The sequence below is a fragment of the Myodes glareolus genome, chromosome 24 (assembly GCF_982192425.1).
Source record: "Myodes glareolus chromosome 24, mMyoGla1.1, whole genome shotgun sequence".
NCBI classification, from domain to species: Eukaryota; Metazoa; Chordata; class Mammalia; order Rodentia; family Cricetidae; genus Myodes; species Myodes glareolus.
The window spans coordinates 50693310-50760598 of NC_142049.1; the positions used below are offsets into that span (position 1 = coordinate 50693310).

The following is a 67289-nucleotide window of genomic DNA, read 5'->3' on the forward strand; positions in this document are numbered from 1 at the left end:
GGAGGTAAAAGAAAAAGAAAAGAGAAAGAAAGTAGGGTCTTGACTGCATTCTCAGATTTGGTAAATTCTATGATAGCTATACCAAGAGGACTTAGAGGGAGTTCCCGGACCACTTTCTGCCCTCAGACTTGTTGCAGTGCACTTTGCTGTGTGGTAAAACAATGTTTGCAACACAGCTGCTATTGCTGTGTGACTTCTGGAACACACAAACACATATAAGCTCATGTATGTAAGTGGCACACAGATACACACACAACTGCAAGCATGTAAGTGGCACAAACAACCACATGCATGTAAGTGGCACACAGACACATGTACAAACATAAAATTTTAAAATAAGGAATCACGCTTTCCTTGAGACAGAGTCTCTCTATGGCCCTGGCTGTCCTGGAACTCAACATGCAGACCAGGCTGTGATATGGGATTCCCTTCTGTATGCTGTGAATACCACTGGTTGATAAAGAAACTGGCTTGGCCTGATAGGGTAGAGTAGGCTAGGTGGGGAAAACTAAACTGAATGCTGGGAGAAGGAAGGTGGAGTCAGAGAGAAGTTATGTTGCCCAGCCGGAGACAGACACCTGAACTTTACCTGGTAAGTCACAGTCTCATGGTGATACACAGATTAATAGAAATGGACTAAATTAAGATGTAAGAATTAGCCAATAAGAAGCTAGAGCTAATGAGCCAAACAGTGATTTAATTAATACAGTTTCTGTGTGATTATTTCAGTTCTGGGCAGCTGGGAACAAACAGGAGGGCCTCCTACAACAAGGCTGGTCTCAAAATCACAAAGATTCATCTGACTCTGCCTCCTGACTGCTGGGTTAAAGGTATGCACTACTATGTCTAGTAATAAATCTGTTTTAGAAGAGCATTTGGCTAAGTTAATGTTGCTCTCACTTGGCCAGTTCACCTTTGTGCGGTGAGCAGCAGCTAAGGTAAGGACTCAGAACTGGCTAAACTGCTTAGATGAAGTGACTTTTTTCTGATGTAATATTTTTATTGATTATTTGGGAATTTCAGACAATACACCCTGATCACACTCGCTTCCCAATCTTCCCAGGTCCACCTCCAACTCGGACTCTCCCTCCAAAAAAGAAGAGAAAGGAAAGAAAACTACACCAAGTCCAATTTATGTTGCCGAATACTCATGGGAGCATGGTCAAACTCCCAGTCACCAGCCCTTGATGACAACGGAGTCCTCCGCACCCCACCAACTGTGGAAAGATATACTCTAGCACCCCTAGCACAATTGGAGGGCTCTCTCCAACGGCTTTCTGTCTAGACTATTTCTTTGGGGATGTCACATAAGCCTTCATTGTCTCTCATCTCAGCTGTGAGTCTGCAGTCATTAATGCCACTGCAGAAGAAGTGTTTGCCCTTTGCAGTTAGTTGTAGTTATTTCCACGTGGTTTCTGGCAACAGCGTGGACCACAGACATCAACATGACTCTTGGCAAGAGCACAGACCTATTGTGGAACATTACTTTAACTGGGGAAATGTGTGTTACATTTGTTTATGTTTCATTTTTAATTATATGTGTTGCTGTTTCACGTTGCCTGCCTAAGGCACATGATTGCTCTAATAAAAGCTGAATATCCAATAGCGAGGCAGGAGAGGGCAGGCAGGGCTGGTGGGCAGAGAGAATAAGTAGGAGGAGAAATCTAAGGCTCAAGAGAGAAGAAAGAAGAGAAGAGGGACATACCCAGGGCCAGAAGTCAGGCAGCCGCCAGCCAGCCAGACACACAGGCAGCAGGAAAGTAAAATAAACAAAAAGAAAGACGGTTCAATAAAAATAAAAAAGCTCAAGGCAAAATATAGATGAAGACAAACAGGTTAATTTACGTTAAGAAAAAAAAAAGAGCTAGCCAGAAATGAGCATAAACGAAGGCCGAGCAGTTATAACTATTCATAAGTTTCCAAGTCATGATTTGGGAGCTTGAGAGCTGGTTGGTGGCCCAAAAGAAAGCATGGCACACAGGCCTCATACATCAGCATGGCCTTTGGACATCAACATGGTCCAGCACGAGCACAGAACATGGTCATCCATAGGGCCTTCATCAGCATCAGGAAACACACACCTCAACATGGTCCCCAGTGGCAGACTGACCAGATTTCAAAACAGCCAACATGGCCCTTGGCAGCAGCATGGGCCACGGACATCAACATGGTTTCAGGCAGCAGCACAGGCCACGACAACATGGCATCCAGTGGTAACATGAATCACGAACATCAACATGGCCTCCAGCGACACACAGACCATGAGGGTCTTTCAAGAAGGTCCAACCCAGAAAATGACCTGCTCTCCACCTCTGACATCCTGTCCGTGCTCGGAGTCAGTGTGCAGCAGAGCCTGTTGCATACCATCCTGCAGGTCCTATTTGGCAATGACACGCTTCCTGACCAGCAGCACGCTCCCACACCTGTCTCCACCTCTTTTCTGCACACATGCCTATTCATTCAGCCATGTGTCCCACCTCTCTATCACACATTTGTTCACCGACATTGCCCAAACAGCTTTACATGCAAATACTTAGTGCAACAAGTCATTGGTTTGGTTCAAGGTTTCTAGTTAATTATCATTGAGAATCACCTCAGATAACCTGTTGTTGCCCAAAGTCAGGGTGATCTTGGGGGTCTGCAGGGCATCTTAAGGACAGGATCCTTAAGAGCTTCAGGCTACCGCAGACCTCCCTGCCCTTGGTGCCAGCTGCCCTGTGGCTCACTGGTATGACCTTCTGTACTTGTAACCTGTGGGTGATGCCGCAGCCCCGCCATCTCCTCTCCCCAGCAGCGTGAGCAGCATTGTCTCCATGCTGTGGACCAGCCCACGGGCCTGTGAGCAGCCATATTCAGTAAGGACATGCTTCTCTACCAGTTCCAGACTGCTGCACACAGTGGCTCCATGGTGGCGGTCAGCCTGCTGGCCAAGGACTGGCCCTGTTCAGTAACCATGCAGCCATGCGCCCATACCATTCCTACACCCTTCACAGCCGTGTCCACCGCATGCACAGCTCTGCTCCTCCATCTTCCCTTCCACTCTGTGAGAGCACTTTTTAAAAGCGTCTCCCCATAAGGCCTGCCTGTTTTCAGTTGTCTCAGAGTGGCTGTGGGCTCAGCAGACGACTCCTCTCCCCTCAGAGCCTCCGTGGGTCTCTCAGAGACTGCCACCATCTTAATGAAATTGACTTTTGAGTGCTCAGCCCTAAATGGGACATCGGTACCATTCCCTCTGCCACCCGAATACCACAGAAGAGGCAGAAAGAATGTAACAGCTGGAGGGGGCGACAGTGCGGTAACACTGGTAACTGTGATTATCTGCACAAGAATTGGCCAACAAGATCCATCCACATTACAGCAGGACTGATTGGCATTAGAGGGTTACAAAAACTATCTAAAAATAAGACGATGTGAAGACAGGATGGGGACACAATGGAAGAGACAGGGTCTCTCTGTGTAGTTCTGGCTGTTCTGGAACTTGGTATATAGATCAAGATGGCCTTAAACTCACAGAGACCTGCCTGCTTCTGCCTCTGCCTCCCCAGGGCTGTAATTAAATGTCTGCATCATCATGCCTGGCAAGATATATTGCATATATCTATGAAACCTTCAAAAATAAACCAAAAATATTCTAGGGCTGGAGGGAAGGCTAAGGTTCTTCCTGCTCTTGCTAGCACCCGTCGGTGGTTCACAGCCACCTGTGAGTCTAACTCCAGCAGAGCCCCTGCCTCTGGCTTCCAGAGGTGCCTTTAACCATGCACACATACCCTCCTGACACACACACACACTCATACATATACACATAAATAAAATAAATCTCCTCTTTAAACAAAAAGCTTCGGGGAGGGCTCAAGCAGCTGGATTACAGTGCAGAGTACTACAGCACATGTCCAGACTAGAGACTCGTGAGCAATCTAAGCCTAACGCTGTTTGAAGCAGTGAAGTCATACCACAAAAAGCCACCTGAATTCACAGCTATTATTATTCTAATCCCACCTGATGAGCTGCAGCCTTGACTCAAAGATCACCTGCCTCAGGATCCCAGAGCTAGAACCAGCCAGAGGTGGGGTCTGAACTCTAAGGCCGTGCCATGTGCTCTGGTCTGCCAGGGACAGTTTGGCGAGGACGAGTCTGAGGATCAAGAGTCTCTACACCTGAGAATTTGTCTGTTGTTTGCACTGTGAGGTCCACACTGGCCTCAGACTCACAGCACTCCTCCTGCCTCAGCCTGGCGCTGGGATTCTAGTCAACAGGCACCATCTTTGACTGGAGTCTTCTGTTGCTGGAGTGGAAGGCAGGTGTCCTGATGCTAGGCAAGTGCTCTGCACGGAACCACAGACCCAGGCCACAGCTTTCAGTGTCTTGCTGGCCTATGTGTCCCTCAGCAGAGGAATTCTAGCCTCATTCCTTTTTGGGTGCCAAGTCTCAGTAGGGAGCTGTCTAGCCAGATGTCGGACTACCCAAACCCTCTGCAGCTATGACCCTTGTCTCCCCGATATTCCTCCAGCATTCGTCTGAACACCATCTTCAGGAAGGTTCTCTGGGCCCACCTGTCAGGCTAGGTATCCCAGGGAAGACCCCAAAGGTCAGTGTGCATCTCTGCCCAGCCCTCATCAGCCGGTACCGGCCTCCATTCCGCCACAGTGAAGTCAATGGCAGGCTGTGACTCAAAGGCTCGCTCCTCAGCCTCACCCTGCACAGGGCCTGCCACGTTGTTGGATGACTGAATCAAGGAATGGACATCCACAGAATGAGGAAACAGAGGCAGCGTCTTGGAAAGGCACGGTTTTATTGCAGAGTACCAGGTAGGGTCTCAGATCCGCCCCACTTCCTTCAACTTGGCTACCAGGTCCTCTGTGGTCTCCACCTTGACTCCTGCCAGGCGTTGAGGGGGCTCCTCCACACTGATCACAGAGACCTTGGAGGTCAGGTCCACACCCAGGTCTCCAGGCTTGATCACTTCAATCTTCTTCTTCTTGGCTTTCTGCACACAGGAATTGGTGGCTCACAGGGCTACCAAGCCCGTCCTGACCCTACTTCCTCTCGGTGAGTGGTGTACACACAGAGGACCTCCCTGCTGGCCAGGGCTAGACTTTCTCACAGTTACACTGGAAGTAGTCTATTCCTACAGGCTGAGACGCCATTACAGCAGAAGCTCCCCCTTAGTGACCCATCCGAAGCTTCTCACGGAGCACAGGGAGAACAGACTGCTGCGAAGCTGACCCACTGAATCCCCCTAATAGGCAAGGTGACACACTCAACCTTCCATATTGGCCAAGGTGACTCACCAAACACCATTCTGGCCAAGCAGACCAAAAGAACTTATCCTGCTTGCTGTGAGGATTTGGGATCAATTTCCTTTTGACCAAGAGACCTTAGCTCCCACCAAGATACCCTAAAAATGACTGCCAACCGGCAAAGATAGCCATGAGCCTCCCTCATGAGCTAAGGTGACTGGATGAAGCCTTGTAATTTGCCCAGGGTTGTCCAGTGAACTCCCACTGGCTAGGATGACAGGAAGAAACCCCTCTGGGGACTGCAGAGACTTTCTACCAGCTGTGACCCTGACAGGTTTCCTGTCGCTACACTAGCCCGGTAACATTACCACCGGCAGAAGAGAGCCTGGGAACTGTTAGCCGGGATGGCCAGGTGACCCTCTCCTTCGGGTGTTATATCCCTTGTGCCATCCAATCACCGAGGAGGCACCAGTCCTTCCCATAAGAGGCCCCCATGGCTTGCCCCAACCACTCACCATGATGTTGGGCAGGGTGGCATAGCGAGGCTCATTGAGCCTCAGGTCGGCAGTCACCACAGACGGCAGCTTCAGGCGTAGGGTCTCCAGACCCCCATCGATTTCCCGCTCCACTTTTATCTTGTCTCCCTCCAGTGTCACCTGAGAGGCGAATGTGCCCTGGAGGGGAAGCGGCAGAGAAAAGTAAATTCAAAACAGGCGCTGAGCAGGCCTTAGACTCTGCTGCTGGGCAGAAGCAAAGAGGGGTGGAATGAGCAGGTGGGCACGGAAGACAAGAGCGCTTGTGACACGTAAAGTCATGGTGACAGACACAAGCAAACGCTGGTGCGGGCTCATCTTCACGTTTTCATTCAAATGTGGCAATGGGGCGGAGAGGTGACTCGGTGGTTAAAAGCACTTGCTGCTCTTGCAGAGTTGCTGAGTCTGCTTCCCAGCAGCCATGTGGGTGGCTTACAACTGCCTGTAACTACAGCGCCAGGGATCTGATGCCCTCTTCTGGCCTCTGTAGGCACCTGCACACATGGAACCCCCACACACACAACAAAATTAACAATAAAATAAATTAGGAGCTAGAGAGAAGACTACTTTAAGAACACTTAGTGCCCTTCCAGAGGATCCAAGTTCAAGTGGTTCACATCCATCTGTAACTCCAGCTGTAGGGGATCCAGTGCCACCTCTGGTCTCTGAGGGCACCCACACACATTCACACAGATATACACATATATGTAAATAAAAATAATAAAAAGTCTTTAAGAGATAGACGGAGAAAGGGTAGAACACACTAGACACGTCACTTCCTTGACTCTGCTTTGTTGACACTGTCTCGGCTATGGCTGTTGGATCCCCTGCCACTGGAGTCACAGGCAGTGCGCGTCCTGACATGGGTACTGGGGACCATGCTATAACTTTCGAGCCATCGCTCCTGTCCTCGATACCAGCTAAGATTTCAACTCTCCCATAGAATCAGGAACTTGGAGGTGGGGGATGTAACTCAGTGGGTACAATGCTTGTCTGCTATGCACAAGGCCTTGCGCTGCATCCCCAGCACCACGTAAACTGGGGCAGGCCCATCATCACCGTGCTCAAGGGTGGAGAACAGAAAATGAGCAGCTCCTTCTCAGGGATGGAAGTCGGGTGGTCAGACTTGGCACCAAGAGCCTTTACCTGCTGAGTCCTCTTGCCATGTCCTCACTGGCTTAAATTTAAAACCTGATATTCGAGGTGCATTATGACTCTGGCAATGACTTTCAAACTGTGCCAGGTGGCGACCTTCGTGTGGTTTTGCGGCTGTGTGGCTGTGCAGGTGCGTGTGGAGCCCAGGGGGCAGCAGTTGGCGCCTTCCTCAGCCATGCTCCAGCTTATTATTCTTACAGTTTACATCTAGCTATTTAAATTTATATATGTAAAACACACACATATATATAAAAGCTGTGGAGTTGGTTTTTTTCCTACCGTGGGTCCAGGGGATCAGACTCAGGCCAGCAGGCTCGGGGGTAAGCACCTCTATCCAGCCCTCCACTTTATTTTTTGAGACAAGGTCTCTCACCGTAAATCATACGCTCTAGGTGCACAGCTTACTGTAGGTCCCTGATTTCTCAGTAAAGTTGTTAAAAAAATCCTGATAGTCTAGTAATTGGTAAACTTGTCTCTTCAGAACATTGCTTCATCCACTGAGGGCAAGAAAGATCCTCTGAGCAGAGATTTGAAGCAGAACATTGCGAGAACCAGAAAGCCAGTGGAGGAGAACAGCACAGCAGGAGACGAAGACAGAAGGTGCAACAGTCCCAGGGAGTGGTTGGGTGCTCCTTACCCCAGCCTCACCTGCGGCCAGTCCAGAAGTCCAGCTGTCATCTGACCTGTCTGGTTACAGTCATCATCAATGGCCTGGCAGACAGAGAGAGGGAGGACTTCATGATGGTGCCCGGGCTTGTTCCAGCTGTTTAGACTTCTTATCAGTAAGAGTGCTCAGCAGGCAGGGCGGGAAATACTTAGGCTTTGCAAGCTGTGCAAGCAGATCACATAGCACCCTGGCTGTACCAATAAAACTTTATTGGCAAAGCAGATGTTTCCTGGAGCCATAGTGGTTGATTCCTATTCTAGAATGACTTCTTCCCTGGGACAAAGGGAATAAGCAGTCACTTGTGCAGGGATATGGAGCCACTGGGCATCCCTTTTGACCTCTGTGTGGTCATTCATTCACCTAACCTCTACAAGGCAGCCAGGATCTGTGCCTGCCAGAGCAGAAACCGGAAGGAACAAGAGCAAAGGCAGTAGAAATATTCTATCCACCCTCCCCTTCATACTCCACTGATTTGTTCGGGGTGGGGGACACAGGACTCAAGATGGATCATGAAACCCTGATGTTCCTGGAGCTGCTAAATGCCAGCTGCCAACACCTAGTTCCAGGGATCCCTGGACCCCAACCCCACCAGGCCCCGTCTTTTTGGTTTGTTTCCTGATTTAGCACTTGGTCTCAGTTTATGGATTCTGCTGTGATTCCCCAGCTTTTGGTAATGTCTTCCATTATCTGACTTTCCCCATGCCGGCAGGATTCCCATGACCTGCACTTATACCCTTTTCCCAAGGCTAGCCCTGGAGCCCCTCTCCCATCCCTAGGACCCCAGCTGCCTCTTTGGCTTCCTGTATCCTCTGCCTCTATGCCTCATTGATCTCCCACCTTCTCAGCACCCATTCATAATCCCGTCATCCCCCTCCTCCCCTCTGCCTGTGGCTGTTCCCACATCCCCCTTCTGCCCTCCTCTTGTGACACCATGAAGTGTATCCTTTTTAAAAAAGATTTATTTATTTTATGAATGAGTGCTCTATCTTATGTATGACTTTACACCGTAAGAGGGCATCAGATCCCACTATAGATGGTTGTGAGCCACCATGTAGTTGCTGAGAACTGAACTCAGTGGCAGGGTGGCGGGGCAGCTCCCACAGGAAGGGCAGTGCCCCTGAGTCTCCAGAGGGGACAGGTGAAACAGGGGCAGTGCAGCCTTGGGCCACCTTCTCCAAACTCCAGGCCATTCACCCGGGCCCCAGAAGAGATCCTGCCTCTCCTGCTCACAGACGGCGTGGCTCCCTCGTGCTCTAACAAACACACTCAAGTCTGTTTCAAGGCCAGGCCAGTCTCCTGAATTCCTGCCCACATCCCCCGATGTCTTAGCCTTCACACACCCAAGGGTCTGACTCTCCACTCAGCACGTTGTTCTTCGGTTGTTCACACTCCTGTCCCAAACAGACACAGCTATCAAGGCAGACTCAGCATGTTCTTAAGCTATTACTGTTCCTACACTGCCCCTGACACAGCCAGGCCTCTGTCTCACCCAAGTGAGCCCAAAACACAGCTTGCTGAACTCCGAACTTGACCAAAAGCATCTTTCTGACACTCACAGTGGCCCGTGCTGCTTGACCTAGGGTGTGTCAGCTGCCAGACTGAGCCTGCTGCAGTGGTCTCACACCTACCCCAAGCAGTGCGAGGAGGGGTGGGCAATTGAAGAACTGGCACACCAACCTGCTTGCCCAGGAACAAAAGGTCCACCTTCTCCTTCTCAGCCAGCTTGGCGAGGACCCGGGCCACCTGTAAGGGGCCTAAGCTTTCTGCCTGTGCCGCTGGCACCTCCACATGGATGCCTCTGTCTGCACCCATGGCCAGAGCAGTGCGGATGGTCTCCTGAAGTGGGCAGAGCAGTTAACTAGACATCGTTCATCATGCTCGTGACCAAGAGTCCCCAGACCCAGTCTCCTCTCAGACCTAGGGTCTAGGCCCAACCTTCCTCCCTCAGACCCAGGATCCAGTCCCCAGCCTCCTCCCTCAGACCTAGAGTTTAGGCCCTAACCCTCCTCCTTCAGATCCAGGGTTCAGGCCCCAGCTCTGTTCCCTCAGACAGGAACTGAGGTCCCGGCCTCCTCGCTCCCACTCAGGGTCCCGGGGTACCTGGCATTGGGCAGGGCCGCAGCTGACAGCAATGACCTCCTTTACCAGCTTCTTCTCTTTGAGCCGCACAGCCTCCTCCACTGCAATCTCACAGAAAGGGTTCATGGAATGCTTCACACCGTCGGTGACCACGCCTGACTTGTCAGGCTTTACCCGGATCTGTGTGGCAGACAAGGAAGGCACAGTGTCAGAGGGGGGCTTAAGGCCAGGGCCTAGTGCTGACCCTTGCACAGCTAAATGGAGACCGCAGAGGTCCACAAAGGGCCACGACCTTGTCTAGGGCATTGGTTCCGGACCCTGTAGAACTCACAGGTGATGCCAGGCCACCCTCTCACCTCTCACTCAGATTTTACTAAGCAGAGAGTCATTTGACATGGTTGTCTGGACTGTCTCTACCCTTGGCATATGCACATGCGTGTTTGTGTGTGTGCACACACACACGTGTATATTTATGGGAGAAAGTTTTATATGCTTTAGTCCCAGTGAACAACACCTACCAGGAAATCCAAACACAAGGGTGGCGAGGCAAGAGGTTCAGGAGGAGCTTGAGGGCGGGCTGTGCAGTGAGACCAGCTCAAAACAAACAGCCAAATTCAGTTCCATAGGCCCGAACTCAGGATGTGGCCCAGCGGAGAACTGGTTTATTAACGTCTGTATATTTTTTAAAGATTTGCTGCTCTTCCAGAGGACTGGAGCACCACATCTGCCCATAGCCCCAGCTCTAGCGGGTCTGACGCCCTCTTCTGGCCTCTTTATGTACTGTATTCACTTGTGCACATACAAACACACACATATATAATTAAAAATAAAATTTTAAATGCTACTGTTGTGTATTTGTATGTGCCTTCATGTGTGTTCTGGGTTGCATGCAGAGATCAAAGGACAACTTCACTTCCTTCAGCTCTAGTGCCAGGCTTACAGACGTGTGTCATAGCTGTACCCAACACTGCTACCCACCACAAAAGAAAAGTCCCTGGCTCTGAGCCACTGTACTTCTCCTCAGAGACCAGCTCTCATCATGCCCATGCACAGAGGAGGAGCGGGCTTTGAGCTGCGATCGTTAGTTGAAGGTGTCACAGTCTGGCAGCCCCTGAGGTACCACCTGAGGACTTCCAGGGCTTTCTGAAGCTGTTGAGGGATGACAGCAGGGGCCTGAGGAAGCTGTTAGGCAAGAGCTCCACGGGATGGTGGCCCTCAGGCTAAGATCTGAAAGAGGACCGAGGTCGACCCAGTGAAGAGTGAGGAACAGTACCCCAGGGAAGGCTGCAGCAGGTGCTAAGGCCCTGATGCAGAAAGGAGTTGGAGAAGCAGAGAGAGTTAAGGGAAGCCAGTGCAGCCAGTGCAGTTTCATGGTAGAGAGGCCAGCAGCACTGACTTTTGTGATAGACACCAATGGCCTTCCAAAGGCATGCAAGGCAGAGGCTCTACCTCTGAGCTACACTGGAGGGAGGTTTTAATGGGGATTCGACCACTGAGGCATGTCCCTAGTTTCTCACTGGAGGATTCTAGCAGAAGTTTTGTCTCTGAGGCAGGACCCCAGCTCCTCATTGGTAGATTTTAGGCAGGCATTCCACCAGTTAGCTCTTTTTATGTTGACACAGGGTCTTACAAATTTACCCATACTGGCCTTAAACTTGCTTTGTGGCCCAGGCTAGCCCTAGAGTTGTGATCCTCATAAATTCTGGGTTAACAGCCCTAGTTTTGAGCTGTCCTATACATCACTACCTGTTGTAGGAGGCTGCTTGTTCATCCCAGCCACCCAGAACCGAAATAACCACACAGAAACTGTACTAATTAAATCACTGCTTGGCCCATTAGCTCTAGCTTCTTATTGGCTAACTCTTATATCTTAATTTATCCCATTTCTAGTAATCTGTGTACTGCCGTGTGGCTGTGGCTTACCAGGTAAAGTTCCAGTGTCTGTCTCTGGCGGGACTACATGGCCTCTCTCTGACTTCACCTTCTTTCTCCCAGCATTCAGTTTAGTTTTTCCCACCTAGCTCTACTCTACCCTATCAGGACAAGCCAGTTTCTTTATCAACCAATGGTATTCACAGCATACACAGGGGAATCCCACATCAACTACCTGTGAAGCAAATCCTGGCCAACAAACTGGTGATAACTGCCTGCCTTACAAGGTCACAACTAAGGTCCCAAATCACCTCCCTATGCACTTAAGACATGCCAGCAAGTAAAATAAAAACAAAAACCTTTGCCTTAAAAAACAAAATTCAAGATAGGGCTGGGGATGTAGCCTAGTTTGCAGAGTGCTTGCCTGGCATGCAAGCAGCCTTGGGCTCCACCCACAGGACCAGATAAATCAAGTATGGTGATATGGGCCTGTAACTCCAGAATTTCGGACAGAAGAAATGGAAGAATCTGAAGTGCAAGCTTATCTTTGGCTACAAAAGTTTGAGACCAGCTTGGGTTACTTGAGACCCTATCTTCAAAAAAAAAAAAATGTAATATATGAGTCTCCTCTTTTAAGATAGGGAGGAAACCCCCTCGGCAGGAAAAGTTTGTGCTGGTTAAGTTGGGGAAGGCCCAGGAATGATCTCACTGTGGACTCCTTGGATACAAAAAGGGGTCAAGGAAATCTGCCAGCTCGCCTGCCCAGAGAGCCCCCTTTAGAGGTACCCGACATGTTTCCAGCTACTGGGAGGGACTGAGCCAGCAAAGGATGGCTGACTTGACACATCTACAGAACTGAGGTTCAGCCTAGCACGCCAGCAGCACCCCGCCACTGAGTGGGATCTCCAGCCCTCTCTTGCTGGTCCTTCAGACATGAATTCAGATGACTCAGCAGTCTAAGCTTTGGCCCATGCAGCCAGCCCTGCTCCAAGGGTCTAATTCACGTTAGCAGTCTGAATTCTTGAAGCTTGTCCTAACTGTCAGGGAACTTGGTCACTGTCATTGCCACATTGGAGTAATTGAGGCACAAGAAACCAAGTGCTGATCCAAGATCACCCAGGGAGGAAGTGGGAGCAGAGGGAGGGGGTCTAACAAGACTGTCTTAGCAGGAGGCTCTATGGAGTTAGCAGTTGTGTCTACTACATCCAGGAAAAAAAAGAAAGAAAGAAAGAAAGAAAGAAAGAAAGAAAGAAAGAAAGAAAGAAAGAAAGAAAGAAAGAAAGCTCCTGAAAAGAAGCTGTGTCTGCAGATTTCAACTGATGAGAATATCAGGACCGCGGAAAGATTGGAATGCTGAAGGTCCAGAGGCTAATTACCTTATCTTGGGCTAGTTCTAGCTTAGCCTTGGCCCTCCTGTGCATCTGAACTAACATCTTGGGACTAATAGATAAAAACCTTTAGAATCTATTAACTTAGCAGACCACTGGCTTCCACCAATCCAAAGGCGAAGGATGCCATTATGTAGCATTTTAGGCCTATAGAAAAGCCTCTCGGCTCAGACACCAGTGTATTTTAAACTTGCCTTGATCTTCTTGATGACTTCCTTTGCTCTGAAAAACTATGAAAACTTCATGAAACTGCTTCCACATTGGAAGATGTAATTTGGTAACCTTAATCTGTGTTGCTGGGCCATGGTCACTCAAAATAGCTCTAAAATAAACTATTTCTTATTCCCTTTTAGAGAGACAACCCCGAGATTGCCTTGTTTTGGTTAAACACTGGACACTGAACTACATCATCAGCAATGTCTCCCCCCTTTAATTTCGAGATGGCGTATTATTACATTGCTCAGAAAGCCTTGGATTCACTGTAGCTTGGGCTGGCCTTGAACTTTTAGTGTTCAAGAGGAAGCTTCCAGGGTAGATAAGAATACAAGGAAAGGGGCTTCTGTGAGCAGAGTAAGGGTGCACACCTATAATTCCAGTACTTGGGAGGCAGAAGCAGGAGAATTAGAACTTCAAGGCCAGGTTAGGAGGCGTGAAAACAAAAACAAATGGAGACAAAGGAAACAGAGGTCCAGTGAGCAGACTCAGTGTGTACAGGTGCCAAGCCTGACAACCTGACTCTGATTCCCAGGCGCCACATGGAGAGAACCTCTGACCTAGGCCCATGGCACATACATGTAAGCCTGCTTGTGCATGCATACACACATGCACACACACTTTTTTAAAGAGGGAGTTTTAAAATGCAGCTTCTGGCCGCCTTTCTGGGGGGGGGGGGCGTTGACACAGTGCACAGGCTTCCGCTTGGGTCTGTGCCACACTTTTCCAAATGGAAAGGGCACTGGTGGGCACAGCACAAGCAGAGCAGCACAGCCCCATGGGAGGTCACACGGGTGGCACCAAATGTCTCCTGGAGGTTACAGCCGGGCCTGAGGCTGGGAGGTGAAAGTGTGTAGGTAGTAAAGGGAAGGGGTGGGGCGGCCACTCTAATTATCCTCCCTCTCCTGTGTAACTCAAAGAGAGTTAACCCTTATGGAAAATGTGCCCCTGACCATAACCAAACATCACAGAGTTGCCAAATACCCATTAATATCACCTTTTCCATCTCTGCAGGCACTGGCTGTATTTTAAGAAGGTTGCTAAAGAGGCTCCCATCATTCTCAGTTCAAACAGTTGGCAGCACTCACTGCAGAAGGCACCGTTTTTAAGGACTATTTTCCCAACTCAGCAATCCACGGTGGTGGTCCTTCCAGCAGGATACGTACGAGGAGGATGTTTCAGATTAGCCTGGGCTACCTTTTGGGGCCACTGAGACGGTTCAGTAGATAAGGGTACTGCCAAGCCTGACAACCTGAATTTGATCTCGGAAACCCACACAGTCGAGTGGAGAACCCACGCCCTCAAGCTGGCTTCTGGCCTCCACAGTAGGACCATGACATGTGCACAACCCACCCCCACACAAATAAACAAATGCAATAAAAAGTAATTGAGCCCCATAAAGTAGGTAGTGCTGTAAGAGCCACTGCCAAGAGGAGGAGAACAGGACTCGGCGTGGCTCGTTAACTCTCTCAAAGCCACAGAGACAACAGTGGCCCAGACAGGTGGCTCTGGAGTGCAGGCCATTCTCTCCGGATCTGGAGAGAGGACTCAGTGGTGAAGAACACGATTGGGAATCAGTTCCCAGCACTCACATGGTGGCTCACAACCCTCTGTAAATTCAGTTCTAGAGGATCGGATGCCTTCTCCCGGTCACTAAGAGCAGTGTATGCAAATACTGCACACAACAAATTTACAGGCAAACCTTATTACACATAAAACAAAAATAATTTTAAAGACCATTTTATCAGTAGGATGAACCTTTCTGATAGCATGCCTGCAGCCTGAGCCTGCTCCTACTGTGAACATACCAGACACTCTTTCCCCAGCAGATCTCAAATTCCAGAATGGCAATAAGAGGTGATGCTGCTTACACAGTGGAGTCTGGAGTGGCAGGGCCCCTGAGCACTGCAATCTCCGCCAAGGGATCACAGCAGGCCTCAGCAAAGGTGATCTTTGTGTAAACACTACGAGGGACTGGGTGACGGTGGAAACAGAGGTGAGACAGACTTGGTAGCTGCCAATCTGGAAATGGGGGTGCAGGTGGCACAGTGGGGGAAACAGAGGACCACCATATGCTATGAAAAGGGATTACAGAACAGGACCAGGGTTCTGTGGAGAAAGGAGGTTGGGTCAAAGTTGACACAATCAACTTGTCACAATTGTCAAGACGGGAAGAAGACACTGGAAAGTAGAGCAGGAAGGACAGAGGCTAAGGAATCGGTTTACATGGGCACAGGCTGGAGGCATGTAAGCAGAAATGGCAAGTGAGGGCCCTAGGAGGGACACAGATGGCGGCACCAAATAACGAAGGGTCCCCAAAGCCAGTCCAAGGAACTGGGACTTTGTATGGAAAGTGCTGGGGCCACAGAACCCTAAGAAGGACAAGATAGGGCCGGTCCTGTGTGTAAGAACCCCCAAGGCTATGAGAAAGGACTGAAGGGGAGAGGCCAGGATCCAGGGGGCAGGCTGGAGCTAGGGTTCAGGTGAAACAGGGGCTAATGGGCTCAGACTTGGAGCCTGGGGCCTGGGGCTGGAAAGGAAACAGTGGTATATTAGGAGTGGGGTTGGGAACTGACAGTCCAAAGGAGGTTGGAGGTTAGGAGAAAGAATGGTGCCTAAGTCTGGCCCAAGTGATTAGGAAGCAAGCAAGGTCTGACTCCCTGACTGCCTTTAAGGGAGTGAGCCAGCAGATGTTGGATATGAAGTAGGAAGCCCAGCATAGTGTGGGAGGGAAGTGTCACTGACCTGGAGGAGAGGAGTGTGGTAGACACCATGCTGGGTTCACTTTTAGCTCGCAGCTCTCACTGGACATACCATAAATGACCATGACCCATGTTCTGCCCTAGCAGGTGCTGGGATTAGAGCTGATTCAAGAAGGTGAGGTGCTGCAGCTGCGAGGCTGGGGATGGGGTGACTAAGGCCAGCCTGGGCTATTAATAAAACACAGAGACCCACGCATGGTAGTACACACCTGTAATTCCAGCGCTCAGGATGTGGAGGCAGGAGGATCAGGGGTTCAAGGTCCTCCTCATCATCATTGTGAGTTCCAGGCTAGCCTAGACTAAATAAGACTATCTCTAGGGTCTGGGAAGATAGCTCAGCAGTTAAGAACACTGGGTGTGTTTCTAAAGGACCCAGGTTTAGTTCCCAACACCCCATCAGGCAGCTCACAATCACCTGTAACTCTGGCTTCAGGAGCTCTGATGCCCTATTCTGGCTTTCAAGGGCCCCTATACTTATGTGTGCATATCCACACACATAGACATAATTCAAAAAGAAACTTAGGGACTGGAGAGATGGCTCGGTGGTTAAGAGCACTGGCTGCTCTTCCAGAGGACCCGGGCTATCCACATGGTATCTCACAACTGTCTGCAAACCCCAGACCCAGGGTATTCAACATCCTCACACATGCATGCATGCAGGCAAAACACCAATGCACATAAAATAAAGAAATAATTTTTAAAAATTAAATAAAAAGGCCCTGTTAATAAAATAATAACTATTATTTTAAAAATAAAACAGATAAAAGATTGGAGGTATAGATCAATGGTACAGCACTTGCCTGGCCTAGCATTTGGAAGGTTTTGATTTGATTCCCCACCAACACGCACACAGACAAAACAAACAAATAATAAATGGTGGTTGAGTCGGGTCCCAGGAACCCATGCGTGTATCATTAAGTCTGGAAGTAGCATCTCTGTCATGGGCTGCTAGATCCCTAAGCCAACCCGTTTTCTCTATAGCAAACAGGCCAAGAGCCCCGGACTTGCCTGGACTTCTGACTCTGGCTGCTTCCCCAACTGGGGGACCCCACAGGCCTCAGCTTCCTCATCCACTCTATGGGATTAAGAGGACGGAAGATGTACAAATGGATTAGACTCTGTGCAGGACCTGTGTCTGCTGGTGGTCTGTGCCCACTTCAGTGTCTGCTGTTAGAGTCATGGCCATTTCAAGCCTGAGTCTGTCTTCTGTATTCTCTATCACTCCTCAGTGGGGGTGTGGGGACAGTGGTATTAATGTCACAGTTGTAGCCAGTTTTCACCTGTCTTGGAGGTCTCTTGGGCACACAGTCCTATGCTAGGGAAGCTAGGAAACGTGAAGGACACAGAAGGGAACTCCCAGGATGATGGGGATAGACACACAGGAACTGTCACCATCTTTTCCCGTTCAGGATAGGCCAAGCATTGAGAGAGACTGGCCTGGGAACCCAGTCTGATTCAATGCTGCCTATGCCAGCTTCTTTTTGGGGAGAAGCCAGGACTTCAGGGGTCCAGCCCTCAAACCGCTTCTCAAGCAAACACAAGTCTCCTTCCCTTTCTAGCAAAAGAGTTTCCTCGAGCAACCTGTGGATTTGTGGATGAGGCAGTTTCTGAGTCCTAAGGAACCAGAAGGCTCCCCATGTGCGGTACTTGCAGAGCAGGTAATGCAGTCAGAAAGAGACTGAATCGCAGGCCCCCCACACAAGTGTCTATTCTGTTTCTCCCTTGCTAAGTGACTTTGAGCTTCAGTTTCCCCGTGTGTTAAACAGAAACTATGACTCCTCCAGCCCACAGTTATCAAGGGACTGAGAAAGAGGGAAGCAGGGTCGTGACCCCAGAGGGTTCTGATTGTCAGAAACTCAGAGCCCTTGATCTTTGCTCCAGGTATGACTGGTCAAAGGGCAATAGAAATTGAGGAGGATCTCCCATGCGGGGTACGCTCCTGATCCTGGAAGCTCACAGCTGCGGTCTCAAGGTGCTGGGGCAGAGTCGGGGTGGGGAAAGTCACCTTCACAGCGAAGTCGATGACCCTCTTGACAGCCACGAGCGCGCGCAGCTCCGCCATCTTCCCGCAGCAGTCACTGGCCGGGTCAGGTTGCTGCTTATGCGGACCGTCGGTCAATCCGCCCCCGTGTCTGTCTCTGCGCCTGCGCACCGCGCCACCAACCAATCAATCGCTGCACAGCCCAAGGGAAGCCAATGGAAAGCGGAATACGGAGAGAGGCGGAGTCCAGGGCGGGCCGATTGGGAGAGGGGGCGTGGCGCCGAAGTAGGGGAAAGGGCACGCCTGGGAGTGAAATTGGCTGGGAGCTAGTTCGTCCTCCCCCCTCCTTCCCGTACTTCTGTAGTCCCCAGCTCTGCAGTTCACAGCCCTCTTTTTTCACCGTTTCAGGTCGCCGTGTCTGTGTTCCCACGCGCGCCCTGTGCCTTTCCCCCCTCGTTTGCTTGCCTCCGCGTTCTCCCTGTATATTTCCTCCTTATCTATGCGTATACACTTTCCTTCCCTGTGACTCCCCCGTGTCCTCTCGTCTCCTGTCCCCACGTCCCCTACGACTCCCCCGTGTCGGCTAATCCCCATACGCTCTTCCTGCGTCCACATCTCCTGTGACCCCACCCCCTCACCCCGAGTCCACTCCATGTTCCAGTGTCCATGTCTCCGCTTCCACCGGTCCACATTCCCCCTGACCTCCTTTACTCTCTACAAGCCCCCGTAATCGTTTTCCCGCAGTCTTCAAGCCTAACTAGTTCCGCAGAAAAGCACGTAGGACCGGCGCTAAAAGCCATTCCTTTATTCTGCCCCAGTCAGGCCACATTCACAGGCACACTGGGAACCCGCTGATTGCTTCGGTGCTCTGCATGATCATGTCCGCCAGCAGAAAGCAGAAGCCTGGCAAGGAGGGAGTGCAGAGCGGGGAAGAAAGGTGGGCCCTGGGGCGGATGACCTGGCCTGCCTGGGGACTAGGGATGGGGGCTCCAAGCGCGTCTCCATCGGGTGTGCTGGAGTCTGAAGTGCAGGTGTTGGGGAGTCCCTGGAAGTCACTGTGGGCTTTCCTGGGAGAACAGGAGACTGGGAAGTTTCTGGGGCGGGGAATCCTCTAGAGGGGGTAGTCCCCACCCTTTCCCCCTTGTGCTGGTTACCCGCAAGAAACGAGAAGGGTAAAGCCAGCCATCCGAAAAAGTAGGACCAGGAGAAGAAGACTTCTGGCTTCCAGGCATTCTTTGCAGTATATCCAGTCAATGCAATCAGCAGCAGCAGCCCTGGGCCACACCCACCCATCAGGTGAGCGGGACCAGGTGGTGGCAGTACCCAAGCCTGCCTCTATTGCCTAGGCCACGCCCTTCAGAACAGCCTCTGGCTACCCTTTGGCCTTTGTGGATTTCCCTCCTCCCCTCCCCTCCCTTCCCCTCCTTCTCTTTCCCTTTCCTTTCCATTACTATTTTTACTTTTTATTAAAAATAGATTCTCCCCTTAAGCAATACACCTGACCAGTTTTCTCTCTCCAGGCCTCCCAGCTTCTCTATTATCTCCTCCCTCCCCCAGATCCACTTCTTATTCCCTTCTGTTTCCTTTTCAGAAAAGAACTGACCTCCAAGAAACCACAGCCAAACAGGACAAAACAAGATACCAAAGGACAAGACAAAAGCCTTCTTATCGGCTGGAACAGGCAACCCAGTGGGAAGAAAAGAGTCCCAAGAGCAGGCAAAAGAATCAGAGCTACACCTGCTTCTACTCTTATGAGGCTGTCTCTCGTGTGCTGGACTCCACCACTTCTTCCTCCAGCCACGCCCCTCCACTTCTAGCCCTATCAGTCAACACCTCTTGACCCAGTTCTTTCAGGATTACCATCACCACCACCCACTCTCCACAGGAGTGTGGCTGCCATCTCACCGCTGAGAAAAAGTAAGACAATGGCATTCTGGCTACGCAGTGACTCTCCCTCTTGACACCGAATCCTCATCCCCATCCCCAAAGATATGACACTGAAGGTCGCTGCCAACACCATGCATGCTGCAGTCACCGCCAGGGTGTCTAGAGAGACAGGGGAGCATCAGTGGGGCACCCTGTCGCCATCAAAGAGCAACCTTGAGCTCTCCTATTCACCCTGACCCCACCATACACACACCATGTGTGTCTAGAGCTCAGCCGTCTCCTGGTGTTTCTATGAGGACCAAGAGGGTAGCAAGACAGGTCTGGGGAGGAAAAGCCTTGGTGGTAGAGGACAGCTGGACCTGAGCCTGGGGTGGGAGGGATGCGCTTTGGAATGTGGTCTGACGTAGGGGCAGGTCTCACTCTGGCAGGGGATGTTGGAGCAAGTGCCATGGGTACATTCCTGCCACAGACCACTGTGGCCCCCCTGCTGCCGTGTCCAGTAGTTGGTAGCAGTGGACAGTACTGTGAGGAGGCTGGTCAAGAGATTCAGCAGATTGCCTCCAGTCTGAAGGCTCCTCTTCACCCCCATGCCAAGGGGGCAGCTGCCAAGGACATCAAGGTAGGACTGGCTCACACCCTTGGTTTGGGGGAGGCTCCTCCACTTCAGAAGGCCTCCCTCTCCAAGCACCCCTGCCTGGTGACCTCAAGATCCCCAACACTAGTCGTATGGTGATTTAAACCTGTAATCCTAGTATCAAGGAGGCCGAGGCAAGAGATTGAAAGTTCAAGGCTGACCTGGGCCATAAGGAGTTCTGGGCCAGCTGGACTCCAGTGTGAGACCCTATCTCAATTCAAACAAAGAAACAGAACAAAACAGGAGCTAAAATGTAGCTCAGCGGTCGAGTGCTTGCCCGGCATGCACACGGTCCTAGGTTCCATCCTCTAGTAGAGTATAAACCAAGCGTAGTGGGGCACACCTGCCATCCCAGCACTTGGGGGGTAGCGGCGGGAGGACCAGAAGTTCAAGGTCATTTTCACTACATAGTGAACTTAAAACCAGCCTGGGCTACATGGGACTATCTCAGACAAAGCAAAAGATTCCCAATCTCCTATCACCCCATGCTCCTATCCCCTTCCCAAACACCTTCCCTAAGAACTTATTCCTCTAAGAACCTTAGTTCTCTACCACCTAGCAGACTTTAAGACATCCTCACTGGAAGCCACCCCCTTCCCCACCCCACCTGCATCTTCACTTCAGGCCGCACAGCTCAGAGACTGTCTTCCAGGGACTTCCTACCTCAGTTGAACGCCTCTGTATAGGCCTCTATTGGCCCAGTGTCCTCTCCACCCTTACCCTTATACATATACACCCCAGAAAATGACTCACTGCCTGGTCCCCTGGGACAGACAGCCCACAGGGTGGGGGGATGGGTCTCTATGAGGCAGCAGAGATTCCAGAACCCTCTTCCAGTAACTGTTTAAAGGGATACCCTCTCCTGGAGCTTATTCATTTTCTGGTCTCTGTTCTGGAAGATTTTGGTTTTGTTTGTTTGTTTGATTCTGGGACAGGTTCTTACCCTGTAGCCCTGGCTATCCTGAAACTCACTCTGTAGATCACTCTCACCTCATACTCAAAGAGATCTGCCTGCCTCTGCCTCCTAAGTGCTGGGATCAAAGGCAGGTACCACTATACCCAGCAGGATTGTGGTTTTGAGGCAGAGTCTCATTGTGTAGTTCTCAACTGTCCTAGAACTTACCATGTTGGCCAGGCCAACCTCGAACTTGCAGCAGTCCTCCAGCCTCAGGCTCCCAAGGCAGGGAGTCACCACCAAGCCCAACTTCCAGCAGCTTTCTCTTTTTAAAAAAAGATTGTTTTTTAGTTTTAAAAGTGAATTGTTTTAAATTATGTGTATGCATGTGTGTGTGTGTGTGTGTATGTATGTGTGTGTGTGTGTGTGTGTGGTACTGTGTACGCATGCGTCTGTGGTTTCTGTGTACGCATGTGTCTGTGTGTGGTTCTGTGTACGCATGTGTCTGTGTGTGGTTCTGTGTACGCATGTGTCTGTGTGGTTCTGTGTACGCATGTGTCTGTATGTGGTTCTGTGTACGCATGTGTCTGTGTGATTCTGTGTATGCATGTGTCTGTGTGTGGTTCTGTGAATGCATGTGTCTGTGTGTGGTTCTGTGTACGCATGTGTCTGTGTGTGGTTCTGTGTAGGCATGTGTCTGTGTGTGGTTCTGTGTACGCATGTGTCTGTGTGTGGTTCTGTGCGTGTGAGTGCAGGTGCCCAGTGGAGGCAAAGGCACTGGATCCCTTGGAACTGAAGTTCCTTGGCTTTGAGCCACCATGCTGTGGGTGTTGGGAACTGAACTCAACTTCTGAGCCTGGTTTCCGAGGCTCTATTAACAGACAGCTCAGAAAGCAGGCCTGGGAACCAGGCTTGGTTGCTCCTGCCTGTAATCCTAGAAGGAAGCTGGAGGATTACCTTCAGTTTTGAGGCTACCTTGATCCACATATGAGTTCAGATCAGCTAAGCTCCTGTCTCAAAAAGAAAAGGAAGAGGCGAGGCGTAGAAGAAGAACAGATGAGAGTCAGGAAGAAAGGAAAGAGGAAGAAAGGAAGAATAAAAAGAAGGAAGGAGCTCCAAAGCTACAATTGCTTGGCTGATCAAGTTGGTATAAAGCTGCTCTTCCTTCATGATACCTCATAAGCTCTCCTGGCCCCCAGTTCTCGGACTGTGCCCTCTCTGGCTCTCTTCTCTTCTCCTCTGGTAAATGCTGATCTCCTCTGGGTGCCTCTCTCTAGGAGAACCCTCCTTTCCTTAAGGACAGTGACCCTGAAGTTCTGAGAGAGCAGCCCAAATGTCACCGCTAGCCCCGGGTTCCTCCTCTGATCCCCAGACAGCTTCCCCTGTTCCCGGCTTTCCTCTGTGGCCAGGAAGATCACTGGCAGGGACTCGAACTTGTTACAGCTCTGCTGCCTTTCTCACTTCGCAGACCAGCTCCCCTTGCATCCATTATGGCTTTGGCCCCAAGCTCTGCCCCTTCCTACCTGCTTTCCAACCCTCCAGTCTCACTCCCCGGTCACTGGAGGGAGACCTGTCTCTCTCACACACTTGGGTCAGCTTCTCCTCTGATCACAGTTATTGCCCAATTTGCCACCATTCTCAGGAGAAAACCAGCTGTGGCAAAGAGGCCCTGGCTCCCATCTGCCTCTCTGTCATAATTTCCCACTGCCACCACGCTCTACACTCTAGACACGAACCACCCCCTCAATATCCTTCCCATCTCTCCGTCTTTGGGCACCTCTGCCTGGATCACATAATTTCTGTGCTCATGAATATTTGTAATCCTAATTCTTCAGAGGCTGTAGCAGAATTGCTGTGAATTCAAGGACTGCCTGGGCAGTTAGTGAGACATTGTCTCCAAAGGTACAAGGGAGTTGGGCATGTAGCGTGGTGGTCAAAGGCTTGCCTTCGCTTGAAGGAGGCCCTGTGGTCCATCTTCTATGTTAAACCTAAAGAGTTGTTGCTAAATATCATCTCTGCTTTAAAAAAAAAATAAAAGATATGCCTGGGTTCAGTTTTCTTCCCACATCCTCAGGCTGTGGCTGCTGTCTGGTCATGTCAAATGCTAGTGGTTACGGCTTTTTGTGATGCAGATCAGTGGTCCCAGAGTGGCCTCACAGAGAGAAAAGGAAATACCTAGTAAAAATGGGGGCCACTTGGGGAAGAAAAGAGAAAGATAGAAATTGGGCGAAAGAAAAGCAATTGAAGATGGGAGAGAAACACAGGGAATTTATGTCCACACAGGGCAGAATCCACTTCTGGTGTGCAGGTCTGATGCGCTCCCTCTCCCTGAGGGCTCTTCTCTTACCCACCCTAAGGCTCCAGTGTGATCGACTTAGGTGCCAGGGAGAGAACTTGGGCCTCATTCATGCTCAGCAAATCTCTAGACTGAGCCACAATGCCTGCCCATGTTGTAGTTTTTGCCTTGAGGCAGGATCTCAGAAAGTCACCCAGGCCAGCCTTGAACTCACTGTGTAGCCCAAACAGGCTTTGAAGTTGTGACACTCCTTGCTCCAGCCTCCTGAGTAACTCGGATGATAGGCCTGGCTTGGCTTATTTCGCGACTGAATTGATCTTAGAACAATTAGATCTGCGTATGTTTTTATTGAATGTGAGAAGAAACCAATGAAGAGTAAGGCAAGGTGGGAGGGACAGAGCCAGAATCCTGCATTTTCTCTGTAGCTCCAAGCGTCCTGCTGACCCTGCTGCTGTCTTGCCTTCTGTTCATAAGGTTTCATACCCAGCCCGGTGGGTTTTGCAGTGAGCACCCAGGCTCAGGCAGCCTGGCGTGGAGACAGAGGTGGGAGGAGAGATTAAGGACTTGAGTGCCCTGCACGGCCCCTCCCCACACCCCAGCAGGGTCCTCCCTGGGGAGGTGGGCTGAGTAGTCACCTGCACAGAGGAACAGGATAGAGGAGACCCAGCCCAGGTAAAAGGACCATGAGAAGAATGTCTGGACCTGTGGAAATGGAGTCTGGCTCCATCTATTACTGGTGTACACTGCCATGGCCACTATTATGGAGAGAGCTGAAGACAAGAAGAAGAGAGAGCTGCCTTGGCCACTGCAGGACTCACCAGCTCTGGCGTCCCAGTGCAGCCCAGATTCCATTCATACCTGCAGCAAAAGCCATGACAGTTGACACCAGAGGGCCACGGCCCGGGAGGGATAGGGCTGGACTGTAAGACAAAATCAGGAAGCCCACGGACACCAGGCTCCCCAGGGCAGCCAGGATACAGAAGCTCTGGGTCACATGGATATAACCTAATGCAGGACGAGACTTGTGGGTGTCTGTTCCCCCTGGCCATTCCCACTACCAGGGAGCCCACTGCACTTTACCTGCTACCTGGATCTCATGTCTGTTCCCCTCGGCCATTCCCACCACCAGGGAGCCCACTGCACTTTACCTGCTACCTGGATCTCATGTGTTCTTGGCCAGAGACCACTGTGGGAAGAGGATGTGGGGCCTATGGCCACTATCCAGAAGTCAGTGCTCAGAGCAATCAGAGAAGAAGTCAGGCCCAGGAAGCCAGCAAGCAGAGCCAGGGACCGGCAGGGCTCCATGGACACAGCTCTGGGTTTCTACTTCTTATGGGGTAAAGACACAGATAACCCAGCCTATTGGGTCTTAGAGAAAGGAGAAGGGCATACACCCGGACTCCCAGACTCCCAGGTCCTCTGAGCTGAAGAAGCAGCCAGCAAGCAGTCAGTCACTCTGGCTGTAGCTTCAGGCCTGGCATCTGACTCTTCTCACACCCTCCCTTCCTGCGCGGTTTCCCCTCCCCTCTTCTCTTGCCTGGTGAGGGTGGGCCTGCTGATGTCTTCACTCACTGGCTGCTCTGGGGGTGTCCACCTTCCGTGGTCTAGGCAGTGGTTTAGACTGTTGTCACGGGTTCTGTGCCCCCACAGTTGGAGACAACAGAGAGGGTTTCCTGGAAGAACTTAGGGCGGGCTTTGGGGGCCTAGAGGTGGGAAGTAGACCAGTCATACCAGGGTGTGAATTAACTCAAAGGGGAGATGTGGCTGAGGGGGCAGTTATTTCACATTTTCCTGTGGTTTTTATACTTTGCTCCTAGACTCTAGCACTAGAGTTTCCAATAGTAGAAGAGTAGTGGGGTCAAAATACCAGTTCCAAGGGAGGAAGGACTTGGTGGGAAGAGAGATTCCATGTTCCTAGTTAAAGCCTCTGTCCAGGACAGACAGAATTCTATAAAACTTAAGGGCAGGAAGTCCTTCCCACATCCTCATCTCACACTATAGTGAGAATTCACCCCACCTGGGTGGGCCTTCCAGCATGGGTGTCTTAACACCAAGATGAGGCTGTCTGGAGAGTAGCAATTCAGGGTCTTCTGCCTCTGTCTCCCAGTAGTCAACACCTTCTCTCCAGGGAAACACAGAATGTGTCTGTCATCCCTTACTGTGGTGACGTAGGACGGTCTTCCCAGCACTCAAGAGATCTGAGGCAGGAGGACCACAAGTTTAAGACCAGCTTTGGCTACCTGAGACTCTGTCCTTCTAAAAACATAAACCAAAATAGAGAGGGAGACAGATCCTCCCCTTCCTTCCCTGGATGGTCCTAGCTGAGAGGGCATCCAGGGAAGGAAGCAGGGGTACGGCGCTGCCCGGAGCGGGCGGGGAGCAGGGAAGCTCTATTTTCTGAGATCAGTTTGTTCATCCTATTATCCCAGACACTCATTTCTAGGCATTAAATCATGGCCGTCTCCAAAGTAGGGACCCATTTATCTTGTTCCCATCCCTGTAGAACTAAGGAAGAGAGGACACCATGTCAGAATACCCCTGTCCCCCAACCACCACTCCAAACCAGCACTGTGAGGACTCACACTTTGATAGTTTCACATCAGTTTTATTAGATCACAAAATGCCTCTCTAAAAGAGTTTCCATTTTTCTACCACCCTTTGGGCCAGGTAGGGGTTCATGTCTTCTCAACTCCTTCCCACCTGACCCACACAGGACAGAGGGATCGGGGACTCCCCTATCTAGAATCCAGGACTGAGCCCCCTCATTCCCTCAGGAGCCAAGACTTCCTCCAGTTGCTAGGTCCTCCCCTTCCTCTTCAGTGCCTTCATTGTAACTTCCATCTGTAAGGTTTACCCCGGGTCTCAGCGTGGGGTGGACAGACGCCGGCACTCATGCATCCGGTAGGCACACATGTAGAAAATTCCTGTGTGGACAGAATTCGTTGATACCCAACCCCCTTGGGTCTCCCCTTCTGTTTCAGAGACTCTGCATTTCCTCCCTCCCTTGGACCTAGAGTCTGCCATCAAGTGTGTGTAGGGTGTCTCGTCACCTCACCCTCTGAGGTTGCTTGCCTTGGACCTAGAGTCTGCCATCAGATCTGTGTAGGGTGTCTCGTCACCTCACCCTCTGAGGTTGCTTGCCTTGCCTCAGACTTCTACCTTCCCGTCACTCTGCCTCAGTACCTGCAAAGAAGGTCATGAGCAGGGCCACCCAGCCCAGGATGTAAGACCATGAAAAGCGCCAGTCCCCAAAGCGGCGGCCGAGGAAGCTGACAGTGACTCCAGTGTAAATGGCCAAGGCCAACAGGACGAAAAGAGCTGTGGAGAGAGCATGGGGTGGCATGAGGTTGGATAAGAGAATAGGAGATTAGGAAGAGGGGAGGTTGATGAGGGTGGCAACAGTGGAAGGTGATATGGGATATGGGGGATGGGATTGGGGGAGGACAGGGCAGGGAAGCACAATAAAGCATCGGACAGTTCCTTGTATCTGTGTTCTGGGAGGGGAAACAAACCTTTGCAGTGTCCTGAGTTACAGACCCTGAGTTACAGAGTGTCTTCATTACTCTAAAGACCTCGTTGGATCGCACTAGAGTTTGTGTGAACTAACAGGTGGCTCGGGGTGCTTATCACAGATACCACCAGGGATTGGAGGCTGTGGTGGTTGAGTAAGAATGGCTCCCATAGTCTCATATTTTTAAATGTTTAGTCACCATGAAGTGGCACTAGAAGGATTGGAAGGTATGGCCTTGTTGGAGGAAATGTATCACTGGGGGTGGCCTTTGAGGTTTCAGAAGTCCACACCGAGCCCAGACTAGCTCTCTCTCTTGACCAGTGGATCAGTTTGTAGCTCTCAGATTCTCTCCAGCACTGTGAGTTCCCCTTCTACGAAGATAAACTAAATCTCTGGAGCGGTAAGCAAGCCCCAAGTAAATGTTTCCATTTGTAATAGCTGCTGTGGTATTAGAGTCAGTTCACAGCCATGACTAAGACGGGAGGGTGTGAGGATCCTGAGCCTGAGAGCACGGCCTCTGGGCCAGCGGAAACTGGAGGCTAACCGACGTCCATTTGCGCTGGCTGGATCTAGGACCCCCTAGGACACACACACACCCGCACACACGTGCATTGTGTGAGTGTGTGTGTGTTTCCCGAGAAGAAGCTATTTACTTATTACTTGATTTATGTGTGTGTGCTATGGAGGTTGAGAGAAGGTCCGAGGACACTCTGTAGGAGCCTGTTCTCTCTTTCCAGTGTGTAGGTTCTGGGGACATAAATACCAGGCTTGAAAGCAAGTTTCTTTAGCATGAGTTGCCTCACCAGCCACTCCAAAGCATTTTAATTAAGGTAGAATATGCACCCTGAATGTGGACAACAGTATCTCATGGATCAGGGTCCTAGACAGAATAAAAAATAAGCCTAGCACTGGCTGTTACCTCTGTTTCCTGATTGTGGGTGCAATATGACCAGCTGCCCCATGCTTCTCCCATCGTGACTTCTCTGCCATGATGGTCTGTGCTCTCCAGCTGTGAGCTAAATTTACCTTCCTACCTTTCTGAAGTTGTTTCTTGTTAAATATTTGGTCATAGCAATGAGAAATGCCACCAATGCACCTGTGTGACAACATTCTGGCAGGATTCACTGTATATGCCTCTTCATCAGCTGGTCCTGAGCTGAATGTGTATCAAGACGGTCACTGTAAGTGTGAATATTTTTTAAGTTCTATGGGGTGGTTAGTATTAGAATCCCTGCTTAGAATCCCCTAGTGAAGGGCTAAGTCTTGATTTAGTGGTAGAGTTGCCATGTGTATCATGCCCCAGTAGGGGGCTGGGTATGGCTCAGTGGTGGAACCACTGCCTAGAATTCTCCAGTGAGAGGCTAAGAGTCTTTCTAGTGCATGTAAGTTCCAGAGATTTTATTCTCATTACTAGGACAAAAGGAAGAAAGGAAAGAAGGGAGGGGAGGAGGTGATTTCCTCTAATTACAAAGTGGAGTTAAAAGCAAAGGAGAAAGGAAAGTCAGTGGAGTTGAGTCTAGGAGTGAGAGAGGGAATGGAGTGGGGGTGATGAGAAGTGGGTGTTGGGTGGGGTTGAGGAGCTGGGAAATTTGGGTGGGGAAGGAAGGATAGGCTCACTCACTGGAGGCAAAAAACATGATGCCGGCGGAGAAGGGCCTGGAGAGGCGGGTGAAGGCAGACTGCTGTGCAAAGGCTAGGACGCCCATGATGATGCCTGAGGTGGCACACAGGGCAGACAGGATCATGAACGCCCGGGTGGCATTCCAATATGCTGTGGAGACACATCAGTTACTCCGGGCCACTGTTTCCTTTCATGTATCTGACTTGGCTCTTCCCTCCTTTGACCTAACAGACCCATCCTCCAAAGCCCCTGCTCTTGCGACCTCTCCTGGGAACTGATCACGGCCACCACCCTCTCTCTCTGCTTTTCATTCTGTCTCTCCTATTTCACCCCCTCCAGCTCGACTTCCCCCTGAAGACAGGGACTGGCTTGGTTCTTGATGTGAGCATCCCAGCATGGGTGTGGCTTACACGTACGCCTTGTGAAGTGTTTATTTCCCCATATGCTCTTGACAATAATCTCTGTCTCACTGATCCTCTCCTTTTCATCCATTAGACTTTGCTGCACCTGAAAAGTCCTGTTCTTTTAGCTATATCTGTAGCGTCTGAAAAGACCAGGGCTGGCTCCTTCTCTCTCGGTTGCATACCCAGCCCCCGACACGTGTCTGGCACATGACAGATGTAACAAGTTTTGAGACAGGGTCTCTATAGCCCAGTCTTCTTGTCCTTGAAGTTAATGTAGCTAGGGTTGACCTTGAATTCCTGACTCTGCTGTCTCTACATTCCAAGTGTTGGAATTACACTTGAGATACCACGCTTTCCTCTGTCCTGATGTGACTCTGCCTGGGTCTCCTGAGTTCTAGAACTGCAGGTGTGCACCACCATCTCTGCCTCCATCTGATCCTTACAGATAACTGAACAACCCCACAGCATTCCTGGGGGATGGAAGGAGGCTGACCTATGAAAAGGGCTTGGGCTAGTTTTAACTTATTTTTGTTGTTTTCAGGATAACACTCAACAATTATCAATTAAAATACTATAGCAAATCTTGTGGAGTATAGTATGATGTATTAGCTTATCATATACTGTATTGTATGATACATTCAACAAAACATTAAATATTACTAATTTCCCATGCTACATAGATTATATTATGTAGACTACAGCATATTATTCATTAGTATTATATATTCATACCTAATATATACTATGTAATATATTTCTCCATGTCACGCTTCTTCCATCTAGTGTGTGTGTGTGTTGAGTACATGCCTGGCTGTGTATGTGGAAACATGTATGTATGTGCATATTGAGACCCAAGGTCGACCTTGGGTGCTGTTCCTCAGGAGCTGTCCACCTTGTCTTTTGAAATAAGGTCTCTCCCTGGCTTGGAGTTCACCAAGTAGCTAAGCTGGCTGGCCAGGGAACCTCAGGGATCTACATCTCTCTCTGGTGTTTCAGGGTTAGAACTGATGTTCCTTTATTTATTTGTTTGTTTGGGTGACAGGCAATCCTCTTGCCTCAGCCTCCTGGTTCCAAAATTATAGATGTAAGCCACCATGTCTGGCCAGCTGGCCAGTTGGCCTGCTTGCTTGTCTGTTTGCCTGTCTGCTTACATACCTCTAGTTATTTGAATGAGAATAGATCCCATAGACTCATGTATTTGAATGTTTGGTCCCCAGTTGGTGGAATTGTTTGGAAGGATTAGGAGGTGAGGCCTTGTTGGGAGGAGGTATGTCATTGGGGGTGGACTTTGAGGTTTCTAAAGTCCATGCCAGGCCTAGTCTGTCTGTCTGTCTGTCTGTCTCTCTCTCTCTCCCCCTTCCTCCCTCCCTCTCTCCCCCTCTCTTTGCCTCCTGTTTGTGGATTAAGAGGTATCACTCAGCTACTGCTGCAGCACCACACCTGCCTGCCTACCACCATGCTCCCCATCACGATGGTCACGGACTCTAACACACCGAAACTGTAAGCCCCAGTAAACTCTTTCTTCTATAAGTTTCCTTGGTCATGGTGTTTTGTCATGGCAATAGAAGAGTAACTAAGAGACTTCCTACTTATCCATCCATCCATCCATCCATCCATCCATCCAATCTATCATCTAGCTTGTCCTATCCTTCCTATCAGTCTATCCATCTATCTGTTCTATCCATGATCTCTACATTATTTATACACTTATCCATCCTGCCCATCCTATTTCTACCTTATCTATCCATACATCCATTCTATCATCCTTCCTTCTTATCTATCTATCTATCTATCTATCTATCATCTATTATCTATCTATATCTATCTATCTATCCATCCATCCATCCATCTATCTATCACCTATCTATCTATCTATCTATCTATCTATCTATCTATCTATCTATCATCTATCTATCCATCATCTATCTAGCTATTATCTATCTATCTACCTGTCTATCTATCTTATCTATCTATCTATCTATCTATCTATCTATCTATCTATCTATCTATCTATCTATCTATTCTTCACTCACCCACTTAACCATCATCTTTCTATCATATATATATGATATATCACCTATTATCAGACAATCACCTATTCATCTATTCATGTATCCATCCATCTATAAGTACATGACCTGGTACACAGTAGAGAGATAGCAAAAAGTCTTTCACCTGGCATGCAGCCCATCAACAGTCTCTGTGGTCCCTGTTCCTGTTTATTGGCTCATAGCACTTGTTTGTTTGTTGTATTTTGAGACAGGGTCAAACTATATAGCCTAAAACTCACAATCCTCCTGTTGCCACATCCCAAATGCTGAGATTACAGGCAAATACTACCACACCCAGCTCATCACAGATATTTATAAAACATTGTTCTGGCAATCCCAGCCTCTTTGCTGCATCTGACACCGTTTTGTGTGAGAAAATGCAACCCCGTTAACCTAACTGCAAAACCTTACACCCTGTCCCTGCAACTAGAAAACAATCCATAGATCCCAAGTCCGTTCCACCCCCTGCTGAGCATCCTAGTCCAGTGCCTCTGCCTCTCTGAGCCACCATGCTTTCCCTTAGAATGCCGGGGTGATGGCCATAGGGCTGTGCTCTGGGCAAGGGCCTCAAGGCTCACCAATGCTCTCCGTCTGTAGGAAGCACTTGCTGCCCAGGCAGTAACGCCACAGGCCCTGGTGTGCGAAGGACCCCGACAGCCGGTACTGCATCCAGTGGTCCGTTGCTGTGGCTACCACCAACAGGATGGTCCCCACCCAGGCACAGAAGAGGCCGCCACCCATGAAGCTGTACATGGCGATCTGTGGAGAAGGGAGAGCTGGTTTGTGAGTGGGTATCCTGGACCTGAGAGAGGAGGGTTGGGGTCTGGCCCCCTGGGTTTGAGAAAAAGGCTGGAGAATGGACATAAGGACCTAAAGGAGAAGAGGGGGAGTGGACACTCCTGGATCTGAGGGAAGAGGGTTGAGAATCTGGTTCTTCATTCCTGACAGGAAGATGTCTAAGAGCCTCAATTCAAAGCTTTGGAGAGAAGGACCTGGGAGCCTAGACTTCTCAGGTAGGGGACTGCAGGTCTCACGCTGGTGCCTACCTGAGTGGCGGAGTCTGTTCTGAGCCCTCCTTCTGCTGAAGCCCCTCTGTGGAGACTGAGCTGAGCCAGGTTGCTGGCATCTCTGCCTCATGGTTCCCCCAAATCCCTTAAGCCTCCCCACACAATGGCTGCAAGGCCCAGCAGCTTCCAGCAGGCAGAAACACAGTGGCAGCAGAGACCTCAATGGAATTTGCTGAAACAGGGGACAAGGGGGCCCCATCAGCTTGTCTGTGATCCTACCCATCTCCCAGGCTTTACTCCTCGTCCCCACTACGGGTAGCCTGAGCTTTGCAGGAAGCATAGCCCACACAAAAGAGACAGAGCAGCCATCCTTTTATTGTTCAACCTGGGCTTCCCAGCCCGGGGGACAGGGAACAGCAATGACGGGGTGGATACAGGTGTCTGGACATGTCAAGCCAAGGCGTTCTTTGTGGGGTAGGATCAGGGGCTTGTCAGAGCTTGAATCTGGCAGATGTTGGGGCTGGGGCTGGCGCTTGGTGTGACATGAAGGTGAGTGTGAGGTATGAGATGAGGGAAATGAAATGAGGACCAGGAAGAGGAGAATGAGGCCAGTCTTGTGGTCCACAGCAATCTTAGCACTCAGCCGACTGAGAGAGGAGAATCCGTGAGACAGGTTTTAAGACAAAGCAAAATGTGTTGGGAATGAATGTTCTTATGGCCGAGAACTTTCATCCCAGATACTTGGAAGCCTGAGACAGAAGGGTCGCAAGTTCAAGGCCAGCTTGGACACTTGGCGAGATTCTATCTCAAGATAATAATAAAAGAGGGTTGCAGTTTAGTTCGGTGTTTGGCTGGCATTCAGGAGACCAGTACTGAAAAAAAACCAGCAAATAAACAAATTAGGAATGAACATGGGTTAGGACTGAAGGCCAGGAGAAGAGAGTGGTGAGATGGGTTGACCTTGGAATGGAGAGAGGAAGGGCTTTGGGGCGATGAGTTGGTCTGGAAGTGGGGTTGGAGCAGCCTTGGGGGCATTGAGAACAAGCTGGGATAGTAGCTGGGCTTGGGATACTGTGAGTCTGGGCAGGGGGGTTTTCTTAATTGGAATGTAAGTCAGGTTTAGGCTTTACAAGGTGATCTGTAGGAGACCTTCAGGGGCTGTGGTTTGGGGGCTGGGAAGGCTGTAGAGATGACATTTCTTAGGAGTACCTCTGAAGGATTAAGACTCTGTGAGCTCTTGGAAGGAACCCTTGGGTGGCCAAGTACCAGATGCTCTTTGGGGTCCTAGTAGTCTGTCTCCCAGTCTTCAGACAAAGGTGCTGGAGGTGGGGATGGTTCCAGGGCTCCAGCTTCCTTCTTCCCATCCTGGGATAGTGGTGTTACTGGTTGGGTCTTGGGGCCAGCCCCAGGGCCTCCTGCCATGCTCCTCTCCAACTCTTTGGCTCTCCCAGGACACCATCGGGACTGGCCCCGGCCCTGGCCCCTGCCCCTGCCCCTGGAAGGCCTGCGCTGAACCTCCCAGCCCCCAGAGGCCTGGTCCCATTTCCTGGGAGGCCTCCTGGCTGTGTCTGGTGAGATGTGGTATGGCTGGGCAGAACAGGAGCAAGGGGGTAAGGACTGTTGGAACTTGTAGGTCCCCAGCAGGGCAGTGTGTAGGAGGTAAGACAGAGTGTCCAGGCGGATGGGGACAGTCACAGAGGCCAGTTGCTCAGGGAGTCCCAGGTGGGCTGGGTCTAGGGTGCTCAGAAGCGAGGGTGGTAGGGCTGGGGTAGCTGACGCAGGCTGTGCCTCAGTTCCCGCTAACGGCAGAGAAAGGTTGTCCCTAGGAAGATAACGAGGCCGGTCAGTACATCATCTGCTGTGTGGTACTGCTGTATCGCCGCCGGGGACACAGCTCCTCTGAGTTCCTCCACCCGCTGTTCCCTTTTCAATTCCAGCACCCAGCATCCCAGTTCCAATTCCCAGCTGCTAAGTGTCTAAGGCTTAACTTTGTAGTTAATTATTTTACTTATTTATTTTGAGACAAGGTCTCGTGTGGCCAGGTTAGTCTCATACTCTGCTCTGTAGCCGAACTTCTGTTCCTTTCCCCTCCATATTGAAAGTATCTTGCTCAGCAGTCAATCACCAAAGTCCTCCAGAGAGTTCCTAGGTCACGATCCCCGAGTCTGTCTATTTGGTTTTTAGATGGTATTTTCGGTTCAAGGCGCTCCTGGCTCTAATATACTCTGCTCCCCCTTCTTCCTGACGCTCTTCCCCGAAAGGGTTTTATCTCACTCACCCGCTGCACGAAGCCTCATCTTTTAGCTCTTCCATCTTTTCAGTCGCGTCTGAAGTCTTTTCTAGATCTTTCGGGGGTTTAACAGGAAAGGGAGGAGCAAAAGAAGAAGCCAGTCAAGGCCTATAAAAGTGTGGCGCTCTGGGGCGGGGCTAGCAGGATGCAAGGAGCTGCCATTGGACAGCCCAGATATCCTCCCACCTAGACAGAAGCCAGCTCTAACTCATTTAGATCCAGGGGACCAGGCCGGTACCCAGCTCTCCAACCCCAGCTCTCGTTGCTTGAACATAGCTATGGTTCTAGACCACGGACGTCCTCCCTCAGACTCAGCGTCCTCCCTCAGACTCAGTGGTCCAGGCTCCAGCCCTCTTCCCTCGGATCTTCTGCATCCTCACTTAGAATCAGGGGTTGAGACCCCGTCTCCTCCCACACAGCCGGGGATCTAGGCCTAGATGCATGCGTCTCCTCTATATTTCTGCAGTTGCCTTAGGTTGTTCTTTGTTGTGACTTTTAGATTGAGGACTCTGGGCGATGGTAAATTTAGGCACCCTGTGCTCACCTTCCTAGACCTGGATGGAGCGGGGAGGACCTTGGACTTCCCACAGGGCAGGGAACCCTGACTGCTTGTAGGACTGGAGAGGGAGGAGGAGAGGAAGTGGGGAGAGTGGGAGGGAAATGGAGGAAGTGGAAATTTTTAATAAATAAATTTAAAAAAATTTAGGCATCCTGGGGGCGGGGTGGCAGATTCTACTACATGTTAACTGTAACTTGCTCTGTGACCTTTAGTTTCCTAGTCTCTTTGCTTCAGTTCCACATTTTAAAATGAAGCTAATATCATTGATTCTGGCTCTTGTGACAGCTCTAGATGGTGCATGTGCAGAGCTGTAAACACCGTCCTAGCTGCTATGTGGGTCAAAGGGTCGTTCAGAGATTCACCAGTCTGAACATTAGTACATTTTAAACAAAGAGGCTAGATAGAGGCTTTTATTCAGATATTGGTGCCGTGGATTCAGTCCAGCCATGTCAGTCAGGGATTTATAAAGTCAAGGAACACATAGTTACATTCTGTTTACAGGTAAGCGGAAGGTTATCTGGAGCAAAGCAAGCTTTTGTCTACTGAAGCAGAAGCAGCAGTTAACCTTGTGACTAGTTTCATGCATTAACAATTGTTTTGTTAAAATTGTACAAGACTAGGCGATTTTAAAGCAATCCTTAACGGCCCTTGATGTTTGGAATTCAGTTGCGCTTTACAGTCCTCTTGAGCATGGAGGTTTAAACTTTTTTTTTTTTTTTTTTTTTTGGTTTTTCGAGACAGGGTTTCTCTGTAGTTTTGGAGCCTGTCCTGGAACTAGCTCTTGTAGAGCAGGCTGGCCTCCAACTCACAGAGATCCTCCTGCCTCTGCCTCCCAAGTGCTGGGATTAAAGGCGTGCGCCACCACTGCCCGGCTTGAGGTTTCTAAACTTTAAATATAAAAACAAGCCATCAAGATAACGCCAGCCTTCACACTGCCATTAGAGATTTCTTCTTACTTTTAACCATGTGTGCGCGTGTTGTCGGCTGGGAAGACTGAACTCAGGCCCGCGGTAAGGCAGCAAGCGTTTCTAACCTATTGAGTCGTCTCTCGGTCACTCAGCTGAGACGCTGATTACCTACTCACCGCCGCTGCGGTTTGTTAAGAAGCCATCGCCCTTCTGGTCATTGATTTCAGGAGTATTTGTTGGAAGTTGGCGATGGTGGTGGAGGCAGGAGGTGCGGGAGCTCCGGATCATCCTCGGGTACACAGGGGATTCCACGACAACTCGCAGAGTCTCTGCAGACAGTAAATCAGGGCACCGAGGGTGTTTGGAATAGTTGCTTAGGGAAGGGTGTCAGAGGAATGTTCCAGAAGACCTGGAGGTTTCTGCTCTGGTAGACAAAACAGAGTAGGACTCTGGTCACAGCAAGAACAGGAATGATGAAGAAAAAGGCTGGATTTTTTTTTTTGGATTTAATTAAATCATTTAATTTTTTTGCAAGGCTTCATGTAGCGAACAGTGGTCCCACACTCACTATGTAGCGGAAGATGATGTTGGATTTCTGGTCCTCCTGCCTCCACCTCCCAAGTGATGGAATTACAGACTCATGCCCCCACATCTCTTTTATGTATTGCTGAGGCTGAACCCACAGTTTTGGGCGCTCAGTGGTGGACCGACTAGCTACATCTCCAGTCTAAGATTTTTGAACCTTTGATTTCCCTTTTTTTTTCCAGATTATTTTTTGTAATGCTAGAAACAAAACCTAAGACATCTTTTTTTTTTAAAAAAATTATTTATGAGCATGAGTGTTCTGCCTATATATACGTCTGCATCACATGCATGCAGTCCTCAGCTGAGACAGTCAGAAGATGGCGTCAGATCCCTCTGGAACTGGAGCTACAGGCGGTTATGGGACACCATGTGAGTGCGGGGACTTGAACCCTGGTCCTCTGCAAGAACACCAAGTGCTCTAAACTGTGGAGTCATTTCTCTGGTTCCAGACAAACCTCACATGCTTCTGCTGTCACCCCAAGGCCTCTCCTTCCCTCTCCCCTCCCTCACCTGTCTCTTTTCAGAGTCTCCCATAGCTTCCTCTGTCCTCAGAAAGACCTTGAATGCTGGATCCTCTGCCTCTTGCTTCCCAGCGCAGACATCACAGAAAATCGTTCTTTCTCTTTTCCTTCCCTCCTTCTCTCCTCCACTCCTCCCTTCTCTCCTCCACTCCCTCCTCCTCTCCTCCACTCCCTCCTCCTCTCCTCCACTCCCTCCTCCTCTCCTCCACTCCCCCCTTCTCTCCTCCACTCCCTCCTCCTCTCCTCCACTCCCTCCTCCTCTCCTCCACTCCCCCCTTCTCTCCTCCACTCCCTCCTCCTCTCCTCCACTCCCCCCTTCTCTCCTCCACTCCCCCCTTCTCTCTTCCACTCCCTCCTCCTCTCCTCCACTCCCTCCTCCTCTCCACCACTCCCCCTTCTCTCTTCCACTCCCTCCTCCTCTCCTCCACTCCCCCCTTCTCTCTTCCACTCCCTCCTCCTCTCCTCCACTCCCACCTTCTCTCCTCCATTCCCTCCTTCCTTCTTCCCTCCTTTCTTCCCTGTATTTTTAAAGCACTGTGGGATGAGACCCAGGGCCTCTGGCATGCCAAGGCAGGCCCTCTACACAGAGCTGTATCCCTCAGCCTTGCTTCCTTGTAAGAATGGGAGGGCTTGGGTTTATACGTGTAATCCTAGCCCTGGTGAGGCAGGCAGAGACAGGAGTGCTGGCATAAACCCAGCAAAGTTCCAAATCTGCATGGGCTTCTGAGGTCATAATTATCCTAATTATATCCTAATAATAAATAAACACTTTGCATGATTTTAAGCTCATGTGTGACATGATTTGACTTATACTTTGAGAAGAGAACTTGTCTGTGGTTGGAGAGTGGGTTTTGTTGTATAGCGAATTCAGAAGCTGAAGGCCAAGTTGAGGGGTGTTGGAGAAGCAGGGCAGCCTGTTGGACTGCTGAAGTAGGTACCCCCCAAATCAAAGATGACGCAAGCTTTTTGTTTGTTTGTTTGTCTTCCCAGTGTTAGGGGCTGAATACAGGACCTGACCAAGTTAGACAGTCCCTCTCCCAGAGAGCAAATCTCCAGCCCCTCTTCTGTTCCTTGTTCCGCTCCTTAACTAGTGTATGACCTTGAGCAAGCTGCAGAGGCTCTCTGAGCCCTTTCATCTGCCCATTTCCAGAGTGATGGGATTTCTCTTACCTTATTCTTTTATAGGCACCCTTCAGGCTTAGCTCTACTTGGTGGCTGTATACCTGCCCTTTTAAGGACAGCTTCCTTCCCTCGGCTTTGGCTCTGGGTAAATAGTACCTCCTTGCACCCAGGAAGTGTGTTGCACCCAGTTCCTAGTCTGGGTGAGTAAGCTCTGGGGTTTGCTGCAAACTCCAGGGACTTCCTGGTCTGTCCCTGCAAGAAGAGACAATACAATTGCTCAGAAGACAGGTTGAGAAAATTCATCTAAAAGTCACTGTGAGGGTCACAGTGGTTTAGAAATCAGCAGAGAAGGAAGCCTGGGGGCTTGTTGGTCATGGGTGTGACCTCCAGCCTGCAAGCCGAAGTGAAGCCTCACCTCTCAGTGCTCTGCAGAGCTGTGGCCCCTCGACCAAGTTACATCTCTTCCTGCTTTTATGTTCTTACCTTGTTAGGAAGCAGCAGTGTAGGGAGGCCTCAGCATGTTGCTTGCTGCTTGTTCTGGACATGGCTGCCTACATTTCTTATCTTTGTGCTTGGATGTCATGCTCTTATGTGTGTGGGTAAAAGAACGGCCTTGGGTGCCGTTCTTCAAGCACCATACACTTTTTTTGAGACAGGTTTTTCACTGACCAAGTGGGCATGCTGCCATCAGCCCCCTAGGGATCCACGCGTGCCAGTCTCCCCGGCACTGTGATTGCATCATGCCTGGCTTGAAAACTCTTCTAAATGTCATTTATTTATTTGTTCATATATGTATGGGTTTGTGCGTGTGTGTGTGTGTGTGTGTGTGTGAGAGAGAGAGAGAGAGAGAGAGAGAGAGAGAGAGAGAGAGAGAGAATGAGAATGTGCATTTGTAATAGAGAGTGAACATCAGAGGCCAGCTTGTGGGACTTGTTTCTCCGTCCACCGTGTGGGTCCTGGGGATTGAACTCAGGTCACCGGGTTTGGCAGGATGCATCTTTACCCACTAACCATCTTGAAGGACTTTTATTTGTTTGTCTCTTAACCTGAGTTCTGGAGATCAAACTCAGGATACCAACAGAGCTATCTCTCCAGTGTGGTATCTGTGTTTTGAAGCATACACACACACACACACACACACACACACACACACACACACACACTTTTGAGCAACTCAGATGACAGAATGATCAGCAGTAGCTGGGATGGTAAAGGAAGCAGCTATCTCCCTCTGGCATTCAGGATGGAGAATGTTCCAGAACACTTGATATAGGAAATGATAAAGATAAGTCGAAGTTGCCACTAAGATTTTGTGTCAGGGCATGTTGGGGGAGTGGGATGGTAAGCTAGGTTCTGGGGAGTGATGGCAGGGGTGTGGAAGAATGCTGCTTACTGGCTGTTGAGGCACAGCCACATACGCTGTGCTTCCCTCTAGAGGCGGAGGCCGTCGCTGCAGTGTGGGAGCCCTCACTGGAGCCATTTCAACACTGTTCTCCAAGAACTCATTTTTCTCTTCCACCCTCTTCTGAGTGGGACAGAAATGGGACCACCACCGTCACCTTCTCCTGCTTCAGAAATTGATTTTGCAGCCATAAGAGAGTGTCACAAGCTGTGCAACTTATAAATGAGAAAAAGTTATTTCTCATTGTTCTGCAAAGTGCATGAAGGTTCAACACCTGGCAAGGTACCAGGGTGAACCTGCGTTCGGTGGGAAGAAAGGCAATGGGGTTTGGACTGAATCTGAAGTCAGGATGTAAGACTAGGCTGTGCTGTATGTATTCATTCATTTATTTTGTGGATTGAAAATTTTTGTTTTGTCTTGAGACAGGTTCTCACTCTGGTGATCCTGATGGGCCTGGAACTCGCAATGTAAAACGGTCTGGGCTCAAACTCACAGAGATAGCCTCCCAAGTGCTTGGATTAAAGGCATAAGTCACTGTGCCCTGTGCTCCATGTAACAGAGTCTCGGGTAGCCTAGGCTGGCCTCAAGCTTGCTGTGTAACAGAAGATGACCTTAAACTCCCGGTCCTCCTTACAAGAGTGTACCATCATGCCCAGTTTGTGTGATGCTAGTGATTGGACCAAGGGCTTCATGCTTGCCTAGCAAGCACTCCCCAACTAAGCTCTGTCCTCCCACACACTAAGAAGCGATGTGTCAGCCTACAGTTGTAGGACCGGACAAATGCGGAGTTCTAGTCTTTTGTTGTTGTTGTTTTGAGGCAGGGACCCTGACCCTGGAACTCACTAGGTATTCCAGACTGGTTTCAAACTCACAGAGATCCGCCAGCCTCTGCCTCCCAAGTGCTGGATTAAAGATGTGCGCCACCATGCCTAGTGAAAGGACCTTATTCTCTTGTCAAGAGACAAAAGAATTGACAACTCCCTCTTAGTGAACCCCACACCCATACTCTTAAGTATTTTATCTTTCCTTCCGGGACTCTTAACCCTAGTGCTTAAGCCTAAATATCCCTAGTAAGGGGCCGGAGAGACGGCACAGTGGCTGAGAGCACGGGCCGCACATGCAGAGGGCAGCAGGTTTAGTTTCCAGCACCCACGTGGCAGGGATCCAGTGTTCTCGTCTGATTACCCCAGCACCAGGCATGCACAAAGCACACTTAGGATATGCAGACAAAATACTGATATCCATAAAATAAGTGAATAAAGTTTTATTTATGCCCCCCAAGACAGAAAACTCAAAAAAATTTCCCTGTGGTCAACCATGTCCTCCTATTTTTGCTTCAAGGAGAGCCCAGTTTTGGATACTCATCCTGTAGAGAGCCAAAAAAGCAACTTCAACCAAGAAAGGCCACAGTTGTGGCTGTTTAGGTCAAGAATCACTGGTCCCATTAGCAGTCATGTGGCCCTAAGACTTTGTAGAACACGGCTAATGAGGATGGAGTAACTATTTACTTGCTATCAAGCACTTTCAGAGTCAACTGCTCTAGCGCTGGGAGCCCTGCCACTCCTGTCCCACAGGTCTCCAGACGCAGTAGAACGTGGCTGGCACCACACCACCTGCACGCCCTCCTCTCTCGTAATATTGATGTTGTCTTGGTGACTTTACTGTCATTTTGTCAGTCATACATGGGACAGATGGGATCATTTCTGGAAATCCCATTTTTTTTTCTCAAATATTTTTCTCTAAAATTCTTTGGTTGTTGATACTTCTCAGGTTTCTTGTCTGGGGATGCTAGCTGTTCTGACTGAGTGCTGACAGGTCACCCCTATTTCTGTAAATGTGCTTTGTATGGGGTTGTTAGACCACACTGCCTAATGCTTCCCAAGACGTTTCACCAACTTGGAACCAAGCATTCAAACATAGGAACCAACGGAAAACATTCTCATCGCAACCACTCCATCTGACCTGTTGCATAAGGGAAAAGAGTGATGGATATTATCCCTGACATCACATTCCGTGTGAACACACACATATACAAATGTATTCACACACATGCACCCACACGCATACAAACATTCAGATAAAATGGGAGTGGAGGGGGACCCAGATAGAGCCTGGAGTGGGTGAGTGTGGCAGGTTGGGGGGTGGACACCAGGGAAAGCAGGGTGAGTGTCCACAGACAGCATAAAGGATGAGCGATCCTATTACAGTCAGTTCCACTCTGAAGCCACCCTTGAATGCTCCTTTGGCCTTGGATCATATAGGCCCCTTGTTGCTAAGGCAACAACTTGGGTAGAGGTCAGTTATTTCAAAATACCTGTGTCAAGGTCATGGCTTCCGCAACAATGACTTAGGACTTGAGGGAGAGGCAGTGTTACCCAGAACTCTCAGGGACCAGCAGTGCTGTGTTAATGGGTGTAAGTGGGGACGAATACCACAATGGGAGTCAGGAGACCTAGCTTGAATCTGAAGGATGGCCAGAGTCCCTCTCCAACCAGCCCATTAGCGCCCACTACCTTCAAGATGTGCAAACACAAGAAAGCTTTATTTTGCTAATGACTGATCTAGGCCTCTTCTATTAAATCTCTTTTCTGGGTCTTTTAGATGGCTTAGCAGGTTAGGATACCTGCTACCAGGCCCAGAAGCCTAGGTTTAATCCTCAGGATTCACCAGAGCTGACTCCTCCAAGCTGTCCTCTGACCTTCAGACTCACTGGCAGGCACACGGGCCGTCAGAGGACAGCTTGTGGAAGGTTCCTTCCACCATGTGGATCCAGGCTTGCTGGCAAGCACATGTACCTCCTGAGGATTGTTTTAAGAAGAGAAACTGCATTCCTTTGGGGGTAGGAGATCTCAGTTCTCAAGTCCAGAACAATCTCAGTGGAACCTGACTTCGGCATAATCGGTGTCTTGGGGATTCTGGGTCTCCCACAGTCTCATGCGGGAGAAGTTGAGAGCAGCATAATGGAGTTCTTCTGGGTTATTCTCAGACACTGGGGCCTCAGAGGATGGCTTGGGGTCCGGGCAGGCAGGAGAAGTGAACGGTGGCTGCTTCTGTCTCTTCTTTGACTCAGGGGAGTGAGCGTCCAAGGGCGGGATCCTTGGAGGGGTCTCGGGTTTGGCCTTCCAATGCTGAGCCTGAGGGGACAGCAAACACCTTTCACTCACCACTCAGGTCGCAGTGTGAACCTAGCATGCGCCAGGCACTGTGCACCTAGCATGCGCCAGGCATTGTGCACCTAGCATGCGCCAGGCATGTGCACCTAGCATGCCCCAGGCACTGACTTGAGAACTGGGGCTCTAGCAAGGAGCAAGCAGCACACAAACGCTGAGCGCTCTGAAGAAGAGAGAGCCCGAGGTGGGGCTGGAGAGACAGGTCAGCAGTTCAGAGCCCCTGCTGGACTTCCAGAAGACCCAAGTCTGCTCATCAGCACCTTCTCCTGGCAGATCCTAGTCACCTGTAACTTCAGGAACTCTGAGCCCTCTTCTAGCCCCTACAAGAACTTCCCACGCATATGTGTGTGTGCACATGCGCGCACAAACACATGCATGCACACATACATCCACATACCACACCACAGACACACCACATACACACCACACACACACCACATACATACCACAACACTACACACACACCACACACTCTACACACACATTACACACCATAACACACACACACCACACACACCACACACACTACACACCATAACACACACACCACACACACACCATAACACACACCACACACGTACTACACACGCACCGCACACACCCCACATACACACACAGCACACATCACAGGCACACATACACACCACATACCACACACACACCACACCACACCACACCACACACACACCACACACATACTGCACACACACCACACCACTCAGACACACAGACACACACACCACAATTAGGAGTAAAAATAAAGCATAAAGTTGAGTGTGGTAGCACACGCCTTTAATCCCAGCACTTAGGTGACCCAGGCATTCGGATCTCTAAGAGCTTGAGGCCAGTCAGAACTACACAGGGAGACCCTGTCTCAAAAAAAAAAAAATCTTAAACAAACTAATTAAAGAAAGAGTCATTGCTATAGATGAAATAATCCTGGGGTAGAGAGCATATGCTAATTGCCCCAATTTGATCACCTCACTGTCTGAGTACTGTGGCACATTGTACCTATAAATAGACACGTCTGATAGATACAAATGCCAATAATAAGTGACATCTTTGATAGGGTGATTATCAAGCAAAGAGTATTAAATGAAGCCAGGAACCGTGCGGTTTCTGTGATAAACTCTCTGAAGGAAGGCAACAAAGTCAAGTATTTGAACAGGGTCTGGGGTCTCCGCTTAAGGAAGAACAAGGTGGGAGATGAAAGGATGCCGTGGTGAGGAACGTGCTTGGGGTGCAAGCTGGAAGACTAGAGTTCCATCTCTGGAACCTGAAATTAAAGACAGAGCTGACTCCTGAAAGTCAGCCTCTGACCTACACATGTGCATCGCAGCGTGCATGCACATTCCCCGATAATAATGCTGATAAAGAATACCAAATAAATATTAAAATTTGAAAAATTAAAAAAGCAATATGGCCTCTGTGGGTAAGACAAGGCAAAGCACTCTACCTCAAAGTCCCTGGCGATGACTTTGGAAATCCAAAGACGTGATCGATGGTGGGTTTAATAGGAATTGAGGTGTTTTGATTTGTGATTTTTTTTTCAACTTTCCATTTTGGAATGATCAAAGAGTTGCAAAAGTGTCAACAGTGGAGCCAATGATGTAGCTCAGGGTGGACTGTTTGCCTAGTATGCACAGAGCCCTGGAGTCCACCCTGACACCACCTAAATCAAGCACGGTAGCACATGCTTGCTCTGACCGCACTCTGAGAGTGGAGGCAGGAGGATCAGAAGTTTGAAGTTGTCCTTGGCTATTCAGGAAAATCCCTGACTACGGAGGAAATTTGAGGCCAGCGTGGGCTACATGAGAGCCTTCCTGAAAAGTACACAGTCACAGAAGTACCACAGAGAACCCTGTGCCCTTACCCCAGTTTTCCAGGGATGCAGTATTCACAGAAGGACGCCGATTTCTACACAGTGTGCGTCGTTACCTGCCTTCTAGGGGAGAATCCTATACTAGCCCCCCTTCAAAGTGCTCCTGTCAGCTTTTATAGGCAAGTCTGAGCGTGCCCAGAGGCATTTCTGCCAGGTTTTCTTCCTGAATTATGACCTTAAACTGAGCAGGGGTGTGCTTCTTAATGTTCAGGACTGTAGCCTTAGCTGGGCATGCCCAGGGTTGTGCTCCTGAACTGGGCGTTCATTCTCAGAGGTTTTTTCCTGAACTGAACTTACTCAGGAGTATGTTCTTTATCTGAGTATGCTCAGGGGTGCAGGAATCTGCCTGGCCTCAAGGCTGCTCCCTGTGTGAATAAGTCCAGGTCCAGACTGCTCCTCCTGCTAGTGCAGGTAGACACACGTGACCACCACAGCCAAGATCCAGGACCCTGTCCTGCACTCAGGGAATGCTTTCCCCCTAACCACAAGCATTTGTTCACCCATGATCTGTGTCGTGTAGTTCAGGTCAACTCTGAATTTTATATACAGCCAAGATGACTTTGCACTTTCGACCCTCCTGTCTCCACTAGTGTTTGCCAGGCACCACTGTGCGCACTTTCATGCTGGGCTGGGGATGTGTGCATGCTAGGAAAGCACTCTGCCAGCCGAGCTATGTTTCCAGCCTTTTATCTCTGTAATTTTGTAGCTTTGCCAATGAGAGATAAATGGAATCATGTGGTATGTAACATTCAGAGACTTTTCATTTGTGTGATGTGTCTTGTGCATCAAGAGTTTGTTCCTTTTTCTGTCTGCGTAGCATTCCAGAGGAAAGGTATGCCGGTGTGGTTTCTACAGGATGCCAGGTGCAGGAAGGACAAGAACAGAATCAGAGGAGGTCGTGAAGAAAGCTATGGTGTGCAGCTGGAGTTGAGCGAAGACTAGGATCCGTTCTGGGGAACAGGAGTGAAAGATTATGCAAAGGCTTTAGCTTGCTGGAGAAAAGCTGCTAATACCTGCTGAGAGAGAGAAGCAAAAGGAGAGCATGAAGCGCAAAATAGTCAGGAGTTGATTTTGCACGGGCTCAGGTAAGACATTCCCACTGATGTCTGAGTGTAGATGCTGTCCGGCAGGTTGGGTAAGGGTCTGGAATGCAGGGAAGAAGCTGGAGACATGGATGTTCATTTAAGCATCACCAGGTAGCTGTGACCTCATAGTGGTACCTAGTGTTTACTAAAAACCCAATAAGGGTCACAAACTCCTCTGAATATTTTACAGATGCAATATATATACGTACATGTGTATACAGACGGGTGTACACGCACACACACACACACACACACACACACACACACACACACACACACACACATTCATTCATTCCCAGGAGATAGGCACCACTACCACTATTATCCCAATATTACAGTTGAGGCACAGAGAAATACAGTGACTGCCTAAGATGATGGTTAAAAAAATTGAGGGCACAGGGGGAATGGGAGCCTAGGCAGCCTACTTTGAGTTCTGTATTTAATCAGTAGGATGTACCAAATCACAAGGACATTAATAATTGTTGGGTAGGGCTGAGGATGTCATTCAGTGGTACAGCACTCATCTGGCATCCACCAAAGAGGTGCTGGAAATGTTGCTCAGCGGTAGAGTACCTGCCTAGAATCCCCTAGTGAAAGGTGAGAGCGCCAGGCATGCACATGTCTCTGTGTTCTATCCCCAGCACAGTAGCTACACATTAGTGGTTAAACATAGCTAGTTAGCCCTTGGTGGCGACAATAATGGAGGAAATGTAAGCCATCTATGGAGAGAGTCCACGTTCTGTTCCTCAGACTTGGAAGCAGAGGAAGATGTGAAAGCTCAGAGGAAACCAGGGTTTGGCTCTAATCTTGGATGCTTCATGTCTCTAAGGCAAAGGTGTAGGAAGGGAAGGGAAGGGATGTGTGCAGAAGTAGCAGAGAATGTTGACGTAGAAAGCACAACTGGCAACTCACCAGGGGCCTGGTCTTGGGGACCACATTGATGTAATCCAGGATTGTGCTGCCCCGTGAGATCTTGGGTCTGGAGGCTTCCTCTTGCGTTCCTTTCTTCTGTAGGGTCTTCACGCTGAGGAAATGACCTCTACATCCACTGTTCCATCTGCCCTCTCTCAGAAAGCCCAGATCCCAGTCCCCACCCCCAACAGCTCCTTCCAACTCACATGATCATAATGAGGCAGAGGGCAATGAGAGCTGTAATGCCAAAGCCCAAGAGTGCTCCCTTGGAGAAGGCTGTGGAACTCTCCTTACCTACAGAAGAATGAGCACACACCATGTATGTGATCTTACACACAAGGGTGGGCGTTTTGAACTCCAGTTCCTGCTGCACACCATGGCCAAGATTCTTTCCTATTTCCTTCTAAAAAACATGACTGCATCCTGGGCTGGGTGTCATGCCTTAACTTCCGTTCCTCTCCACCCACACTTAGCTCATGGGTCGATACCCTCTTAGACTTCGCTCCAACCACAGAGCCCACTCGGGCCCTCCTTAGATAAGCTTAGTCCCAAAGGGTCCTTACCAGGCAGGAGCAGAACAGAGGCACTCTGAGCCCCATGGATGTTCCAGGCCTCACAGCTGAGCCAGAGGCTGGGCCAGAGCATCCCATGGAGGCTCAGGGAGCTGTTGGCCCATGGTCCTGTGGAGCTGGAGGTGACCTGGAAGGAGGCATTGCTGCTGTTCCCCTCCAGCAGCCCCTCCCCCAGTCGCCAGCGCAGGGAGGGGGTGGGCCAGGCTCTGGAGGAGCAGCTGCAGTGGAGACCCTCAGCTTCCCAGGAGCAGGATGATCTGGGCATCTGTGGGGGGGCTGTGGAGAAGGAAGAGAAGGGTCAGCAGGGGCCCCCATCACAGGTCCCAGGTGTCCCTTTCCCCACTCACAGTGCACAGAGAGGCTCAGAGAGATGCGCTGAGCACCCAGTGGGTTCTGTGCAGCACAGGTGAATTCTCCTTCATGTTCCTTCTGGACCAGAGGCAGCTCCAGCATCCCGGGCTCTGAAGACTGGGCCGGGATCAGAGTCTGTGCCACCCCGGTCCAGCTCAGACTGGCTGGGGGGTTGCTATGGGTGACACAGACTAGACAGAGACTTTGGCCCTCCAGGACAGGGAGGGAGGTGCCGTTCCTGAGGATTTCCAATACTGGGGAGGACAGGAGGCAGAGTCACCATGAGGCCCATCAACTGGGACGCCTCCCATCCCCACCCAGATGTCCAGCTTCCTCTGCCCGTCCTTTCTACCTGTCCTGTTTGCTTGGGAAGCAGTCACTCTCAGGTCCTCTGGGGGATCTGCAATGAAGACAGGGAACTGGCTCCAGGCAGGCCAGGGCCTTCTCTCTGGGTATAGCATCCCTCCCAGAAGTGGAAGCTGAGGGTGGGTGAGTCACTCACTGGGTCCCCAACCTAAGCTGCCTGGTGGTCTGACTGCTGTAAGCCTCCTGCTCCCCAACCCTCTTCCCCTTCCTTTCCCTCCTCAGAGCTGGGCGCCTGTGGTGGATCACACTCACACAGCACAGAGATCTCCAGGGTGTGTTGCTGGGAACCCTGCCTGTTCTCTGCTTGGCAGGTGTAGTGTCCAGAGTCCCCAACTTTCACCCGGGGAAGCTCCAAGCCCAGGGTTCTGGAGCCCACAGGGCTGGACCGAGAGAGGATTCGGTCCTCCAGGCTCCAGCTCAGTGTGGCAGGAGGATGGCTGTCGGCAGCACAGAGGAGGCGCAGGGACTGGCCTTGCTGGGCTTCCAGGTGCGAGGTATTTCCATGCAATTCTGAGGCCAAAGAGACACACAGAGAGAGGAGGAAATAGAGACAGTGAAAGAGATAAAGAAGGATGAAGACAGAAACAAACAGAAATAGAGAGACACAGAAATATAGAGACAGAGGAAGGATGGACACAGAGATGGATACAGACATAGAAAGAAAGACACAAAGACAGAGATGGACAGAGATAGACACAGAGACAGAGATAAAGAGGTACAGAAAGGTAAAGATAAGGGAAGGGTAAGGGAGTAGGACATGGGGGGGCAGCAGGAAGAGTTTGGCCTGTCCCCGCTCTCCTCCCCCCACTCCAGACTTTTCATTTCCGAAAGAGGATTGGACCGACCTTACACCACCCCAGGAGACCCTCGTACCTGACACATTGTCACGGAAAATGCTGATAGCAAGATCTCTGGGGGCATCTGGGAGAACATTATGAGTCTTCTTCAGAGGGGGAATGTTTTATTCCTCATGAGAAGTCCCCCAAGGAAAGAAAACGCCACCACCCCAGGGAAGGCAAGTGACCAACCAGAAATGGAGAAAAGCAACCAACCAGGATGGGGTGCCTTCCTCTACTTCTTTTGAATGTATGTATATGTGCTGAACATGCATGTGTATATAGGTGCACATGTGTGCACATACATGTAAGAGGAAGCCAGGTGTTGATGTAAGGCACCTTTCTGAACCATCAGTATTCACATTGTTTACTGAGGCAATGTCTTTCATTGAACTCAGGTTGCCAGTTGGGTAGCCAATTTAGTTACTCAACTTGCCTTGGAGCTCACTTGTCTCTCTGACTCAAAGCAATGAGGTTACCAGTGGGCTACCATGCCTGACCAGTTTTTATGCAGGTTCTGAGAGCCCAAAATTCATCCCACACACTTGTGTGTCAAACCACTTGTCAGCTGAGCCATTTCCCAGAAGCCCTCTCCCTCCTTTGAGACAAGATCTTGTATTTTCTAGTATGTGTATGTGCTATGTAGCGGAGGATGACGACCTGAAACTCCTGGCCCTCTAGTGCTGGAGTACAGATGTGTTCCATCACCTCTCATTTATGTGGTGCTGGGGATGGGACACGGGACCCTGTGCACGCTTGTGCATGCTAGGCAAGCACTGTACCAACCGAGTCACATCCCCAGTTCCTCCATGATCTCTCCCGAGCATGGAGTTGGGGGATCCTCTACCTCCCACCACCAGGGCTGCGAACGGCCCAAAGCACCACATACTCACAGGCCATGCTTAGTCGGACGGTCCTCTGCAGGTTCTTTCTGGGCAAGTGCACTTGACATGTGAGCTCGGTATCCTGGTGCTGAAGTCCTGGAGTAAAGCTGAGCACCGAGTAAGGGGAGGTGTGTGGTCTGGTTTCTTGGGAGGGGATGGCAGCCCCCATCCAGGAGAAAGAAGGAACTGGGCATTGCTCGAAGGCCCAGTGAAACAAGCAGACAGCTGTGACTGGCTGCCCAGGCTCCAGGATCTCAGGAATGAAGACATCTGGCTTGTGAGTCAGGACTAAGGGAGAAGGTGCCAATCCTGTGGCTTCAGCTGCCCCTCCCTAGAAGTGGCTTTCTTTGCACCATGGTTTATCTCCCACTGTTCCTCCCCCAGTGAGAGACAAGGGGCCCCTGCTAGGCCCACAACTCTTACCTTCCACTTGCAGAAAGAACCCATTCTGAAAACTGAATTTCTCCACTCCGCGCTCCACCCGGAAGGAGTAGCCTGCGGAGTCCCCCCACCGCACGTCTTGGATCATCAAGGAGCAGTTCTTTTTCCGGACGTCCCCCACGAGCTGGAATCTCCCCTGGGTTTCTGGTTCTATCATTTTGTCTTTGTCATTTGTGGCCACTACAAACTTCGGTGGTGATATTCTGATGCCTTTGAACCAGTAGCCATACGCTGGGGTGGGGTCACGCCAGCGGTTCTCAGGAGAGAGGAAAGAGCAGGGCACGACAACACACAGACCCTCCTGGACCTTCACAATCCTCTTCACTTGGAGGAAGTAGTTTCTGTCCTGACCTTGAGACCCTGAGGAAGACAGGCTTGACCTGTAGCTCCAGCCCCAGCCCCAGCCCCAGCCCCAACTTGGGTCCCTCCGGCCTTGGGACCACTCACCTTCCAACAGCAAGGACAACAGAAACAGCAGCAGTGACATCGTGGTCTTAGGAGGATCTTAGGCTTGCACAAGGTGGCTTCCTTCCCCAGCTGTGACCGCTGGAGTGAGAGTGAAGAGGAAATGTAGGCGGAAGCTGAACACTGGGAACTGGTGCGAAACGAACGGCTGTTGGCAAGTTCTGCGGCCATTGGTCTTTCCCTTTCTCATGCACTCTCTCCGTATCCACTTGCCTATTGTATGTTATGTGGGATATTTGGAGCTTGGGTATTTGAAGCTGGTCCTCCTCAGACATTTCTGGTGGCTGGGATGGAAGGACAGGGCTGTATCTAGCCTGGAGACCTGGCTGTGGATGGATACAGGTTGGGGCTTTCCCTTTACGTGTCAGGTCAGTAAGAAAGCAGAAGTCAAAGTTTTGTGAGTGCCTCTTGAAGGGGGTCCGGGTGGGTACAGAGGAATGAGAGCTTCTGGAAGGAGCTGGTCTCACCACATAAAATTCAGAATGCCTGGCTGACTGAGGTACAAAAAAGGATAATCATTCTATTTCTTGGTATAAAAATATCTCAAACACCTGATGGACCTACTCATGTTAAAAATAAAGTTTTGGTTTGTCTGATGTTCAAGTGTAACTGGGTATTCCTCAGCACGCTTGTTTCTCTTTACCTCTTCCTTAGTTAGGTAAACATAGACTGGTCTCAACCCACCCGTCCATTCTCCGTGCTGAGCTGCTGACACTGACCTCCAGAAGCACCCACAGACTTCAGCACAGCTCCCCATTTCCCCTTCCTCTTCAGTCAGAGATCTGAAGGTCCCACGTGCAATTCATGTATTGGTGAGATTTTCTGTATCGGGGGCTGACACTGGCAAATTCCAGGGATGCTAGGGTAAGCATTAATGGCAGAAACATACGGCGGAGTGGTCACTTATTCCTGGTAGAAGGAAGCCACTATAGGTGTCCTGGAGGAAGTGGCCATTGTCTGTTCCTGCCTGCATTCCTTGAAAATAATGTTTTATTTATTATTTTAAAAAGCGTACATTTATACAATGTATACTGATCATATCTACTCACCACTACCTGCCTCCAAATGTCCCTAGTGTCTCTCTACCATTCCCCCATATGAGTGTAGCAGATAAAATACTCCACTTCCTAGGGGAGCTCATTAAGACATAGAGTATTCTAAAGAGAGATGAAACATTCCACTCTGTAAAGAAGTGGGTTAAGCCAAGGAAATAAACAGCTTAAAGGCTTCAGAAAGTCTCTAAAACTGAGTAGATTCTTTAGATTCCCCACCCCAGACATAGATAAGCAGTGAGGACTGTTAAGAACAATCAGACAAATTGGGCATCCTAGTCTAGGACCAGACCCATTGAGTCATTAGAAGAAACAGGGACCAGGTGAACTGACACTCTCCAACCTGCAAGTTACGCACTTTGGTGAGCTGTCAGTCATCCTGGGGTGGGCTTTTGTGATGGAACAGTCTGACTCATTTGTTCTCCTGGGTATCCAGACTCAGGCCTGTCACTGGTTCTCATCTGGGGTGAGGAGATAATTCATGTCTCCATAGAAATAGTGTCATGATCATCAAAATAACAGATAATCCAATTAAAATGGGGTATGGGCCTAAACAGAGAATTCTCAACAGAAGAATCTCAAATGGCCGAAAGACATTTAAGGAATTGCTCAACATTCTTAGTCATCAGGGAAATGTAAATCAAAACAACTCTGAGATATCATCTTACACCCGTCAGAAAGGCTAAGATCAAACACACTGATGACAGCTTATGTTGGAGAGGATGTGGAGTAAGGGGAACACTCTTTCACTTCTGGTGGGAGTGAAAACCTGTACAGCTAACTTGGAAATCAATTGGGAATCAATCTACCTCAAAACCCAGCTATACTAATCTTGGGCATATACCCAACAGATGCTCAATCATACCCCAAGGACACTTGCTCAACTATGTTCATAGCAGTGGTATTTGTATTAGCCAGATACTGGAAACAGCCTAGATGTCCCCCAACCAAAGAATGGATAAAGAAAAGGTGGTACATTTATACAATGGAGTATTACTCAGCTGTAAGAAAAAATGACCTCGTAAAATTTACAGGCAAATGAATGGAATGAGAAAAAAACTCATTCTGAGTGAGGTAACCCAGACCCAGAAAGACAAACATGGTGTGCACTCACTCATAGGTGGGTATTAAGAGTAAAGCACAGGATGGCCAACCTACAATCTACAGTCTCAGAGATGCTAGACAACAAGGAGGGCCCAAAGAGGGGTGCATGGATTTCCCTGGGAAAGGGGAAATAGAAGAAATCTCTTGGGTAAACTGAGGATTGGGGAGGCAGATGGAAGGATGGCAACTTGAGGGAGCAGGAGGTGGGGGCAGGATGCAGGAGGTAGGTTGGAGGTGGGATAGAGTGGGAGAGTAGCAAAAGAGACATCTTGATGGGGACATTTTGGGGTTAGGGAGATACCTACCTGGTAACAGGGAAATCCCTAGGAATTCACAGGATAATCCCAAGTAAGACTCTTAGCAATAGTGGAGACGGTGCCTAAACTGACCTATGTAATCAGATTGGTGACTCCCATAATTGTCATCAGAGATACTCTATCCAGTAACTGATGGAAGCAGAGGCAGAGATCCACAGCCAAGCACTGGGATGAGCTCTAGGCATCTTACTGAAGAAAGGGAGGAGGGATTGAACAAGCCAGGGGGGTCATGATGGGAACCCATAGAGGCAGCTGACCTGAGTTTATGGGAGCTCATGGACTCTGTACCAACAGTTAGGGAGCCTACATGAGACCCAGCTAGGCCTTCTGCATGTATGTGACAGTTGTATAGTGCTTGGTGTCTTTGTAAGGCTCCTAGTAGTGAGATCAGAACATATCTCTGGTGCTTAGCTGGCTTTTGGGAACCTGTTCCGCATACTGGATTACCTTGCCCAGCCGTGATGCAAAGGGAAGAGCTTGGTTCCACCTAAATTTGGTGTATCATGCTTTGTCCAAGCCCATGGGAGGCCTGTTGCCTTTTCAATGGAGATGAATGAGTGGAAAGGAAAAGGGTAGATGGGAAGTGGAGGGGAGAGTCACTGGGAGGAGAAAAGGGAGGGAAAACTGTGGCTGGTATGTAAAATAAATGAAGAATATTATTTAAATGAAAATAAAATTTTAAAAATGTGGGTCTTCATACTTCAAATAATTCAATCATGAAAAAAATATCCCTCATAGGTGTATTCAGGCACTAGTGTTTTAGTTAACTCCAGGTGAAGTCACGTTGACAATCAAGAATAGCAATCATGTTGTCTGTCCTTTTACACATACTCGCCTAATTCTCCTGATCATTCTTTCCCCCAATCAGTTCCCCCTGTTCCATCAGGGTGATGTGGTGTGGGAGAATTGTCTGTATTCTGTCAATCATATTTTAATAAAACGTTGATTGGCCAGGCAGGCAGTATAGGTGGGAAAGCCAGACAGGAAGTAGGGGTGGAGCAAAGAGACTGGGAGTTTTCTGGAAGCAGAAGCTCTCTCGCCATTCCTGTGCAGACCCCTGAAGAGGCAACATGTAAGCTGTCACACTGAGAAAGGTACTGAGCCCATGTGGCTAATGTAGATAAGGATAATGGGGTAACATAAGTTATAAGAGCTAATAAGAAGCCTGACCTAATGGGCCAATCAGCTTTATAATTTACAGAGATCTCTGTGTGTTTGATGTGTTTGATTCTCTGGGACTTGCCGGTTGTGGGGTACCGGGCAGGGACAGATACCCCAACAAGCCAGCCCGTCGTATTACAGTGATGGTTAATCTTGACTGTCATCTTTATTGCATGGGAGGTTAGTGAAGAAACTCTAGGTGTGCCTATGAAGATATTACCAGAGACAGATCGTGATTGGTGACTTTATTGTCACCCAATAAGATGGCAATATTGCGATGCAGTAGAAAGTAGAAAAGTCTTAGATGAGGAAGTAGGTCACTGTAGTGGTCTCCTTAGAGTCATATATTATGCCGACTAGCTTTTGTCAGCCTAACACAAGCTAGAGTCACCTGAGGAGAGAGGACCTCAACTGAGAAGTCTTGATCAGATTGCCCTGTGTGGTTGAGCCTTTTGGGGTGTTTTCTTGAGTAATGGTTGATATGAGAAGGTCCAGCCCATTATGACTTATGCCACTTCTTGGAAAGTTGTATAAGAGAACAAATTAAGTTAGAAAACACATTTCTCCGTGGTCTCTGCTTTAGTTTCTACTTCCAGGTTCCTGTGTAGGCTTCACTTCATAATGGATTGTAATCTCTAGGCCCAGTAAACCCTTTCCTCCACCAGCTGGTTTTGGTCAGTGTTTTATCACACCAATAGAAAGCAAAGTGGGACATCACTCTTCAAGAGAACCAGAGCTTAGTTCCCAACACCCACACAAGGCAGCTCATCACCATCCATGCCTTCCAGCACAGGGGATCCAACACCTTCTTCTGGGTGCCTCCATTGGAACCAGTGTACGTATGGGTATATAAATAAAAATAAAATCAAATTTATAAAGTATAGCCTAGTCTTTTGGATCTTACGGCCTTATGTAGTTTGTAGATATTGCTAGTAAGAAGGCGTTTATTAGACACATCCATCCACTTTGGACTGGAACTGTTTGCCTCTTTATGATTTGCCTAGTCAGAAGGCTAAGGTGTATCCCAAAATGACATACATAACTTAGGTCTTGTTTTGCTCATCCTAGATAAGATTTATTTAAACATCAAGTGTATGAAAATCAATGTGTTGAATAAATTGCTCCATGTGAAATATTTTGTCACCATAGCCTGAGCAAACTGACACCTGCTGTCATTTGAAGATGATCCATGTCCCCCACAAGGCAAGTACTTATATATCTTTTTAGGGATGGTGGATTATACAGGGCACAATTCATATAGTGCAGTGACTATGTCAAAAATATTTATTTATGTGTATGCATGTATGTCACTGTACATTGCACCTATGGAATACAGAAAGGGGTATCAGACACCTTGGAGCTGGAGTTACAGACGCTTATCAGCTGCCTGATATGGGTATTGGAAACCAAACCCAGATTCTACTGGAGCACTATCCAGTGCTCTTAACCACTGAGACATCACTCTAGCTCCAGTGGCGATTTTTCTATTGATCTAAGATGTGGCTGCACAGAGGATGGGAGGAGAAAGGGAAGTGTCAGTCTCCTTGGGACTAGCACTGTTTCTGCATTGTTACTTCACTCCAGTGCTCTAGCTCACCCCTTCCCGGGACAGGTCAGATCCTATTTGGGGGCTGGTGTTGTGTGATGGCTTCTTCCTGATGAAATATCTCTGTAGGGAAGGAGGGAGGCTCACCTACGTTACAAGAGTTACAGAAATGCAAACGAGAGTGACAAGATCCACAAAGTTTTCCTTTAAGGTTATACAAATAACAAACAATTGCTGGAGGAGAGGAGACTCTTGTGGAGCTGCCTGAAAACTGGGCAGGGATCTACAGGGTTGCATCTTCTGTGAGTCACCCATACTGGGGTGGGCTTTGTGGTGATGTGCCTAAAGCACCCACACTTCTGTAAGAAACCTACACTCCTGCCTATGAAAGTAACTGTAATAAATTCATTTATTTACCAAGTGGGATTGTTCCCATGGACTGCCATTCAAGGCATATATAGGATGTTGACACAGACCATGGGAGACCCTCCCCCAGATCTGCTCCAGGGTAGTAAAAAGAAGACCTCAGAGTAGCAAGGACTTAGAAAAATTCTTATCTTTCTTAAAAGGCCTTTAGGAAAAGACAGGCTCACACAATCTCAAGGTAACTTTATTATTGCTTCTTGAAAAATTCTTCTCTGAAAAAAATCTCTCTTTACAGCTTCCTAATTAGTTCTACGCAGACTCCTCATTGCTCTACATCTTTCTCTTTGCTCTCTACACTGCTGCTGCTAATCTTTTGCGCAGCCAAACTCTGGAAAATTATGTTACATTTTCGAAACTCAACGATCCTCCAGCCTCAGTGGAACTCTGAAACACAGCTTGCTCCAATACAGAGAGGGCCAAGAGCCAGCCAGCAGGAGAGTTTCCTGCTCAGAGAACCAAGAGAGCTAACCAGGAGAGATCAAGAGAGAGGGTCAAAAGATACCTCAGTGGCTCCCTGAGACACAGACACTGACAGTACAGAACAGATCAAGAACAATTCCCAAAAACTCAAGTGGCAGCTGCAAAGATTGGACCAAGACATAAAGACATTGCCTGCAGCAACTGAAGGAAGGCGCTAATGCAAGAATTCATGCAACAACCTCAAAAGCAACATGATAACACTGGAGCCCAGTGGTCACACAACATGATAACACTGGAGCCCGGTAGTCACACAACATGATAACACTGGAGCCCAGTGGTCACACAACATGATAACACTGGAGCCCGGTAGTCACACAACATGATAACACTGGAGCCCAGTGGTCACACAACATGATAACACTGGAACCCAGTGGTCACACAACATGATAACACTGGAGCCCAGTGGTCACACAACATGATAACACTGGAGCCCAGTAGTCACACAACAGGAAGGCTTGATTGTCCTAACCCAGAAGAAGCAGAAGAAAACGATTTTAAATGTAACTTTATGAAGATGATGAGAACTTTAAAGAGGGAATGAAAAACCCCTTAAAGAAACTGAGGAAAAGACAAACAAAAAATCAGAAGAAATTAATATATACCTCAAAGAAACCCAAGAAAAACCAAGAAAAGGCAAATAGGTGAAGCAAAAAGTTCAAGACTGGAAGACTAAAATAGAGGCAATAAAGAAAATACAAACTGAGGGAATTCTGGATATGGAAAATCTGGGTAAACGTACAGAAACTACAGAGGCAAGTATACCCAACAGAATACAAGAGATGGAAGAGAGAATCTCAGGTGTTGAAGATACTATAGAGGAAACCAGTTCATTAATTTAAAGAAAACTTTAATTCCAACAAATTCTTAGCACAAAGCATCCAGGAAATCTGGGACACGATGAAAAGACCAAACCTAAGAATAACAGGGGTAGAAGTGTTGTGATTCAGCTGCCCTCACTCCCCAAGACAAACAGCGGAACTTCCTTGTGGTCTGTAATTGACAAGGATGTTTGTGTTCTTTCTGGCTGGTGGCTTTCCACAGAAGCAGTAGAGGTATAAAAGGCTTTAGCCTGGGGAAAAATAAAGGTTGCTGTTCTTCCACCTTAAAAGAAGCCTCCATATCTCAATCCCGGCACCCCATGCCAGTCTTGGCATCCAGGCTGCTCTGGCATGGCAAGTGGAAGTCCCTCCAAGATCTGGAAAGAAGAACTCCATCTCAAAGGCACAGAAAATATATTCAACAAAAATCATAGAAGAATATCCCTATGAAGATACAAGCAGCATATAGAACACCAAATAATCTGAATCAAAAAAAGTCCCCTCACCATATATTAAACAAAATGCAAAACACACAGAATAAAGAAAGAATATTAAGAGCTGCAAAGGAACAAAGGTCAAGTAACATATAAAGGTAGACCTATCGGAATTACACCTGACTTCTCATTGGAAACCATGAAAGCCAGAAGATCCTGGGCAGATGGACACTAAGATTGATTATGGATGCAAGCCAAGCAAAGCTTTCAATCATCATCAATGGATAAAACAAGATATTCCGTGACAAAACTAGATTTAAACAATATGTATCCACAAACCCAGCCCTACAGAAAGTACTAGAAGGAAAACCCCAACCCAAGGAAGCTAACTGTACCCACAAAAATACAGGAAATAGACAACTTCCCATGAGAAAAACCCAAAAAAGGGAAATACACAACTACTACCACCAAAAAGTATTAGGAATTAACAACCACTGGTCATTAATATCTCTTAATTTCAATGGACTCAATTCACCTATGAAAAGACACAGGCTAAGAGAATGGATATGAAACAGGATCCAACCTTCTGCTGTATACAAGAAGCACATCTCAACCTCAAAAACAAACATTACCTCATAGTAAAGAGGTGCGAAAAGGATTTCAATCAAATGGACCTAAAAAAACAACCAGGTGTAGCTATCCTAATATCTAACAAAATAGATTTCAAACTAAAATCAATCAGAAGAGATGGAGAAGGACACTTTATTCTCGTAACAGGAACAATCCATCAAGATGGAGTCTCAATTCTGAACATCTATGCCCCTAATACAGGAGCACCCACATATGTAAAAAAAAACATTACTAAGGCTTAAATCACACATCAACCCCCCCACACAAATAGTAGTAGACTTCAATACTCCACTCTTGCCAATAGACAGGTCAACCAGACAGAAACTTATAGAGAAATAAGAGAACTAACAGATGCCATGACTCAAATAGACTTAACCGATATCTATAAAACATTCCACTCCAACACAAAAGAATATACCTTTTTCTCAGCACTTTATGGAACCTTCTCTAAAATAGACCACATACTCAGTAACATAACAAAACTTTACAGATATAAAAAATTGGAGTAACACCCCTCTGCAACTTATTAGATCACCATGGTTTAAAGTTAGAATTTAATATCACTACTCTCAGAAAGCCTTCAAACTCATGAAAATTGAATAGTGAACTATTGAACCACCCCTGGGTCAAGGAAGAAATAAAGAAAGAAATTAAAGACTTCCTAGAATTCAACGAAAATGAAGGCACAATCTACCCAAACCTATGGGACACTATGGAAGCAGTGCTAAGAAGAAAGTTTATGGGACTAAGTGCCCACATAAAGAGAGAAAGCTCACACTAGCGACTTAACAGCACACCTGAAAGTTCTAGAACAAAAAGAAGCAGATGCACCCAGGAGAAATACAAGAAAGAAAAAAAAATCAAATGGAGGGTTGAAATCAGTAAAATAGTAACAAAGAAAACAATACAAAGAATCAACGAGACAAAGAGCTGGTTCTTTAAGAAAATCAGCAAGATAAACAAAACCTTATCCAAACTAAATAAAAGGCAGAGACAGAACATCCAAATTAACAAAATCAGAAATGAAAAGGGGGACATAACAGACACTGAGGAAATTTAGAGATTCATTTGGTGATACTTCAAAAACCTGTACTCCACAAAACAGGACAATATAAAAGAAATGGGCAATTTTCTGGATAGATACCATATGCCAAAATTAAATTAAGACAGATGAACTATTTAAATAGACCTATAAACTGTAAGGATATAGAAGCTGTCATCAAAAGTCTCCCAACCAAAGAAAAAGGTGGGTGGTTTTAGTGCAGAATTCTAGTAGAACTTCCAAGAAGAGCTAATATCTATGCTCCTCAAAGTGTTCCACATAATAGAAACAGAAGGAACATTGCCAAACTCTTTTTCTTTAATTTATTAGATTTTTTTTTATAAAAAAAGCAATCAAATTCCCACTCTCCCCCCTCCTCCCATTCCCTCCACACACTCTCCCATCCCACCCCCATCTAATCCTCAGAGAGGATAAGACACATTCCTTTGTGGAAGGTACAAGGCCCTCCCTACTATATCCAGGCTGAGCAAGGTATACATTCAAAGAGAATCCAAAAAGACAGTACATGCAGTAGAAATAGCCACTGACAGTTGCCAAACTCTTTTTTATGAAGCTACAGTTACCCTGAAACCAAAACCACACAAAGACTCAACCAAGAAAGAGAATTACAAACCAATATCACTCATGAACATAGATGCAAAAATACTCAATAAAATACTGACAACCCAAATCCAAAACACATAAAAAAATATCATCCACCATGATCTAGTAGGCTTCATCCCAGAGATGCAGGGATGGTTCAACATACAAAAATCTATCAATGTAATCCATCATATAAATAAACTGAAAGAAAAAAAACATATGATCATCTTTTTAGATGCTGAAAAAGCATTTAACAAAATCCAACACCCCTTCATGATAAAGGTCTTAGAGAGATCAGAGATACAAGGAACATGTCTAAATATAATAAAAGCAATATACAGTGAGCAAACAGCCAACATCATATTAAATGGAAAGAAACTCAAAACAATTCCACTAAAATCAGGAACATTACAAGTCTGTCCACTCTCTCCATATATCTTCAAATAGTTCTTGAAGTTCTGGCTATAACAATAAGACAACAAAAGGAGATTAAGTGGATTCAAATTGGAAATGAAGAAGTCAAACATTTGTTATTTGCAGATGATATGATAGTATACATAAGTGACCCCAAAAACTCTACCAGGGAGCTCCTACAACTGATACCTTCAGTAATGTGACAGGATACAAGATCAACTCAAAAAAATTAGTAGCCCTCCTATATACAAATAATAAAGGGGCTGAGAAAGAAATCAGAGAAACATCACCTTTCACAATAGCCACAAAAAACACAAACTATTTTGGGGTAACATTAACCAAAGAAGAGAAAGAACTCTTTGACAAGAACTTTAAGTCTTTGAAGAAAGAAATTGAAGAAAATACCAGAAAAAGGAAAGATCTCCCATGTTCTTGGATAGGGAGAATTAGCATAATAAAAATGGCAATCCTACCAAAAGCAATCTATAGATTCAGTGCAATCCCCATCAAAATCCCAACACAATTCTTCACGGACCTTTAAAGAACAATAATCAACTTCATATAAAAACCAAAAAATCCAGACTATCCCAAACAATCCTGTACAATAAAGGAACTTTCAGAGGCATTACCTTCCCTGACATCAAGCACTATTAAAGAGCTACAGTAATAAAAACAGCTGACCTGTCCCTGACCCAGAGTTGACCTGGAGCTGACCCATCCCTGACCCAGAGCTGACCCGCCCCTGACCCATCCCTGACCCAGAGCTGACCCAGAGCTTAGACTTACATGACCAAGATGGGGCAGATGGAGATGGAGAGCAGGGCTGTGACACCAGCAGCCCCGATGACTTCCAAAACCACCCCCGAAGCTGATTTTGTTCCTGGGTTCCCTGCAGGAGGAACTTGGTTGAGCTCTGATCTTGATGAGTTCACCTGGATCCCTCTGGGGGCCTCATCTCTGAGATGAGGTCCAGACGCAAAGTCTGTTTCCCACCACAGGATCTCAGCTTTTTGTAAAATCTCAGATAAAACACGCAGCCCACCTGAGCCCTCTTGTCCAGGTCATATTCCTGTCCACTAGAGTTCATCTCTTCCAGGATCCATATTCCTCCCTACCTGGAATCTCTACATCAAACACACAAATACGAGGAGGACAGTTCTCCCCAGAGCGCCGGGTGGATGCTGAGAACTGCTGATGTCCTACTGTTGAAATCTGTGAAAGTCTCTATGAGGGTTAATGCTTCGTTCTTTATTCTTGTTGTAAGACTTCCGTCTGAAGTTTATTTTCTTGTAAGTAAGCAAAGATAGGGAAAGATGGGACAATATGACTCCCCAGTTAGTAGGTGTTGGACTGTCCGTTGATGCTTTGGTTCTCATGAGCAGAGGTTTCTTAGTTAAGCAGCCAACTAGCTACTCTGTTTATGCAAACACCAGACAACTGGAGCACTTCCCAGGCCTGTAGTGGGTTGTCTTGGTGCCTGAAGGGTCAACCCCAGTCAGAGGGGTCTGGAATAGTTTGTAGGAGACTTTTTGTGTTCTGAATTTTCAAAGAACTCCAAATGACTCTGAAACTATTTTTACTGGAACCAGAGTGGGTGCATTTTCCCCAGGAGCCGAGGAAATAGACCCCTGTGAAGAGGCGAGGCTGTGGCTGGTCCAAACACCCTTTTAGGTTATGGATATAGGCTGCCCTGGCTTCTTTCAGAGTGGGCTGAGAAACATAGGAATCACAGTATTAGGCCCAATGAGAAGCTTCTCTTGAATTTGTTTTCTTGTATTTTTTCAGTAGATTGATCTGGTACTAAGAAAAAGGAAGCAGAAGTAGCTAGGGGTGTAGCTAGCTGAGGAAAGGGGAACTACTGTTGACCAGTCGGCAGGCAATGAGGAGGGACTCGGCAACCAGCCTCCGACAGCAGCTGGACACTTCCAGAATCTCCAAAGGAGATAGGAAAAGCTGTCAGAGGAGAGGGTGGAGAGCTGAGAGTAAGCCGAGAAGAGAGTTAAGAGCCTGTAAGAAGTCAGAGGACAATGCAGCCCAAGAACTCAGAAGGTCTCCAGGGAGCTTTCAAGGCAGAGAAATTCCAGCTTCCCAAGGCTGGACAAGAACTGCAACTCTTGTAGAAGTGGTGGTCCTAAGCCCGGTGGTCTGCAGAACTGGAACACTAGGGGGTGCTACCTGTCTCTGCTCACTACTACCAAACACCCAGGGAACAGGGATCGGAAAGTGATGAAGACCATTACAAGCTTCTTGACCAACTATGGTTTCTACCCCAACAGAGAGGAAACATCACTCCCAACTATGTGCTGGTAACAGCAGGACCAGAATCCTGCTCTCTGAAGCATTCAGCCACAGACAGTGACAGAGTGCATGAATTCACATTTTCCTCTTCTTCCCAAGGATACTGTCTGAGTCCCTCAGGATCAGCGTGGTCCTTTGTGCCTACAGAAGAGGTGTGATGCAAGTGGTTAGGAAGGTGATTGTTGTAGCTTGAGTCAGACCCAGAGAGCCCACATGATTCTTCCTGGTATTCTGCCACCCAGAATCAGGTACCTGTTTCAGCATCTCTTGACTACACTGCCGAGGGAGCCTCCCCTGCTCTTATAGGTTCTTTGTCCAGTAAGACCACATGACACCAACAGCATGAATAGGGCAGTGTAGGGAAAGCTGGTGGATGGGTAGAGGTCAGAGTTAAGAACTTGAGGATTGGCAACAAATAACAACGTCAACATCAATAACGATAACAAGGCATTCCCAAGAGACTTTCAGAGTTGGGCCAACATTCTGCTTGACACCATGAGGGTAAAGCCCACCATACATGTGTGAAATAACAAACTCTGATGTGACCTGTGGTCTCTAGGTCATGGTGACATAGCTACGAAAGGTCATTCTTTGTCACAATGGAGCATCTGATGGTTCCACAGGAAGCTGTGCACTGTGAAGGAAGCAGGTATGTGGGGACGCCTGGTATTTACTACTCAGTTATACCATGGAACTTAAGCCAATCTGTAAACTAAAGAACCTTTTATAGAAATTCCCCAGGAGGGTCACCGACTGGAGGAAAAACACCTGCACAGAAGGGCAGGGGAGAAGTTGCTGGTCTCTAGTGAATCAGAAATCACTGAGGAGGAGGCTCGATGGGCGGCTCATGCTGAGCCTTCCACATCGAGTCTGAGTGAGGTTGGTTCAGCTGAGTCCCCAGCAGCTGCTGGTTACCTCCTGGGAGGCACTGAAGGCTCACTGTAGCATATGCAAAGAGAAAGGGATTCTCACTTCACTTGGGGTGAGCATGAGGTAAGGTAGCAGACACTATTCCCGAAATCAGCCTCATAGAGGGATCAACCCAGCACCCTTCCATGCCCCTAGTTCACCAGATCTTGAGGATTCACCACCATGGCTCTCCAGTCCCACCTTCCTTTCTCTACACCCTCATGGACATGTGTGCCTTCACTCACAGGGAACATTGAGCTGGATGGTCCTTTCCACAGTCATGCCAGCTCCAGGGAAGGTCACCTGACAGGCAAGGTTGATGCTATGGCCCTGAGGTCAGCACTGAGGAGAGGGTGGTCCTTGGGCCCAGAGAGGTGAGGGCAGATGACATCCAGAAGATGGGAGGTGTCCCCTCTCACAGGCCCAGGGCACAGAGCAGGTCAAGGTTCTGGGACAGCCAGGCTCCAGGGTCCCAGCGGGAGGATGTGTGTGTGTGTGTGTGTGTGTGTGTGTGTGTGTGTGTGTGAGAGAGAGAGAGAGAGAGAGAGAGAGAGAGAAAGAGAGAGAGGGAGGGATGGGGGACTGGTGTTCTTACTCTCTGCGTGGAGCAGAGTGAAACCCTGAGACCAAGGGCCCAAAAGATGTTAGAGAGTCACCTAAAGGAGAGAGAAAGAGTGGAGGGAGGGAGAGAGAGGAAGGAAGGAAAGAGAAGGAGGTTGGTGATCCTACCACCGAGTTGGAACCATATACAGGGAACACATCAGGTCCTCCCATTCTGAGTGGCCATTTATCTCTTGCAGTGCTGTGGATCCAGCCCAGGGTCTTTTGTAAACAGTCTACCACTGAAGCCAGCACAGTCCTCGGTGATTTTGACCTGACACTCCTCTGTAGGTCAGACTGCTCTTGACCTAAGTCACTAGCTTCTCCCATTCAACCTCTCCACTGCTGGGACTACAGGCACCTACCCCACTCAGTTTCTTCTTCTTACAGATTAAATGTGTTCTTTGGCATACATATCCAAACCTCCTCATTAGCTCTCTCACTCCCACCCTTTCATTTCCTCTTAGCCTCGTCACCCACTCCATACAGGTCCTACAGGTTCAGAGCTATCCACTGGGACCGGATGAGCACACCCTTGGGTACTCAACTGAAGAAAATTGCTCTCCTCCATAATCCGTCATAGAAAATAACTCCACAATAGCTTGGTTTCCTATTGCACTAATAAAACACTGTGACTAATGGCAACTTGGGGAGGAAAGAGTTCATTATTTCACCTTGTAACTTTTAGGTCATACCCTATCACTGATGGAAATCAGGACAAGAGCTCAAGACAGGAACCTGGAGGGAGGAACTGGATAAATCATACTGGCTTGAAGATTCTTCCTTGCTCAGCCTGCTTTATTATACAAGCCAGGGCAGCCTGCCCAGAGAAAGCATCTGCCTCTGTGGACTGGACCCTTCCCTATCAATCAGCAATCAAAAAATGCCCCATAGATCACTCTGATGGAGGCAATTTCTCAGTTGAGGTTCCCTTTCTCAGATGACTCTAGCTTGTGTCAAGTTGACAAAAACTAACCAACATAGAGGGGTAGGTCCCAAATATCCCCTCCTGGTCTGTGACTGGCTGTGGACAGGCCCGGCGTGAGCGGCTCCGGCTGCTGTGAGAGTTTATTTGCAATGGCTGTGTCAATATCCCCCCTGGTCTGTGACTGGCTGTGGACAGGCCCGGCATGAGCGGCTTCGGCTGCTGTGAGAGTTTATTTGCAATGGCTGTGTCATGGCCTACGTGAGCGTTTCACTGCACCACACTCAACTTCTGAGGGAAGCTGTGCACCACCGTCACAGCATGAGCTGGGGCCTCAGGCCTGGCCTCGTTGTCAGAGTCCATTCTACACTCCCCAGCGGGTAGGGACTGAAGGATGCAGGATGCTGGAGGGTTGTGGTTAATGTCTCGGCAGGAGGATGGTTTGGGATAACTGGAAATTGCATCTGTTCACTCACCCACTAACCAAACACAGAGTGAGCTCTGAACTTTCATCAGCTGGACACAAGAAGGAACTTTTATGTCCTGGATCACGGACATTATCTTCAGAACATGACCTCAGCCTCCAGTGTGCCTCCAGTGTGCCTCCAGTGTGCACAGCCAGAGACCAGAGGTGCTGGTTCTAATGCTTGGTGTGTCTATGGCTGTTGGAGTTTCCACCACTGAGCTCTCTGAAGCAGCTGCACCATGTCACATTCTCAGTAGTGATACTGTGGAGTTTCAGTTCCTCTGTCCCCTTCAGGACTTGCCACTTCCTATTTTTAACAACCATTCTTGAACTGGTGTGGAGCGATGTCTCATTGTGACTTTAAGCTGTTATTGGCATACGCTATGATTTAGTCTCATTCGTCCCTTGGTCGCCCTCGCTTCTTTCTTCTTCCCCTCAGCATCTCTGATGCTCTCTCTTCTGCTTTCATATAATTTCGCTTTTTCTGCACATAGCAGAAACATTTTTTAGGCCTGAAGTTCTGAGTCTGACTTATTTCACCTAAAAGGTGATGCCCCTCCCTGATAGATCACGTTTTTATTTTATTACAATGCCAATAACTTTTTTGATTATGGCTTGTTTTTCAGTTTATTATTTTTGTTTTATGTGCCTTGGTGCTTTGCCATGGGTGTCAGGTACCCTGGGACTGGAGTTACAGACAGTTGTGAGTTGTCATGTGGGGGCTGGGAATTGAACCCAGGTCCTCTGGAACCATCTCTTCAGCCCCCATGGCTTGTGTTTTAGTTTCACAAAAGTTTTTATCTTATTATTATTGTGTATGCATTTGTGCATCCCATGAAGCATTTTGAAGTCAGATGACTTGTGGGAGCTGGCCTTGTGTTCCACCATCTTCAAGCTTGCCTGGGAAAATCTTTTATCCCATGAACCATCTCACTGGCCACATTTTGTTTGTTCTTTTAGACAGGGTTTCACATACCCCAGACTGGCCTTGAGCTCTCTGTTTAGCCAAGGATCACCCCAAACTCCTGATTCATCCGTCTTCATTTCTCAAACATGGAAATTGCAAGTGTGTGGCACCACACGTGTTTTCTGTGATTCTGCAGACAAAATCCAGGGCTCTGTTCATCCTAGGTGAGCACTCTGCCAATGAGCCATGTTCTCAGTCTCCATCTTATAGTTCTGACTTGCATATTTTCTTCTTTTAAATATGCACACCAACCCCAGTTTCCCCTCCCTCCTCTCCTCTCGTCCCCTCCCCCTCCTTCACTTCTACCCCCCACCTACTCCTCCCCCATCTCCATTCAGACTGGGTAAGGCCTCCTGTGGGAGTTAACAAAGCATGGCATATCAAGTTAAGGCAGGACCAAGCTCCTCTCCATCGTTTCGAGGCTGGACAAGGCATCCCAGCATAGGGGATAAGTTCCAAAGAGCCAGCTGGTGTGTCAGGGACAGGTCCTGGTACCACTGCTAGGGGCCCCATAAGCAGACCAAGCTACACAACTGTCACCCAGATGCAGAGG

At 48.6% G+C, this 67289-nt stretch overlaps 6 protein-coding genes and 2 long non-coding RNA genes across 15 annotated transcripts; 1 reads left to right on the forward strand and 7 right to left on the reverse strand.

The window, feature by feature from the left end:
- Positions 1-4770: 4770 nt before the first annotated feature.
- Etfb (electron transfer flavoprotein subunit beta) lies at positions 4771-18072 on the reverse strand. Its single transcript, XM_048432960.3, has 6 exons — positions 17912-18072; positions 9693-9851; positions 9270-9428; positions 7574-7636; positions 5753-5911; positions 4771-4984 (listed from the first exon to the last, which is right to left on the reverse strand). The coding sequence occupies exons 1-6, from the start codon at positions 17966-17968 to the stop codon at positions 4814-4816; spliced, it is 768 nt and encodes a 255-aa protein (XP_048288917.3). The 5' UTR covers positions 17969-18072; the 3' UTR covers positions 4771-4813.
- A 605-nt stretch (positions 18073-18677) lies between these two features.
- Cldnd2 (claudin domain containing 2) lies at positions 18678-21198 on the reverse strand. Of its 4 annotated transcripts, none has more exons than XM_048432988.2 (5): positions 21162-21198; positions 20195-20376; positions 19793-19933; positions 19042-19161; positions 18678-18790 (listed from the first exon to the last, which is right to left on the reverse strand). In XM_048432988.2, the coding sequence occupies exons 2-5, from the start codon at positions 20361-20363 to the stop codon at positions 18717-18719; spliced, it is 504 nt and encodes a 167-aa protein (XP_048288945.1). In that variant the 5' UTR covers positions 20364-20376; positions 21162-21198; the 3' UTR covers positions 18678-18716. The 4 variants fall into 4 exon arrangements, with proteins under 4 accessions (XP_048288945.1, XP_048288929.1, XP_085538897.1 ...); XM_048432972.1 differs by having other exon boundaries at positions 18678-18954; XM_085682771.1 differs by having other exon boundaries at positions 18678-19161.
- On the forward strand, positions 19042-23370 carry LOC146889988 (uncharacterized). Its single transcript, XR_014999534.2, has 2 exons — positions 19042-19183; positions 19479-23370. It is a non-coding gene; the product is annotated as an uncharacterized LOC146889988 (long non-coding RNA).
- Positions 23371-23926: 556 nt separating this feature from the next.
- On the reverse strand, positions 23927-25146 carry Nkg7 (natural killer cell granule protein 7). The gene is made up of 4 exons (XM_048433063.3): positions 24748-25146; positions 24458-24604; positions 24235-24369; positions 23927-24125 (listed from the first exon to the last, which is right to left on the reverse strand). The coding sequence occupies exons 1-4, from the start codon at positions 24902-24904 to the stop codon at positions 24067-24069; spliced, it is 498 nt and encodes a 165-aa protein (XP_048289020.1). The 5' UTR covers positions 24905-25146; the 3' UTR covers positions 23927-24066.
- A 1052-nt stretch (positions 25147-26198) lies between these two features.
- Positions 26199-31939, reverse strand: Lim2 (lens intrinsic membrane protein 2). Its single transcript, XM_048432942.3, has 4 exons — positions 31765-31939; positions 28732-28881; positions 26783-26917; positions 26199-26523 (listed from the first exon to the last, which is right to left on the reverse strand). Exons 1-4 carry the CDS (start codon positions 31937-31939, stop codon positions 26462-26464), a joined length of 522 nt encoding a protein of 173 aa, XP_048288899.1. The 3' UTR covers positions 26199-26461.
- Positions 31940-32554: 615 nt separating this feature from the next.
- C24H19orf84 (chromosome 24 C19orf84 homolog) lies at positions 32555-34852 on the reverse strand. The gene is made up of 2 exons (XM_048432937.3): positions 34472-34852; positions 32555-34015 (listed from the first exon to the last, which is right to left on the reverse strand). Exons 1-2 carry the CDS (start codon positions 34504-34506, stop codon positions 33478-33480), a joined length of 573 nt encoding a protein of 190 aa, XP_048288894.1. The 5' UTR covers positions 34507-34852; the 3' UTR covers positions 32555-33477.
- Positions 34853-35419: 567 nt separating this feature from the next.
- Positions 35420-38563, reverse strand: LOC148118254 (uncharacterized). The gene is made up of 2 exons (XR_015736326.1): positions 38227-38563; positions 35420-36374 (listed from the first exon to the last, which is right to left on the reverse strand). It is a non-coding gene; the product is annotated as an uncharacterized LOC148118254 (long non-coding RNA).
- Positions 38564-42103: 3540 nt separating this feature from the next.
- Positions 42104-50661, reverse strand: Siglec10 (sialic acid binding Ig like lectin 10). 5 transcript variants are annotated; one of them, XM_048432920.3, is made up of 11 exons: positions 50527-50661; positions 50062-50439; positions 49648-49926; positions 48792-48839; positions 48171-48428; positions 47905-47952; positions 47549-47806; positions 47193-47477; positions 46836-46923; positions 46630-46741; positions 42104-42714 (listed from the first exon to the last, which is right to left on the reverse strand). In XM_048432920.3, exons 1-11 carry the CDS (start codon positions 50564-50566, stop codon positions 42454-42456), a joined length of 2055 nt encoding a protein of 684 aa, XP_048288877.3. In that variant the 5' UTR covers positions 50567-50661; the 3' UTR covers positions 42104-42453. The 5 variants fall into 5 exon arrangements, with proteins under 5 accessions (XP_048288877.3, XP_048288870.3, XP_085538893.2 ...); XM_048432913.3 differs by having other exon boundaries at positions 46630-46756; XM_085682768.2 differs by lacking the exon at positions 42104-42714 and adding an exon at positions 43521-45582.
- Positions 50662-67289: the final 16628 nt, after the last annotated feature.

Bases quoted from the DNA above. Each gene is read 5' to 3' on its own strand.
- Etfb (XM_048432960.3), bottom strand. From the start codon at position 17,968: ATGGCGGAGCTGCGCGCGCTCGTGGCTGTCAAGAGGGTCATCGACTTC. The intron at 9,852-17,911 runs GTGACTTTCCCC...TCTGCCACACAG, and splicing joins TCATCGACTTCGCTGTGAAG to ATCCGGGTAAAGCCTGACAA. The intron at 5,912-7,573 runs GTGAGGCTGGGG...CTTCCCCTCCAG, and splicing joins GACTTCTGGACTGGCCGCAG to GGCACATTCGCCTCTCAGGT.
- Cldnd2 (XM_085682771.1), bottom strand. From the start codon at position 20,363: ATGGGGGTGAAGAGGAGCCTTCAGACTGGAGGCAATCTGCTGAATCTC. The intron at 19,934-20,194 runs GTGAGACCTGCC...CTGTCTCTCTAG, and splicing joins CTCCAACATCCCCTGCCAGA to ACACCCTGGCGGTGACTGCA. The intron at 19,162-19,792 runs GTGAGATGGCAG...GGTGTGGCCCAG, and splicing joins TGTCTTACTTTTTCTCAGCG to GGCTGCTGCTGCTGATTGCA.
- Nkg7 (XM_048433063.3), bottom strand. From the start codon at position 24,904: ATGGAGCCCTGCCGGTCCCTGGCTCTGCTTGCTGGCTTCCTGGGCCTG. The intron at 24,605-24,747 runs GTAAAGTGCAGT...GTCCTGCATTAG, and splicing joins ACATGAGATCCAGGTAGCAG to GTTATATCCATGTGACCCAG. The intron at 24,126-24,234 runs GTGACTACTCAG...TCTCCACGCCAG, and splicing joins TATCCTGTTCCTCTGTGCAG to GCTGCCTGAGCCTGGGTGCT.
- Lim2 (XM_048432942.3), bottom strand. From the start codon at position 31,939: ATGTACAGCTTCATGGGTGGCGGCCTCTTCTGTGCCTGGGTGGGGACC. The intron at 28,882-31,764 runs GTGAGCCTTGAG...GTGTCTCCACAG, and splicing joins CCTACAGACGGAGAGCATTG to CATATTGGAATGCCACCCGG. The intron at 26,918-28,731 runs GTGAGTGAGCCT...CTCTCTCCACAG, and splicing joins CATCATGTTTTTTGCCTCCA to CTCTTTTCGTCCTGTTGGCC.
- C24H19orf84 (XM_048432937.3), bottom strand. From the start codon at position 34,506: ATGGAAGAGCTAAAAGATGAGGCTTCGTGCAGCGG. The intron at 34,016-34,471 runs GTGAGTGAGATA...TTATCTTCCTAG, and splicing joins GATGAGGCTTCGTGCAGCGG to GGACAACCTTTCTCTGCCGT.
- Siglec10 (XM_085682767.2), bottom strand. From the start codon at position 50,566: ATGTCACTGCTGCTGTTTCTGTTGTCCTTGCTGTTGGAAGGTGAGTGG. The intron at 48,429-48,791 runs GTACGAGGGTCT...CTTTGGCCTCAG, and splicing joins TTTCCGTGACAATGTGTCAG to AATTGCATGGAAATACCTCG. The intron at 47,953-48,170 runs GTGAGTGTGATC...TCTTCATTGCAG, and splicing joins CCTGGAGATCTCTGTGCTGT to ATCCCCCAGAGGACCTGAGA.